We start from the raw sequence: 72,089 nt of genomic DNA, 5'->3' as shown, positions 1-72,089 counted from the left end.
TAGAAGAAAGCATATTGAAAGTTTTAAACATGAAGAAATGGTAATTGAGGAGATAAATATATTTAAACTGATTTAAGCATTACATTATATATACATATATCAAAACATCATGATACTTTATTAACCTGTATAAATTTTATGATTTTATGTATCAGTTAAGAGTAAATTTAACCTTCAATATGATAAAATATAAACATAAAAAATGATAATATAGTGTTTCTTCATGCCAATCCCTCAACCTGTGATCATTCTGATCTCCGTTTAGGACAATTCAAACTTATCTAGGTGCTCAGGCTAATGGTCACAATCAGAGTGGTCCTTCTGTGAGCAAAGTAGAGGGATAAAGGAATTAAAAGAATTTTCATTATTAGGAAGCCCAAGGCATGTCTGGGAACTAAATATTTGGAGATTGGAATACCTCTTTTTATACCACATACAGTCCATAAAATTATTATTTGTCAATCAAAAAAATTTTTTTTAAAAATTCTACTCCCAAACTTTTCCCATCCAAGCATGTCTCACAATCTATCCTGCTTTTCAGTCCAATTTAAACCAACATATGTGTTTGAAATCTTGATTCTTCTATTTTTGTTTTCTTGTCTACTGCATATCAGTAGAGTAATCATTTAAGTGACAGTTTGATTATCCACCCTCTATCTAAATGTCATAGTAATTCTCATTTCTCAATAAAAATAAAGTACTTAAAGTGAGATAAAATTACTTACATATTCTGGCTTCCCCAAAATTCTGATATTCTTTCCAGATTGTTTTAGTTACAATCTTTTCCTAGATTGTTTTAGTTACTTACTCTCCTTGTTATATGCACCGCTTCAATGCCATTGTCATCTATGGAGTGTGTCTAACCTGTCAAAAAGGGTCAGCTCTGTTCCCGTTGTCCTCTTTACTGGCATTGCACTTTTCCAAAATTTCAAATGGATTTGTTATTTGGCAATTTTCAAGGAGGTGTACCCCGAACACTCTATAATTAAACTTGATTCCTGCTTCTGTCTTCTAATTGGACACTCCAAATTGCAGGAAGTAACAGTACTCCATCTTTTTCTATGGTTTAACAATTTGCCCTACAGGTATATATTACAATATGTTCTTCCATTGATTAGTTGATGAGTATTTGCATTCTCTCCACCTCTTAGCTATTGTGAAGTGTACCTCTGTGAACATGTGTGCCTATGTATTTGCTTGAACACATTTTCAATTCTCTTGGATATATGTCTCAGAGTGAAATTGTTGGATCATATGTAATTATATGATTTCCTTTTTTGAAGAAACTCCAAAGTACATTTTGAAGTGATTATTCCACTTTACATTTGAAACAAAATGCACCAAGAGTTCCAATCCAATTCCTCCCAACTGCTAGTTAGATTCTCAGCATTTTTTGTTTGTTTTATTAATTATGATCATCTTACTTGCTTTATTTTTATTTATCATTTTGTTTGATTAATTAAGACCATCCTAGTTGTTTTATTATTCATGACATCTTGGTTGTAATATGTTTTAAAATCAGGACGTTTAAATCCCCGAATTTATTATTTTCCTAGATTGTTTTAGTTACTTACGATCTTTTGAATTTCATATGAATTTGAGGATAGACATTTCCATTTATGCAACATAGAAAGTTGTTAATATATTAGTAGGGATGAATTGAATCTATAGATTGTTTGGAGTGTATTTCCCTTTTTTTGTGGGGTATCTTGGGGATTGAACCCAATGGCAATTAACCACTGAGCCACATCCCCAGCCATATATGTACATATACATACATATATATATATATATATATAATTTGGGGGACAGGGTCTCTCTAAGTTGCTTAAGGCTTGCTTTGAATTTATGATCCTCCTGCCTTAGCCTTCTGATCCATTGGGATTACCAGGATGTGCTACCAAGCCCAATTGTATTGCCTTTATAACAACATGAAATCTTTTAACCTATGACCACTGGTGGTCTTGCCATTTATTTAGGTCTTTAATTTCTTTCATTTATATTTTATAGTTTTCACTGTACTATTATTTCACCTTTATGGTTATATTTATCTCTAGAAATTTTCTTCTTTTAAGTGGTGTTGTTAATGTGATTTCTTTCTGAATTTTCTTGTTAATGTGATTTCTTTCTGAATTTTCATGTTTAAATTTTTCACGCAAGGTTATAGAAACATTGCTAAATTTTGTGTGTTGGTTTTACACCCTGCTACACTGCTGAATTTCTTCATTAGCTCTGGTGGTTTTGGGGTTTATTCATTGAAATTTTCCATATATAGGAATATGTCACATATGAATAGAATAGTTTAGCTTCTTCCAGTTTATATACATTTTTCCTCCCCCCCTTCATTACTTTCTTTCCTAAATGCTCTTGCTACAACCTCTATTACTATATTAAGTAGTACTGGCACAAAAGAGCATCTGTGTGTTATTTCAAAAAACATTCTATTACATATTTTATTTTATAATTAATATATATTCATTTTAATTTGTTGAGTTTCATGTGTAATACAAGTAAATTATGAATATTAATTACATATTTAATATTTAGTCTGAATTATGTTTTGTTAAAGTGGACAATGCTTAGGATGACACACTAACACTATCCAATTTCTTAGTTATGTTTTTGATTTTTCATTTAAGCTATACATCATTTGATATTATTTGAAAGTTTGTGTATCTCTACTCAAATATTTAATTTTAATTTAAACATTATACTGGCAACAAACATCCAAAGCCAGAGGGATTTAAGATATAATCTCTTTATGCATTGAAAAATAAAAAAGATATGATAATATTTTGTGCAAGCTCTCTTGAAATGAAATAATATGGGATACCTCTAAATTTCTGCATAAAACCGTATTACTCTGTTTCTATTCAGACAAAAGCATAATAACTAAGGCAAACTAGAGAACAACATACCTAAATATAAATAAGCAGATCCTTAACAATTCAAGAAATCAAATAATATTATATATAAAAGATGGCAATTTAACTAGAAGTCATTTAAAGGAAGTATTCAATATCTTAATGAACCAGAAACAAGAAACCATAAAAACCATTAAAAACTGCTCAACAGATATAGAAAAGGCATTTCACAAAACCCAACATGCTTTCCTAATAAAAATTCTCCTCACTCTAGAAACAATTGGAAATCTCCTCATTCAGAGAAATATTATCTAGAAGGAACTTAATACTGACATAATTCTTAATGACACAGGTTGCACCATACATCTATGCATCCAACTAAGGTTAGGGAACAAACAATAGTGTTCTCTCTCACCACTTCTACTCAATAGTGTATAATATTGAATCAGCAATAAAATATTTTACATAGAAAAAAAGTCCAAGAACAAAAGCTTCTGTTTGGAATTCTAGAAATTGAAAAAATAATTATACCAAATATTTATTAAAAATTACAAAAAAATGCAGGGGAAGAAATTTTCCAAATTTATTCTGTTAGGCCAACACTAACCTAATACCAAACACAGGCTGTCCAACTAACACACACACACAACTTAGAGGTCAGTGTCTCTGGTGAACATTCTTGATAGCAAGACTGTAACAGCACATTAAAAAAAATGATTAAGTGGGATTCACCCTAGGAATTCAAGGATGGTTCAACACCTGTAAATAAGTGTGATAAATCAAAAGAATGAAGAGAAAGCATATGATCATATCAACACATGCAAAAAAAACCAATTATTTGATAAGATTTAACTGATGATTGAATAAAGATAATTTGAGATGTGCCAGGGAATGCTATTCAGCATAAACTGATGAAATCTTGTCATTTGCAACAACATGGATGGAATAGGAGAACATCATATAATTTGAAATATTCCAGGCACAGAAAAGCAAATACCATATTTTCTCATTTACTTCTGGAATATAAAAAATCTTGATCTCATAGAAGGTTAGAGTGAATTCATGGTTACCATAGAATAAGAAGAGTAGAAGGATGGGAAGGATGGTTAGAGGTTTATCAATGGATACTAAGTTACAGGTAGATAGGAGTAAGAAGTTCTTGTGTGCTGTTGCAAAGTAGCATGACTATATAGAATAGTAAGTGCATGTATATTTCAAAACACTAGAAGAAACATGGCTATAATTTTACTACTGAATTATTTTTTTAAAATACTGTTCAAGAATATTACTAAACTTTTCATTTAGGGTATCCTATTTAATAATCCAGAGAAGAAAAAAACTTTTTAGAAAGTCATCAAGATATTATATGTTCTGCCTTTTTCCACATAAATAATAGAAATGGGCATTTTCACCATCTGACTTTGGAAACTAGAAAAGTACAGAGCCAAATTTTCAGCCCTATTTTATGATACTGCATTTTCTATATCTACATGGTCTCCCTTTTCTATTCTCCAACTTAAGAACACTTCCTTGCCATGTCATATTTTCTGTTTTCCATTTTATCTTATGAATGATCTCTATACTTTTATGTATTAAGGGAGTCCATACATAAAAACAAAACTAAAGAACATATTAAATACAAGAAGATTGGAAAATAAAATTGTATAGGGAGTTACCTAGAAAGTTTTCTTAGGGTTTTGAAAGAATTTTATAGTTGAAGGTAGAATTTATCGTAATTTTACTAAGAATAAATTATTTTTGTTACGTAAAGACATAAATATCACAAATTATTTTATTAATTATGATTAAGCATATTTTTGGCTTACAAGTATCACAGAGAGAATCACTGAGCAGAGTTTTTTTATATCAATGTACAATGATTGATGAAAAGGAATTCACAGTGCTATAATATGTGAAAAATAAATTGCCAGAAATTGAATTACCAATCTAATCAGTGAGTCAAGAAAAAGAGGAGCATATCTTTGTAAAAAAGCCCTTATAAAATAAAAGAGAGTGTTTAGCAGGAATGGGATTGAACTTTGGTTTGATCAGATCATCTGGATTTAACTGAGAAGTATATGGTTTAGTCCAGACTAGCTGCTGGTTGAAAGATATATAGGAGACGTGTAAGACGTAGGAAATCTGAGCCTCTCAATAGTAAAGTATGCTTCGATCTGATAATAAAAATCTGGGATGTGTAAAAAAAATGGATGTGTAAAACAACTGACAAAATGCATCAATTTCTTAAAAGTTATTAGTTATCAAATGATTTTTAGATGATAAATACATTACTCATTTTATGTGTTTTTGCCATTATATCAGAATATTCAAATTACTAGGTTGCTTTCACTATAAATTATTAATAAATGTAAAGTTATTTTCACTGACTTAAATTCAAAACTATATGAATAAGCAAAAATAAATATGAAACATTTGAATATTCTCTGATGCATCTGAAACGTTAGAAGGAAATATTAACTTTGGGTTCTGTATAGATTATTATGATTATTAATTTAAAATGAATTAGAGAGATTATTTTGATGTTAGTCTACTTTTTCTGCCTGGATTTTGCTATGAACATGCCACAATATAGCTTCTAGACAATTCTTGAAACAGGTCATATGCTTTTGTGTTCTTGTGAGAGGGATAAGTTCATACTTTAAAATTAATAATTGAAGAGGGTAAAATAAAATTGTGTGAGATGAATAAAAATTAATAAATGTAATGTCTTCAAATTTGCTTAGCTAAAATTTCATAGTAATCTTAACCATGAGGAGACAACACCGTGTACAATTTTATAGTACAGAAGCATCTGTTTATTCAGTATAAACATATGGAAATCTATGAAGAGGTGGAGATGACTTGGAAGAGAGAAGGTATTTTTGGCAGGCATTTTACTGTAATGGATCTGATATGTTGGTTAATTTGGCTCTATTTTTAAAATTATTTTATAATTAAAATATCTAATGATAGTTATCAAATATCTCCGTTTACTTTGTGATTATTTTACTTATTTCATAAAACAATCCTAATAAGCTAGTACTTCCATATTAATGATAGGCATACTTGAATATAATACAACCCATTGAATACTTTAAGTCCCAAACTTTTAAAGTATATATTTTTAATCCTAAAACTTTTAGAGAGCACATGCATTTTTTTTTCAAGTGACAATATAACCACAGATAACAAATAGTTGGCCTATAAGCAAGGCTTTTTCTTGTTGATTCAGTTTTACATAGCAGTCTTTTATGCTCCTTCATACCACAATAATATGTGGTCCAACTCATGGTTCCATGGCTGCTCTTACCCTAGGAAATTTGATGTTCACCCTTAAGGAAAGGAGATACTGTCACAGCCATGAGTTCAATTTTCAATGCTTAAGTAATCAGTCTTAGCTATATAGACAGAACTGAATGGAATTCACCAGACTAAGACACACCCTAGATCTACTCAATCAGAAACTCTTGAGGCAAAAATACACCATGTGCATGTTGAAAAGAAGTTATTTAGATTTAGAATGATTAAGAAACCCCTGCAGTCAATAACATGCTCAACAGAGGAAATGAGATCTAAAAGCTCAATAGGCATGGAGTTTGGGATAGCTGATTAAACAGAGCAAGCACATAAATAAGTTGTAAATCAAAGAATATATATTTTTAAAATAGAAAAAAATTAAAAATCACATCAAAATGAACATAACAGGCCATAGCAGGTAATCCAGTAACTGGATTATCAGACTGGAAGTAAACCTGATGAGAGAAAAATCTGATATTTGACAGAGCATTTTTTAAGGAGAATAGCACTCACACACTTTTATTTGCTCTATTTTTTGGTAATAATACAAAATATATATCTAAACAATAGTAGTGTTAAATATATTCCAATAGGATTTTAAGTAATTACCCAAAGTTTTATCTCCCTGTCAGAATGATTTTTTTCTTTACTGTCTTAAATTCATTGTCCATGGTATACATTAATGAATATTTTCTACCTATTTATAATCTAATGTCGTACTTTTCTCTTTTAATAGCACATCAAAATCAATATCTTACCTTATTCATGTTGTCTATAATATAATGGGAAAGTAAATTTTAATTAAGTTTTATTTGTTGACTTTACTGAACCATTTCCCTATTATTGAAGATAATTCTACAGTTTCTGGCTTAGAAGTTTCTTGAGATCAGCACTCATGTCTGTATATAAATTTTTAATCCCCAAAGTCTTTCCCATATTAGATACTCAACAAATATTTCCAGGATAAGAAAGTTTTCTCTGACTAGCAAAGCAGAGCCAAATCCATGCAGAAGAGGAAAGTGCACTGTTTACACTAGTGTACCTATTCCAGGTATGCAGCAGAGCCCATCAGCCAAACCACATATTCATCAAACAATGAATGTGTGAGAGGCAAAAGACATCCCTTTGCCAGAAGACTATCAAAAAAGAAGTCAAATCAAGGCAACTGTGCCAGGACTACCCCAATCTCCATCAAAAACTTCACAATTATATTGTCTCCTAATTTTACCAAAAAGCCTTTTGCAAATATGTGGAGAGATGATTGGAGTGCAGTTTGTGGCTTAAAATAAACAACTCTGGAATGCTTTTGATAAAAGTTAATTTGCATGATATCCTTTAAGCAAACACTCTGTGCCTGCTGTACTTTCACTTAAACACACTACAAATCAATAGTTTCTGGAAACAATTCAGCATTCAGTACTTCTGACTTAAGTCTTAACTTTTCACATAACTCATGTGAATTTTATATATTTATCTCCGAACTTTAAATCTATTTCACTTAGCTATAAATATAAAGATATAGGATTGTAAAATAAAAACCTACCGAATTAATTTTTTCATTCAACTACCAATCTCTCATTTACATTAGTAAATTAATTTTATATTTATAATATATATTATATAATATATATTATATAATATGCATTATATATTTTTATATAACTTCCCCAGATTCTGGGGAAAAATTAACACAAATTATTAAATTTAGCTTTATTTTTTTCCCAGGAGTTTTTAAATCAATGTAATTATAGCAAAATATTTTTCTTTAAATAATTAGACAAATGTCCTTTATCTAATTCTATATTGAAAAAAATAAACACCAGTTATTAAATTTAGCTTTTTTTTCCTAGTTTTTAAATCATTGTACTTATAGAAAAATATTTTTTTCTTAAAATAATTAGACAAATGTTCTTTATTTAATTCTATATACTGACAGTTCAAATTATGATTTTTTTACTTCTCATTTATATGAAAACAATATGCATTCAGTAGAAATCATTCTGTATTTTGATCTTTTCCTGGGATAATTATATGCATATGAAACTCTTTCTCAAGGCTGGGCAGCTGCACTGAGCCTTAATTTCCAGTCAGTACCTGATGAGGAAGAGAAACACCTAAAATTCTACTATGTGCTGCATTACTAAGCTATGATGGCTGGTGTATTAAGTGTGTAAATGCATTTTAGATGTTAATCTTTTCAATTTATGATGGGTTTATTAGAATGTAACCTCCATGGTAAGTGGAGGAGCATTTCTACATAGTTCCCTTCATAAAACTTTCTTTTTTCTTTTCTTTCTATATCTTGTATCATCACTCTTCTCTTTTTATCTGTCTATATATATCCATTCATCTATATCTCTATCTGACTTATGCATGTACACATACATATACACAGTCACATATTCCCAAGTACAAAAAAGAAACTATCCTTCTTCTTCTAGTCAGTGAATAGAGTATATAGTGATTATGTCAGTCATCTTTTTTCTTGCTGTGACCTAAGGACAAGGTAGAGAAGTAAAAATATATTTTGGTACATGGTTTCAGAGGGTCAGTCCATGGCAGGCTGAATCCATTGCTCCAGGCTCAAGATGAGAAAGAATATCATGGTAGAAGGGTATAGTGAAGGGACACTGCTCCATTCATAGCAGCCAGGAAGCAGAGAGAAAAGGGAAGAGACCACAGGGAAGATTAACTCTTTCAAGGCACATCCCTATCTTCTCCAGCTACAACTTTTCCTGCCTACAAGTACCATCTGTTCAAACTAGGAGGAACTGATCAAGTTATTCAGACTAATTAGGTCACCATTCTCTTAATCTTAGTATTTCACATCTGATGTATTCCTGAATTAACACAGTAACTTTGGGGGGACACCTGATATTCAAATCAGAACAAGGGTACTACACAGTTTTATTTTAGTAAAATAAGCAAAAAGAAAACTTAAGCATATAAATATGTACCCAACAGATAGTAGGCATCATCAGAAAGAGTGATATTATGGATATGGTATCTGCTAGATAACCATACAGTGTTTATATTTTGGGTAATCTGCATATTGCTGGAGGGTGTCTTCTAAGAATACTGTATTCCTTAACCACAGTCCTCCAAGTCACCTCTACATGGAACTGTGCACTGCAGCCATTTACTTTTGCTTGGTGTCAGCATATCAGCAGAAACATCTGCAAGCCAGGTCTGAGGTTTTCGCTCCTCAGTCATCTCATATGTTCCTTCAACATTCCTGACACCCAACATATGACACTACATGTTTATTCAGTGATGAGATGGAAGTTATATTGCTACTCAAGATGATTAAATATAAGTAATATTAACTAGAAATTGAATAAATAATAAGGTGAAATTGGATCACTAATATACTACAGGATTCCACTGAAAACACTAGGGCTGGGCAAACAAGAGAATGACATCAAAATTAGTAAAGCAAAGTGGCCTGGAGATGAGGTATGTGTAGCCCTGAACCTAAGACAATGATGTAGTGGAATTTTATTTTCAGTGAGAAGGAGATCCATTTATGAATAAATAGGAATGGATCAATGAGTCTTACCTTTATTATATTATCTGTGAAATTTACATTATAAAATATAGTTTACATCAATATAAATTAGTTTTAGGATATAAGTTGCTAACATAAAATAGTTAATTTTACTAATTATAGAAAATAATGTAAGATTGGATCTATATTTAAGGCCATGCTTAAAAAGTTTAAAGATACTTGTTTATGCAACTATAGGTGAAGATCACATTACACTTCCTAAGAACATTTTTCTTATGCAAAAATCAAGGTGAAAAATTTCTTTTTTTTTTTTTGTAAAAAGTGCCTTGAAGTATACCCTCCTGTTCACTAAATAGATAAAGTGTATTCCTCCTGTCTAATTGAACCTTGATGCACCCTGACCAATATCTTCTCTTTCTACTTCTGCCTCTACCTTGTCTGCTCCTTGCCTCTGATAACTCCCATTCCACTCTCTACTTCTATGAGTTCCACTAATTTAGGTTCCACAGTAAGTGAGATCATATTGTATTAGTCTGACTATGCTTGGCATATTTCCCTTAATATTATATGCACTCTTTTCATCAGTTTTGTTTCCAAAACCAAAATATCTTCATTTTTAAGTCTCTAAATTCTATTACTTTGCCTTCTTACCTAGTTGTTAGTAGATGGCATCTAAATGCAACAGAAGATTGACCTCTATTCAATAATATAATTCTCAAATTTTTGAAACAAAGAATTGGATGCAAATTAATTTTCTTTTGAAGTGTCAAGACTCAAGCTATAACTTTTAAAACTAAAATATAGCCCTCCTAACATTGGGTCTCTAATAATGTGGAAAGCAATATAATTTATTTCCAAAAAGTTATATAGAATTTACATATAAACTCAAGGGTATCTTTTGTTTATACATTTTTAGCATGCACCTTTGCTAAGGACTGGGACAAATGTTTTAAATGAATAATCTCATTTTATCCTCATCACAACCACAGGATGTGATAACCATTTTGCTAAGTCAAAATATAAGGAGTTACTCATACATAATTCTCCTTTCTGCAATTAAATATAATAAATGAGAATTCAGAAGTATTTTATTGGAAAACAAAAACAAAAAAAAGTCTAGTAGGCTAAGAGTCTTTCTTTTTGTAGGGGTGGGGAGTACCAGGGATTGAACTCTGAGGCACTCAACCAATGAGCCACACCCCCAGCCCCATTTTGTGTGTGTGTGTGTGTGTGTGTGTGTGTGTGTGTGTGTGTGTGTTTGTGCTTTATTAGAAACAGGGTTGCAATGAGTTCCTTAGTGCCTCCCTTTTGCTGAGGCTGGCTTTGAACTCTTGATCCTCCTGCCTCAGTCTCCTGAGCTGCTGAGTTTTTCTTTATTAAAACAAGCTATTGCAGTCTAAAATTTTTCAGTCATCTGCAGATAGTTGCACAGAGACAGAAACTGAATGCGTGACTGGCATGTTCTTCCTATCATTTTCAGTGGTGTTCTCTTCCTCCTCCAACTTTTCCTGAAAAGTCACTTTCTCCAAAATGAAAAGGACAGAGATCGAAAACCCAAACTGAGGACCTATAATTTTTCTCCACTATACAAATTGCTTTGTATGCTCTTCTATTGGGTAAACTTCATGCTTCTAGTCTCATTTCAACTCCTTCCCAGACAGACAAAATACTTTGCATTTGAGAGTTATCTTAAAATGTACCCTTTAAAATAACCTTGAAAACCCATATGTCTTTTTAGATTTAATCTGATTTCCCTGACATTTTCCATTATTAATTTTAAAAGTTTAAGATATTAGAATTCTAGGCATATTGTAATTAATGACACATTAATATAAAATTGCCACATTTCTCACCAGAGCACAAGGTAAGGAAGTAGAGGAAGTGAGGCAAGGTAGGGAAGGAAAAAAACAAGGGAGAGGGGTTTGTGAGTGAGTGGGTCATGGTTCTGGGAAATGGTTGCTCAATTCTGCTGAACCAGCTTTGAGAAACAGAGTAGTACTTATGTCCTCATCAACTCATTGAAAAGCTAGAAATATGACTTAAATGTCCATCTGTTTTTTCACTGGTTTCTCCTGGAGGCAATAACTCTGAAATGTTTCCTTTCCTGACTTCCTAGGTTTGTATCCAGCTAGCTGCTGTATATAGAGGTAAGTCCAAGGCAGGAAAGAGATGAAACAGGTGTGGTGGAGCACACTTGTCATTACAGCCACTCAGAAGCCTGAGACATGAAGATCCCAAATTCAAACTCCACCTGGACAACTTATCAGAAACCCATTGCAGAATAAAACATAAAAGGAGCTGGATTTGTAAATCACTAACAGAGCTCTTGCCTAACATATGTGACCGTGGATTCAATCTCCAATTATGCAAAAAAAGCTAGAGATGGAGAGAGAGAGAGAGAGAGAGAGAGAGAGAGAGAGAGAGAGAGAGAGAGAGAGAGAGAGAGAGAGAGAGGTAAATCTTGAGGAAAGATATTGTCACTCAGCACAGAGCGGTATCTTCAAATTCTACCCTGTGGTAGGCCAAGGGTCAAAGACTGGACACTGATACCGTCTGAAGTAGCATCTAATTCCCACAAAAATTGATTGAGGAAGTTTTCTGACTATAAAAACCCACTTTCTGAGGCAAAATTTTAAGATTCGGGTATAATTGTCACTAGTATAGAAAGAACATAACCTTCTAATTGAATAAGTAGCTTGTTCATTAAAACGTTTATAAATAATCACTGAGCATAATATTTTTGATAGAAGGAAGTGGGTTCAGCATCACTTTTATTTTTAAGTTTCATAAAAAAAACCAATAATAATAAACTTTTTAGTTAAAAAATAAACAAATGTACATTGAAGGAGACAATCATATAAACTTCTTAGTTATACAATAAAACTCACATGTTGATGATTTCACTATGTTATCTTTTAATTTTGTGGACATCAAATTATTGCAAATTACTCAAATTATAACATATTTATTGTATCATCCTTAGTCATTCAAGATAGTGAATTGTAAACTATGTTGTTTACAATTCTACCAAAAATATTTTAGCAATACTTGTCAAATGAAATACCTTTAAATAACTTAAAGAATAATAAATAATGAATACTGAAAATACAAATATTTTACTCACTAGTAAACTGTATTTGGAATTCTTATCTTCTTTTTCAAATTTATTGCCTGATCTGGTAGTCTATTTTTATGATTCCTCTTCCAAAGCCCCAAATAAAAGGCCTAAAATAGTTTCAGGAGAATGAGGTATATGGGAGCAGTTGTTAACTCCAGTTATGGCACCAAATGTATAATGATGAAGTAGCTATAGAGGATACCTTCGTATTTTTTCCAACTAAATAAACTGTAGAAACTTCTACTAATATGTTTTCTTAAAATAATGTGGCATTATATTTAACCACAAGTTAGTTACTTGAAGATAAGTTTACATATGCATCAAAGACTAATAAACCAGGCACACACAGAGAAGTATTCTGATTTCATTCATATGTGGAATATTTTTTTTAAGTTGATATCATAGATGATGAGAGTAGAATGGTGGTTGTCAGAGGCTGGGGAGGGTAGGAGGAAGGCAATGGGAAAAGTTGGTAATGCTTGCTAAGATACAGGTAGATAAGAAGTTCGGATGTGCTATTGCACAGGGAAGTGACTACAGAGTACTACATATTTCAAAAAGCTAAAATATTTTCAATGTTTTTGCCATAAAGAAATCATAAATGAGAAAAGAGATGTTTAAACTGACTTATACATTATACAATATATACACATACTGAAACATCACATAGCACCCCATTAATATGTACAATTTTTATGTATCAGTGAAAACCAAATTAATTTTAAGTAAACAGACTAAAAATATACTCCTCGTTTTTCAAAGATTGAAAAGTGTTTCATAATCACATACATATTCTCTCAAAATTCCTTTAATTTATGATAAATCGCCTAATTTTTATTTAGAACTTTCTGTAATTAAACAGCTTGCCTCAGACATAAGTTAAAACCAAAAAAAAATTAATGTTAGACCTAGAAGTTGCGTATTTTGTGATAACAAATCATAAATGTGATATTCAGTAACAAAATGCTCTTTGAGAACACTTATTACTTACCCAGCATGAAAATATGGAGTGATACAGAAGAGTGGTTATAGCCCCAGGGTCTGATTGTTTTGAGTTTTATTTGTAAGCCATGACCTCCCAGTAGCGTACTCTTTGACACGTTATCATCTGTGTTTCCATTTCTTCTGGTATAATGGGAACATAGTAGTTACCTACTTCATACTGTCCTTGTGAAGATTGAAGTGAATAATAACATAAATTACTTAAAACAGAGACTGACACATGACCACCATTTAACAAAAGTTTACTAATTAAAAAAAATCCAGAGTGTTTTAAAAGTTTTAGTTTAAAGGAGTTATGCCATTCCGTGTATTTTTAAATCTTTGTGAGTAAAAACCAATTGTGATTTCATAAAACAGCACTGTAGTAGCACAATTTCCCTATGACATATGAAGGAACATAAGAAATAGCCTGTCAATTTTTTTAGGTACTGAATATGTACAATATTGTTTTACACTTCTTGGGCAGGAATACCATTCTCAGTTTAATTAAATGATGCCATTCTAACATTCTTTCTTCATTCACTTCATATTGCCTTTGATTTTAAATGGTAAGGAACCTAACCAAATAGCTATCGGAGGAAAAAAAGTAGAGGTCACAATAGAGAGAAAAAGAGTGCATCTACCCTGACCCAAAGATTCTGTCTGGGAGATAACCAGCAGCTGGGTTGGGGAGTAGTAGTGGCACAGGGTATTCTGTGCCCTGAGTCACCGGACGAGGTGATAGACAGTGGAGACTGCTGTTCACCACTTGCAGTTCAGCGGTCCTTGTGACTGCTGATTTGGCTTACTCTGGATTTAACTTCAAACCCAAGAAGTTCACAGGACTGCTATCATTACATTAGTTTGAGCCCAGGGTGGTTCAATTTTGTTTTTTATTATTCATAAGATAAAACCCTTGAGGCTGACGGCAGCAGCCAGGACCTTTGATGTAACTATTTATAAACAATTGCAGTCCCTTTTTAAAGTGATGTTGTGCAATGAGTGTAAATGGGAGAGGGGATGGTGTGTATTAAATATGGATCACCTTCTCCTTCTGTCCTGAAATAAATGCACTTTCTTCATGTCATAAAAACAACGTACCAAAATGTCAAAACTCTTATGCAGCAGCAAGTATTTTTGACATTTTAATTAGAAATAATTTTAGATTTATAAAAAAGAGTTGCAAAAGTAAAACACAAGGTTCCATTTTACCTCCCAATTAGCTATCCTTCATATCCACATCTTGCATAACTAGATCACATCTATCAGAACTAAGAAAATATTGGCCCCAACTATAATTACACTACAGATTTTATTTAAATTCGACTCTTTTTCTGTTATCCTTTTACTATTACAGGATCCAATGGCTAATTTTTTATACCACTTTGCAATAATCATAATGCCATGTAAAGTCTTTGTTATTACTACTACAGTACAGGTAAACTTGCCTACACTTCTGGGACATTGGTCTGATGGACTCAAATCCAGAGCTCTGTTCTCTTGATCACATTGTCTTTCAGCACACAAGGCAGGCTCACTGGAAATGAGAATCATACCTTTTTCACTAAAAGAGAATTTCTTTGTGGACATTTAGTGCACAGTATATAATCACCTTGAACAGCAACTTTGAATTTGAATTGCTAAACTCATTTGACAATTAGTTGATATTATATTTGAAGCGATTAATATTGGCTAATATTATTGAATTAATATCATATAAATACATTAATTAATTCCCATAGTGGCTTATTTTCAAAGATTCATTTATGGACTTTTACTTTGAATGACTTGGTATTTTAAAATAAGATTTGATATTATGATATGAAAATAACAGAATATAGTCCAAAGTAATTTCTTTTGTAATTTTTTTTTATTAGTTGCTCATGACAATACAATGATCTTGACATACCATACATTTGAATCAAATGGGGTATAATTTCTCATTTTTCCAAGTGTACAGGTTGCAGAATCACATTGGTCATACAGCCACGTAAATACATACAGCAATACTAGTGTCTATTTTATTCTGCTGTCCTTCCTATGCCCCCTTCCCCTCCTTTCCCCTCCCATCACTTCTTTCTACCCAATCTAATGTGAAATATTTCTTTTTTTTCCCCCTCACATCATCATCCATATATTTTGTGTAATGATGAGAGTCTTCTTCTATCTTCCGTGCAATTCCCTTTCTCCCTTCATTCCCTCCCACCTCTCTTCCCTATTTTGTGGTAATCTTCTTCTCTCCCTTTAAGAGCATGTTGCTTTAACTCCTTTTTAAAAGTAATGAAATAAAAATTTCTTTAAAGATAAATTATTCATAGTATGAATTACATAAGGACGGATAACTGTTTGCTTGCTTTTCCTTAGCCTGACTCACCCTAAATGAAATCATTGTTAATCGTTTCTAATGAATGTTTCTACAGTCATTAACAGGGAATATTTAGAATATTCCTTTCTCCTTTTACTTTTCCATCACTACAATAACATTAACAATGTATACATACATAATTATGTATTATTAGCCCTATTGACTGTTGAGTATTCCATTTATAAACATAGTATAGTTTATTTTAAAAATTATAAACTGATAACTTGTTTATCATTTTTGTTTTTGTTAAAGGAATTAATTCTATCATTAATGACAAGGCAGGGGAACCTTTGAGCAGTTCTATGAAGTGAATTTCTAGGAGAGAAGAGCTGGAAAATGGTAAGTCCATTTCATTTCAATAGCTATTGGAAAATTGACTTTCCAATAGCTATTGGTTCAATTAAAATTGATTACAAAAAAACTGTGATATGACTAACAGTATGTGAGGATAACTATTTCCCACATCTTTTAGCCAAAATATATTGATAAGCTTTTAAAATTTTTATTTATAATTAGGTTGCAATAAAAGGTATCATGGGTGTGTTTTGAATTATATTTCCTTAATTATGAAGGGAAACATTTTTTTTTCTGATTCTTATTGGCTATTTTCATGTTATTTCTGTAATTTTGTTCTACATTATGATTTTTTATTTTCTATTTCCTATTGATTATATTTGTTAAATTAATGATATTAGCCTTTTATCTCATAGGTACTGCAGTTCTACCAACCAAAATTTGTTATTTCTGTTTGGTTTTATTTATCATTGTTTTCATTCAAAAGATTTTGTTTTTGTTTCTGTTTCTGTTATTTTAGGATGTCAAAATTCTCATTTTTCTGTTGTTTTTTTTTTGAGTCACACTTTGAAAAATTTTACCCACTTCAAATTTTAAAAAGCAAACTTGACAGATGTTTTGTTCATGTCTCTGTGTGGATAGAGTGGTATTTAGAGGCTTTATTTAAGTATAGGTCACAGATTATCAAATTAACTGTATTTAAACTGTACAACTCCATACCATAGTCCAGATGAGGATATGTTTATCACCACTAAAAAATGTCTTGTACCCTTTGGTAGTCACTCCCCATTCTCATCCATTCTGTCTAAATATATGTGTCTGCTGAATATTACCATATAAATGGAATCTCACAATATATGGTCTTTTGTGTCTTCTTTAGTTCATGCAGTATAATGTTTCTGAGATTCATCTCTGTGCCAACAGGTATTATGTCTTCAAATCCATGAATATAGATGTACTTTTATTTATATTTTAAAATTTTTCACAGCTATATTTTCTAGTTGTCAATATACAAATTTTGAACACCTTTCATTGGATTTATTCCAAAATAAATTCTATTTTTTATAAAATTGAAATATTTTCTAAACTTAACTTTTATATTATTTATTGCTATTTTAAATAAGCACATTTTAAAAATATATTCATCTTCTCTGCAGCCATGCTGTTTTCCATTTAAAACACTGTCACATAAAGATGATTTATAGTTGAAAGTATTCTGAACAATAATCCCATTCATGTATGCACACAAATATGCATTCATAATTTGTTTTAAATTAAAAATATAAATTAACATATAGATAATTTTATCTTATCTACATATTTTTGTTGTTTGTCAAGATCTTGCAGATATCAAAGGTATATAAATTGCAGGCCATTCCACAACCAGGTTTTGTAGGATATCTAGTGTCCATGGTTTTGCTACACTGAATTGCAGAAGCATTGCTACACTAATGTTTACAAAAACAATAAGTTTATGTCATTTTACCAAGTATTCCCAAAAGACATCAGCATGCTTTTGCTGTGAACTACTCTGTAAAACTCACAGATGTCTGAGATTGTGTGTTACCAGGAAGGAATCATATCTGTTTCCTTACACTGTCTCACACTGTACCTGACATAAGAACATTCAGTATGCCTGTTAAATTCCTTGTTTTAGATTGAAAGTGTGACAATTTCCAGTGCTAAATTTGCTATCTAATAGAGATGGACACAAGGATGGAGACATAGTCATACTTAGTGTGACTCAGGTGTTGCACATTGTTGCTTATTGTTTTTCCTCTTACAGATTGAAGTAATAAAGGCCCAGAGGTTACAGTGACTTTTTTTTAAATGAAGGGAAATCTCAGTTTGATTTCAAATATCTTTGACTTGGGGGAGATTACTGAGATCATGTGGTTGAACTGAGCAGTTAGAAAATCATGTCATCTCTGGCATCACTCTCATGGTGAGCTGAGGCTCTGTGAAAACTTCCACTTGAGGGTATTATCTACTTAGTGAAGATGGCTACTTGCAAACAATCCTTTTTCTTTTGGTAAAGAACACATTTAAAAAGTGAATGAAGATATGTGTCCCCTCATATCTAATCTTGGTCATATGTGTGCCTCTGGAAAACTATAATTTTGTTCAAAATTGAAATAGTTGCTTTATGCATAGAAAAAGTTAGCTATGTTTAATTTGATAATCAACTTCTACAGGCAAAATAAAACAGTTCTTCAACTTTCTCAATTTAGTCTCACTTTAGATTAACTCCTACCAGCATGATTACCTCTTTTTAACTACTTAATCATTAGAAATCTTCTTTAAAAGTGCTGCTAAGAATTAAATACAATACTCTAAATGACCTATTATTGGACTCCTGCAGTCCTTTTGGAAAACAATAATTGCACTGCTTTGTTTGTGTTTAATTATATATTTCTTTCTTTCTTTTTTACTATTCTTGAAGCTTGGTGTCAAATACTTTAACTTGGTTACCTCTGCATGTTGATTTAAATGTGGAGATGTGATAACATCTTTCTATAACATTAGATCATGCCTGCCTACATATTTATGCATTGATATCTATTTGTGAAAGATTGAGATGTTGATACTTTTTACCAAAAGGCATAATATAATTATTCTTGTCATGTTTTTATTTGATTGGTTGTTTATCTTTGTGATACAATGGTGCATGCACTAGCTTGTTTCTGCATGTAAAAGTGACTGCTGTGTCAAGCTTTTCAAAAGTGAAATGCATGTGTAGAGAAGATAAATTTTCCTAGAAGACACAATCCTTACAAATCTTAGATATAGTTGTTTCCTCATAAATTTCTCTTTTCTAAACATCCCTAAAAAAATCCATTGAAGTTGACTAGAACATTTGTTTCTGCATATTAAGCTGTTAAAATATCCATAAATTTAATAGATATAATGCTTCTGGATATGACAAATTTTGTACTGCCAATATTTTAGTCATTAAAATTTATTGATTGGTGTTTCAGTCAGCCTTTTCACTGCTGTGACAGAAAGACTGACCAGAGCAATTTTAGAGGAGAAAAAATTTATTTGGGGGCTCACAGTTTCAGAACTCTGGGTCCATCGGCATCTGGCTCTATTTCTTGGGGCTCAAGGTAAGGCTGAAAATCATGGCAGAAGAGTGTGGTGTAGGGAAGCTGCTCACATGATGGTCAAGAAGGAGAGAGAGAGAGAGGGAGAGAGAGGGAGGGAGGGAGGGAGGGAGGGAGAGAGAGAGAGAGAGAGAGAGAGAGAGAGAGAGAGAGAGAGAGAGAGAGAGAGAGGTCTCCATTTGGCAAAAACAAATATATGCCCCAAAGCCACACCCCCCAATGCCCCACCTCCTGTAGCCACACTCTACCTGCCTTCACTTACCACCCAGTTAATCACTTCAGGTGATTAATTCACTGATTGTGTTAAGGACTTCATAAACCAATAATCTCCTCTAAACCTTCTTGCATTGTCTCACACATGAGACACCTGGGGGACACCTCACATCCAAACTGTAACACTTTCATTTCTTGTCAGTCCCCAAACCTCTCCTCTGTTTTACTTCTTCTACTCTACTGATGTTTATTCCATTTATTTTATTTTTAATTGGAGTTCAATAAAAATACATAAAGGTTGAGTATATTGTGGAATATTCTTATGTGAACATAGAATCATTTGGTCAATATTATGCTGTAGTTCCTCCATTTACCATCCTTCCTCCTACCCACTCTGTCCCCTTCCATGAATTCACTAATCTCTTTCTATTTTCACCTTTCATGGTTTTTGCCCCATTAATCTGCTTTAACTTTGACTTATGAAAGCAGATATTTAACCCTTGAATTTCTGAGTCCAGCTAATTTCATTTGGTATGTTGTTCTCTAGTTTGATCAATTTACCAGCAAATGCCATAATTTCATTCTTTATGGCTGAGTACAACTCTGCTGTGTATAAATAACACATTTTCATAATACACTCACTATTGACAAACATTTGGGATTAGTCAATAATTTATCTAGTTTTAACTGTGCTCTGATAAACATTGAAGTGGATGTATCACAATAAAATTTGATTTCAGTTCTTTTGGATAAATACCAAGGAGTGTTATAGCTCAGTCATATATTGGCTCCATTCCTATTCTTTTACACAAATTACACTAATTTGAAGTCCCACCAACATTATATGAGCATACCTTTCTCTCACATCCTTGCAAGAATTTAGTATTATTTGTATTAATGATGATTGATGAAATCTCAATGTGGTTTTTGGTTTGTATTTCCTCAATTGCTGGGGATGTTAAACATTTTTTTATATATTTGTAGGACATTTTATTTCTTTTTAAGAGAAATGACTGTTCAGCTCTTTCCCATTTGTTGATTGGGTTATTTTTATAGTTTTAATTAAAAAGATTTTTTGGTGTTAAGGTTTTGAGTTCTTTATATATTCTGGGTATTAATCCCCTGTCATTGAGCAGCTGGCCAAAATTTTTATCTATTCTATAGGCTCTCTCTTTTTTTTTTTCTCTTTTTTTTCTTTTTTTATTGGTTGTTCAAAACATTACATAGTTCTTGATGTATCATATTTCACACTTTGATTTAAGTGGGTTATGAACTCTCATTTTTACCCCGTATACAGATTGCAGAATCACATCAGTTACACTTCCATTGATTTACATATTGACATACTCATGTCTGTTGTATTCTGCTGCCTTTCCTATCCCCTACTATCCCCCCTCCCCTCTTCTCTCTCTACCCCCTCTACTGTAATTAATTTCTCCCCCTTGTATTATTTTTCCCTTTCCCCTCACTTCCTCTTGTATGTAATTTTGTATAACCCTGAGGTCTCCTTCCATTTCCATGCAATTTCCCTTCTCTCTCCCTTTCCCTCCCACCTCTCATCCCTGTTTAATGTTAGTCTTCTTCTCATGCTCTTCTTCCCTACTCTGTTCTTAGTTACTCTCCTTATATCAAAGAAGACGGATATTGTTTCATTTTCTGTTCCAAATCTTTTTAATTTGATGTCATCCAATTTATTAATTCTCAATTTTATTTCTTGAGCTTTAGACAAATTGTTGATGAAGTCAATTCCTGTACCCTATTTTTCTGATCTAATCCCTAAGTCTTAGTTCTGCTTTAATTTGACTTTTCTGCAGTCTAAGAGACTTCAGGTTGCTACAGTTTTTCTACAGGTGCTGCGGTTTTCTCAGCATCATTTGGTACAAAGGCTTTCTTTTTGCTAACATGTTTGCAGTATCATTGTTGAGTGTCAGATGATTATATCTACGGGTTTCTATCTGCGTCTTCTGTTCTATTCCATTGGTATTCATGTCTATTTTGATACAAATGCTACAATATTTTTGTTACTACAACTCTGTAGTATAATTTGAGATTTAGTATCATGATGCCCTCAGCATTGGTATTCTTACTCAATATTGTTTTGGCTCTTCGTGGTCTTTTATTATTACAAAAGGATTGTAAGACATTTTTCTGGTTCTATGAAGAATATCATTGATAATTTGATGGGGGTTACATTGAATCTATACAATAATTTTGGGAATATTAATTCTGCCTATCAAAAGCATGAGAAGTCTTCATCTTCTGAGGGTTTCTTCATTCCTTTTTCTTATAGTTTTTTCTTATAGTTATAAAGAAACTAGGGATAGAAGAAACTTACATTAACATTGTAAAGGTTATACATAATAGACCTAAAAACAACATCATACTGAACACAGAAAAGTAAAGCATATCTTCTAAAATCCAGAACAAGGAAGGATGTGCACTCTCACCACTCTTATTCAAAATGGTTTATCAAGCTCTATCCAAAGCAATCAGACAGGAGAAGATAATTAAAGGATACAAATAGGCAAAGAAGTCTTATTATCTCTGTGTGCTAATGATTTGATCCTATATCTAGAAGTCAAAAAAAAAAAAGAGAAAGAAAGAAAAAGAAAAAACCAAAACTCCACCAGAAAACTTCAAGAAATAATAAGCAGATAGCAAATTCTGCAAAGTAGCAGGATCCATAATCAACATACAACAATAACTTTCCTACACTCTAATAATGAATCTGCTGAGAAACACATCAAGAAAACTATCTTGTTCATATAAACTTAAGAAGCCTTGGCCTTTTATTCAAAAAGAGATTCTCATGTTATATGTCTATCACTCAAGCCTTGTTTATTTGAAAACATATCCTCTATTCTCAAAGAATCCGTACATTTTCTGAAGAAACTGTCCTTTTTATTTCTTTTGTGTTTCTACATCGAAATCAGTTCTTGATTCAGAATTTATCATTTTATCATTCATGGTTGTATGGTTTCCCATATTTTCTTCCCATTGTTTTCTTTCTACTCAGCTTTTCCTTTTATTCTCCTGACAACCTCCATAGCACCAGTCAAACCAGCTAGTATAAGCAGGCATTTCATATTATTCAATATGAATTGTTATGATTGAGAGAATGCTACTGCATTTGTGTACAGGAATCATGAATTCTAATGTCCTATAATGCCCATGAAATTCCAAATCCAATCAATGGTTTTTCTATAGAGCTCTAGAACTTATCACTTCTATCTCATTGTGTTTGGGTACACATCATCTCCCACTATCTCCCTGCTCGCTGCCCTACTCTTTCCTATACTCTAGTAATCACTATTATATGTTCCAATCCATCTTATTTTAATTTATTTAACCCACAGGAGAGATAACATGTGGAATTTGTCCTTATGCTTCTGATGTACATGGTGGAGGATTATAGTTCACGATAACCTATTGTATTTTATGAATAACAGGAAATGAGGGGCTAAAAAGCTACAAACACAAAGTAAATATAAGAAGATGGAAATATTTATTACCCTGATTTTATTAGTACATATTTTATATGTGTCTTGTAATATCACACAGTACCCTATAAATATGTACATTTATGACTGTTTAGATGTTTAAGGAGATAGAAAATGTTTACTGATTTGATCATTACACACTATATATACATATATATATATATGATTATTGCATCATATTCAATAGATTTGTACAATTAAAATAATAGTTAAAAAGTGAACTACAAATTATTCTGCGACAAGTCTATGAGAATCTGATTATTTTACATAATTTCACAAATAATTTAGATATGCCACATTTTTAAGTTAATCAAGTGTTGATACTTTCTTTTCTTGGATTCTTGATGGTTAAAAACAAATGTTATAGCAAAATGCTTTGTAACTGAAAGGCACAACTTATTCTTTTTGTTTGCTGGAAATAAACTTGTTTCTGCTATGAAAATTTCCTTCCTAAAGACTCAGCCACACTCAGCCTCCTGTGTCAGAAGTTTTTTTACAAAGTATTTTACTATTATTCCAGTTGCTACTATTCCAACATAGGAAAAAGAAATGAATTTTGTTCTTTTTAATTATCCCAATTATATTCATACTAGTCCTTTACCCATAAAAATCATTTAATAAATCACAGAAGTGAATATTTTGTTTATTTTTTATGTTAATGGAGTTTATTTCTTGAACAAAATTACTCATTTATTTTTATATAATCTAGTACTAGGAAAAATAATTTTTTTCATTGTGAAAAAAAATTTAACTCACTTTATTCCATAAATTGCAAGTGCTAAACACTAACTTAAGATGCAAAGATTTTAATTAAATTAAATTTTATAAATTTAATGGGTTAAAATGTGATTTGACAATAACAATAAAGATTGTCCAAAAATCTAGAAAAGAGATTAAGTATCCAGGAATTAAATATGAATTTGATTATATATATATATATATATATATATAATCAACATGCCAATTGGTATACAAAAAAGTAACACATAAAGGCCAACATAGACTAAATAAAATAAGAATTCTAACATTGTTATAAAAGTTGCATCTAATTACACACTTCTATAAATATCTTATGAAACTTTTGGCTCCCACCAGTTATGGAGTTGATAGTAACATACCTTTCCTGCAAATGAAAATATTTGAATGTCTAATTGAAAATGAGAAAATAGGATTCTAAGAAGTTATATTTGTTTTAATTTGGAATACATTAGTTGGAATGTGTTGCTTTTTAAAAATCAGATTAGCTCCACAGCAATCAGAAATTCCTTTCTGTCTTCTGCCCTTTTCCCTTCTGAGTTATTTGGTTCTTTGAATATATATGGATATTGTTTTGTTTTGTTTTGTTTTTATTTTCCTTTTTTTTTATCAGTAAAAACCAGGCTTGAGTAATATTCTGTTTCTGAGGCCCATGATGAAAATAGGGAGACATGTAAAAATGGACCCAAAAACGAGAAAATGTGACTACATAAAAGGTAAGAAGCAAGTGAGATTTATTAGGTAACCCATTAAATCAATTTTAACGCCAGGGAAGTATAGTGACACTTTCAATAGGGACAAAGCTCTTCCCTGAGAGAAAGCTTTGATTATATGCATCTTATCATTTTTACTAATGCCAGCATAATTTGCAGGAGTCAAAGTCTGTATTAACTAAAATTAGAACAGTGAGGATTAGTGTGTGCCCCAAATGTTCAAGAAGAGAAGCCTGATCTGAGTATTAAAATTGATGTGATAAAATGGACATCATCCTTTTCCATAGATATTCGAATTGCTAGCCAATAAGTGGGTTACCCTTTGTTAGAGACTATTCATCCAGTTTGTTATTAGTGTTAAGAATAAGCAAATCTTGAGAAAAATGAAAATCTAGTATTTATGTATTGTCAAGGTTCACAGGAACGAGAACAAATAGAGTTTGGGATACTATTTTAAAAAATTTTTTTAGTGTCTTCACAGAGGCAGGTAAATCTGCTGAACAGAACCTAAGATGTACAGTGTATGCCGGAAATCAATCCAGTCTTAAAAGAAGCATTTGACAGTGCATTAGATGAAAATTACTATTTTTTTCTTTAAATATTTGTTTTGCTCTTAAATTTACTCCCATTTCTATGTAAAGTACTGATATTAAAAATAGTCACCAATCGAGATAATTAATGTTAATACATATAAGGACCTATGTATTTTTCAAGCCTATTCTTCCTTTTAACAAGATTAGATTAGAAGTATCATTTGTAAACATTTTTTGAATTATTACATTTATTTGTCTGCATTGTAAAATTAACAAGGTCAATGTGATTTGCTCATATGAAGACATTTTTAAACAACTGTGTATGAAATATCTATATATGTATTTAAATATGTATTTAAATAAATTTCATAAAAGTTTAGAAATACTATGTACCTCCTAGGGTTAACTTGGCAAAAATAAAATTGAGTAAAAAATATAGCTATGGTTCTGTGCTATTTGCTTTTGTGCTCTTTTTGTATTGTTTTCATGTTGTTCAAGATATTAGTATTATTTTATACCCAGAAGTGAATCTCTAAGGGTGTTTCTGCAAAGCCCAAGCATGGTTTTCATCAAAGACAGCATCCAAATCTCTGAGTGGAAAATTCCATCTAGTCAATTTCTCGCATGATTTGTATTTAGCTTACTCAGGAGGTTTTAAGGGGTGCAAGAAACCATTGAAACAATAATTCCTGAAAAAATACATTATGTATTATTTGTTCTGCCCTCGATAAGTGATTTTACTCGCTACAATACTTGGGAAGCCACTTTTTCCTTATGGCTTGTCTGACTCTGCAATACCTTGGAGTATAGACTTTTCTTTAAAACATAGGCTCAAATCTAAAGCCAACCACATAAAAATGAACAAAAGTGTTTATATATTCAAGGGACTATGGAACTGGAAACTCATTTTAGCAGTGTTATTGACCAAAATTAAATGAAGTGGAAAGCATTTTCTTAGATTCTATCCAAGTGAGTTTAATTACATTATATTTAGTGGACAATGGATGATATGACATTTTAAATAAGACTTTTATTAGTTTATACAAATATATCCAAAATAGTCATTACATATGTAATCAGTATGAAACACTTTGATAAAATGATTATTAGACTAATTTTTTAAACTCCTGCATGCATTTTAAGCTTAGAATATTTCTCAATTCTGATGGGCCACTGGGAGCTGAACAGAGAAAGATTTGAATGATTTTAAAAATTAAATAGTTTAACCCTTACTAATTAAAAATTTCTAACATGGGGATTATTTTCACAGTGATAGTAAATGGAAGAATTCTCTGGGAGTGGGGAGCAAGAAGCATAGCAAAACTACGCCTGAAAAATTCTAAAGGAAATGTTATCTTAAACCACAAGGTGTTAGGAGTAAATACTATTAACCTCCACATTCCCCGAAATCTCACTTTTCGAAAACTGGTAGCATACAATGTTGCATTTATGAATGGAAGTGTACAATATTTTCTCATAATTCTACAATGATATTGAGAACATATAATCAGAACAAATCTAAGAGGAAATTAAACTAAAAAATATATAAAGCATGTAATCCAAGAAACCCATAGATTCAATTGGACAGCACTATCATAGGAAAGAAAACTCGAAAAAAGAAATTTTGATACAAATTGGATATTTTATTTTCATTACTTGACAGGTGCAAATGCATAATACAACACAGAGAAAATCTTATTAAACACGTATTTCACTATTCCCCACCTAACTAGCTACCCCAGTTCTCCTTTTCTTGGAGATTTTCACTGCCCAAATCTGGAAACATGAGGAACTGTGCTTACCCAGGAGCTCAAAACCACTAATTTCTTTCCTTTTTTCTTCTTACCTCTCTGAACCTGGCTCCACCCAACCACTACCTTATCCATCCTGCTGACAAGTCTTGGTAGTTTGATAAGTCCTACCTAAAAAAATGACCAGTATTTAATGTCTTAAATTTTTGCTCCCTCTTTTCATTTTTTTCAACTCTGTTTTTCAGTTCTAACACTCTCTTCTCTTTTTCTTCAGGTGAAAATGTGAGTAATTCACTTTTGCCTGGAGGCATTTACACATGGAGTACAACTTTCTGCAAATCTTGGGTGAGAAAAATGAGCAATTTTTGGAGGACAAAGCACACATCACAATTTAATCCTTTCCTCCTTCTGTGCATGGAGTCATGCCTTACCACCAGCATTGTCATCTCTGAAACATTTATTGAAAGCCATAATGACAAGAGCACTTTCGCTGAATGGCCCTGTTATTATATAGGAGGCATATTAGAGACTTCTGTCTCCACTCTGCCTGCTCTCTGGGCAATCCCAACCAAGATCAGAGTTTCTTCATTGCAGTTGCTTGCATCATTCCTACTGTGGACATTAATCCAAGGAAGGAGCCATCTCAGCACCACTATGACATAGTTTTCTTCCATGGTTAGATCAGTATTTTATTAATTCATTTGGCCCCCCAGTCATAAATGAGGTCTTCCCTTCCTCTCCTAAATCACATTCAGCAACATTCAGCAATAATTCTCAATTCACATGGAGAATTATTCAGACCTGCATTTATATTAACTATATTCAAGTTCAGCTGATGTAGTTCATGGTTTTCCAATCCTGTTCTAAAGCCCCAGTGGCATGTTGTGATCGTTTCATTCAATAACAATACAAAAGCAGAGGGCTTTTCTTTGTTGCTGATGCTGTTTATAAATTGGTCACATAACTCTTAGTCCCTGATCATGCTGTCACAGGTTTTCTCTAGAATAATCATGGAAGCTGCTGGGAGAGCAGATTTTATACCTCAGATTGCAAAGCAGCCCCTAATGTAGAATCTTACAAATTTGTACATAGTAGTTTCTCATGTCTTGATCTAATGTGCTGGTCTGTAAGTGGCCTTTACCTTGAGCTTCAAACTTTTATCATTATTTTTTAGAGAAGTTTTAGATTTACAGAAAAAATACAGATTTCTCAAATACCCTCTGGCCCCATATATGCTTAGACTCCACATCGTCCACACCCCCACTAGAGTGGTGCATTGTAATTTGTTCAACCTACATTCACACATCATTAGTAACCAAAGTCAATAATTTACATCAGATTCAACCATGGTGTCCTTCATTCTGTGGGTTCATATAAAAATACAGTGACATGTATCCACCATTATAGTATCACACTATGGTATCATAATTTCACTATCTTAGAATCCTCTGAGTTCTATATATTTATCCCTATGCATAATCTCAGTCTCAGAAAACCACTAAAGTTTTTACTGTTTTCATAGTTTTTCTATAACATGATAAAAAAAAATAAGGAGTGTATCAGAAACAAAATTATTCTATATGACATAATTTTGTTATGGTTTGTGTATGAGGTGTCACCAAATCTGATATTTGTTCCAAGTAAAATGATTGGATTATGAAAGCTATAGACTAAATTAGTGGGTTAATCCATCTGATCAATTAATAATTTGAAAGAACTACTGGATGGTCATGGAGGTAAGGGTGTCTGACAGGAAGATTACTGGGGATGTGCCTTTGGAGTATGTATTTTGTCCCTGGTGAGCTGAGCTTTCTTTGCTTCCTGGTTTCCATGTCCTGAGCTTCTTTCCTCTACCTTACCTTTCCACCATGATGTTCTTCCTCACCTCAGGTCCAGAGCTATAGAGTTGGATGATCAGGAATAAACCTTTGAAACTCTGATCTAAAATAAACTTTTCTTCCTCTAACTTGTTCTTGTAGGGTATTTTGGTCACAACAATGCAAATTTGACTAAAACAGATTTCTGAGATATGTTTTCCTTCCATTTTTTCACTAAAAATATCATTTATAAATAAAATAATATATTTTCTTATCATTACTTCCTGCAAAACAGTAATATATTCATAAAAATAAGAAAGAAAGTTTAAGTCAAAATGTATCTCTCACTATCTTTCTTTCCTCCAAACATTTTCTTTTTTCCTTCTTACCATGCCTCAAGAATACCACACTTCTTTAAAGAGACAAAATGGAAGACTTCTGCCAGTTGTTCTCATATTTAACACTATGCAGGAGTGTTATCTTGTTTCTTCTTCTTCTACTATTGACCACAAAGAAGTAATGGTAGGGTAAAGTCTGTGGGAGCAAAACTCATATATTTTCTCTCATCTTTATACACAAAATTTTGCTTTCAGGTGCTCTTCAAATCCAAAAGAGTAGAATAGATAAAATCTAAAATTCATCTCTCCAGTAAAGATGAGAAGGGCTGTTGTAAAACGAAGGGACAGATGGGTTTGAAGAAGTTGAACTGCTTTATAAATATGGACCTATTATGGTTTATATTATGTACTTCAAAAGTACATATTTTAGAGGTTTCTTGAAAAAAAATCAAGTGTCAAATATGTTAAGGTGATCTTAGAAGTGACACATAGGAAAAAAAGGTAAATTTGAAGGACAGGTGTCAAATTAGCATTGCTATATTTGTTCTTCACAATTATCTCTGCTCCTTTACAATATTTCCAGGTTAAAAAAAATAAAAGAGAGTTTTCACAATTTCAAATTTGACATATTAATTTGGAACATTAGATTTCATTTTTTTATTTTAGTTTAGAATTAATTAAAATATTTGAGTGCTTTATTAATCATTTAAATGAAAAATGTAGTAATTAAAAGAGTAATGAAAAGATTTGGAATAATATATATGGAGTAATTAGAATGAAGCAGGGAATGTAGATGAAATGAAGAAAGCAGAGTAATATAGGGTATATAAAGATAAGAGTCATTAAAATATTTGATGCTTGAAATTAGATACATTGCAAAAAGGAAGAAAAGATAAGAAATAGTAAGACAAGTTGGTTTTTTTTGTTTGTTTTTTTGTTTTTTTGTTTAAAGGAGAGTCAAAATTAAGCAGTATGAATTTCAGAGTGACTACCACATCAGGGAATCTGTCTACCATAATTACAACCTTCATATCCTCCTTCCCAGAAACATTGTTCCTTTCAGGTACAGCTGTCAGAATGGCAGGACTCCCTAAAATATTCTGGGTTGGCCTCTATTGGCCATAGAGGCCAACCCAGAATATTTTAGGGATAGTTCTGAAAACATAGCAAATTACCCCCTAAAAATAGTAGCAAAGTTATGTTTTTCCCTGAAGATTTCCTAAGTGAGTTTTACAAAAGTTTTCAGTTTTGTGAAATGTACTGAAGTATGTTCTGTTCTATTTCTCAACTTTTTGAACCCCTTGGGATTTGTTGGAACTGCTAACAAGCTCTTTGCTGTCTCCACTGCGCCATATCATTTTTAAAAAGACAAATTTGTCATATCTCTTGGCAATGTAATATATACAATATATTTATTTTGTGTTTCTTTTTCTAATTTGTCCTAGCATATCCTATGAACTATTGAAATTCTCTGGGCTCTTTCTGGCAGCAGTAAGAAAGCCAAGAAGTTCTATTTCCAACACAGACTACATGAATTTCAAGTTGTTTCATACTGCTTTTGGAAGTTTTCCAATGAAAGTAAAGAGCATTTATAACTACTTACTGTATAAGAGTTGTAGATGTTTATGGTTAATCTAAAGATTTAAAAGAGTAACTTTTATAATGTATAATGTGCTATATTTATATATAAATAATCTTATTATGTCAATAATTTTTATATTTTAAAATTAAATCTCATATTAAAGTTAAAATCAAATCAAATTAATTATTTTTATAAAAATTAGTGGTAATGGAGGTATTCTAAATTATGAAATGTGGAATATTATATAAGAATGTTGCTAAGGAAAAAAAAACTAAATTTTTTATAACTCAATATTGAACTTGTAAATTAATGAAATTTCCAGGCCAAAAAGGAAAGGGAAAAAATGTCAAATGAAATAGCAAGAAAATAAAGAATTAAAATAAACCAAAAAAAGCAATGATGTGAGTGAGAAACTTCATATATTTAAAAATGATCTTTTCATAAATTAATAACAAACAGAATAATTGCTTACTAACTTAATCAAGGAAAAAGAAAACACAAATATTAAAAATAAGAAAGGATAATGGGGAAATAACATTTAAAGTAGATTATTAAATTTTGAAATATCCAAAATTCTCTTTAATTAGAAAGATGTAATTTCTGAGGGAAATGTGATTTTCTGAAATTGACCCTATGATAAATCAAAAGACTAATATTATGGTTTGGATTTGAGGTGTTCCACAAAGGATCAGGTGTGAGACGATGCAAGAAGGTTCAGAGGAGAAATGATTGGGTTGTGAGGGTCTTAACTCAGTTACTGAATTAATTCCTTGATAGAGATTAACTAAATTGTAACTGAAGTGGCAGGGTTTGGCTGGGGGAGGTGGGAATTAGGGAGCTGGCTTTGGGGTATATATTTGTGTCTGGCAAGTGGAGACCTCTCTCCTTGCTTCCTGATAATCATGCTTTCCTCTGCCACACTCTTCTCCCATGTTGTTCAGTTTCACCTTGAGCCCCAAGAATGGAGCCTACTGTCTGTGGATTGAGACTTGTGAAACCATTAGCCCCTAAATAAATTATTCCTCCTCTACAATTGTTCTAGTGAGGTCTTTTGGTCTCAGCTGAAAGAGCTTACTGAAACAACTAAATAGACTAATTTTTATAAAAACTAAAGAAATGTATCAAGAAATAAACAAAACCAGTTGATTTCAAAGATTCTATCAAAATTTTGAAGGCTGGAGAATCTCAATGCGTTTTACATATTTTTTACAAATAAAATTTAAAATAAAGCCTAAATGAAAGCCTAAGACTTTTTGTGAAGTCAGTAGTATTACATTTATGCCTAAACCCAATAAAAACATTTGAAAATGAAAATTACAAATATAATTTTTGATATTGATTTAAATGTTCTAATATAGTAGGAAACAGAATATAAGACTCATTAGGAAATTTATACATCACAATCTAGTGGTATTTAATATAGGTCCATCATGCTGATACAATATTAGGAAATCCATAAAAGTGAGACACCATATGTATCTGAGGTCCTCACCACCAATCCTCATGCAATTATTGACTAGGAGGACTCAAAAAACTCAGCACACATACATAATCATAATTATGACTTATTGTTCTATGAGGATGCAAAGCTAAATCAGCAAATAAAAAAAAAAGGCAGAGGAGGAAAATCCAGGCCAAACTAAGTCCAAAAATTTTCTAATGTTCTCTCCCAGGGGATTCACATAAGCCATACTGAATTCCCTGAAGAACAACTTTGGACAATTCATGTGAAATGGTGATTCCTAAGGTAGCTCATTAGAGGTTTAGTGTTTAGTTTCCTGTTCAGGATTGGTCATGTAGGCATAGATAAAGTTATATGAAAGAACCTATCAAAATTCTAGACCAGTATAAATCACATCACTTGTGGGAACATTTTAGGACCAATGAGATACTTGTACCCATTAAAGTGATGATAATACTCCCAAAATGTTAGTTCTCCTTTCATTATATGATAATGCCTACAAGGAAAAAAAATCACATATCACCAAAACTGATAGACTTTTCCAAATTTATAACCCATTCCTGGTTGAGGGTCTAAAGGAAATAATAAATTGATGTCTTAACATGATATAAGGAATTATATAAATTCTTAGTCTTAAAACTGGTATTTCACTTTACTTAATGCAGGAGGAGTGTGGTATTCCCAAGAAGATTTGAGAAAAGGGGTTTTCACTGTCACCATAATCATTCAACTTAATAGTGGAGGTTAGCAAATTTAATCAGACAAAATGTATAAACATAAGAATCATAAAGCAAATGTAAAAACTATATTTTCAGATGGCAAGTTTTTATAAGTAGAATATCCTCTATATTCAATAATAAAACTAAATAAAAAAAAACATTTTGATGCAGAGTAACATACAAAAATAGCACACTAACAAAAAATAATAGATCATCATGATGATACTGTTACTATTTGGATATGAGGTTTCCCCCAAATGCTCACATGTGAAGCAACATAGGAAGGTTCAGAAGTGAAATGATTCGGTTGTCAGAGTCTTAACCCAATCAGTTAATCAATCCCCTGATGGGATTAACTGGGTGAAAGCTGAGGCCAGCAGGTGTGGCTGAAGGAGGTGGGTCACTGTGGACATGAATTTTGGTTATATATTTTGTATTTGGCAAGTGAAGGCACTCTCTGCTTACATCATGTGAGCCACTTCCCTCTACCATACTCTTCTGTCATGATGTTCTGCCTCGCCTCATGCCATCAGGCATGAATGAAACTAGCTGTCTATGGACTGAGACATATGAAACTGTGAGACCTCAAATAAACTTTTCCTCCCCTATAACTGTTCTGATCAGCACTTTTAGTCACAACAGTGATAAAGCAAACTAAAACAAACACAAAAACATCAATATTCAACCACAACAATTGCTACAAAATGATAAAGAAATAAATATAACAACAAATTTGTGAAATCTGTGTGAAAAATTTGAGAGTCCTGGAGTATATGGAATTAGGACAGATAAATAGGGAAAAGGCCTCTTACTTTCATGTCAGACTACTCCTATTTAAAAAAAAATTGAACTTAATTCTCTAATTTAAAATTTTAATACAATCTATAAAATTGTGAACAAGTTTCTTTATGTAGTCACGTAAGTTGATACAGTACTTGAAATCATGTGGTGAACCAAACATACAAAAATAACTTGGAAAACACTAAAAAGAAAATTGTTGTAGGGCTGAGGATGTGGCTCAAGCAGTAGCGTGCTCACCTGGCATGTGTGCGGCCCAGGTTCGATCCTCAGCACCACATACAAATAAAGATGTTGTGTCCGCTGAAAACTAAAATATAAAAATATTAAAATTCTCTCTCTCTCTGTCTCTGTCTTTCTCTCTCTCTCTCTAAAAAAAAAAAAAAAACTGTTGTACAGGGGAAGAACTATTCCAACCAAATATTAAGTATACTGCAATGTACACTGTTTTTATTAAAACACTAGATATTGGTGCATGAATAAATAGAAGTAATATAAGGTGATAAATAATAGAAATACAAGTATTAATAAACTTGAATTTATGATAAAGGTAGAATCTCAAAACATTGGTATAGAAACAGATTTTATGATAATTGGTATAAGGACAATCATTTCACTAATTTGAAAAAAATAGAATTAACTCTACCCTCGAACAACATAAAATAATAATCTTAAATTCAGGAGTTTTGTTTTGTTTTGTTTATTTATCAAAGCATTCTAGTATGAAAAAAAAAATGGATGGCAAAATCCTATAGTTTTAGTCAACTTTCTTGTGGCTTATGTGACCAAAATACCCAACAAAAGCAATTAGGTAGAAAAAGTTTATTTGGGGGCTCACAATTTCAGCGGTCTCAGTCCATAGATGGTGAACTCCATTCCGCAGGACCTGAGATGAGGCAGAACATCGTGGATTAAGTGTTCTTAATCTGGAGGAAAGCAGCAGAAAGAGACTTCTCCTTACCTGGACAAAATATCAACCCCAAAGACACTCTCCCAGGGACCCACCTCCTCCAGCCAAACCTACCTGCCTATAGTTACCACAGAGTTAATCCCTATCAAAGGTTTAATGCAATGACTAGTTAAACCCCTTATAATGCTGTCATGGCATCTATAAACTTTATTGCATAGTCTCACACATGAAGCTTTTGGGAAAGATCTAATATCTAAGCCATAACATTTATAGAACCTGTACATAGGAAAATATTATTCTAAGACCAAGTAAAATTTCAGATGCAATGGAAAATTTAATGACATATGAGGGAAAAAGAAAAAAAAAAAGTACTTAGTGAAAGCACCATACAGAGACTCAAAATAGAACTGAAAAACTGGGAGAGAATTTTTGTATCACAATTTAATAATATAAAACTTTGTAACTAATTAAAAATTGTTGAGAAAAGAAAGATTAAAAATTGTGTAGGAAAATATGGGCAAAAATAAACAGATTTCACAAAAAAATAAAAATAAAAAATCTCTTAAACATGAACATTGGTTTTACTATATTTAAAATAAGGGAAATGTAAGTATAATCTACATTAAAACATCATTTCTCACCTATCATTTTGGTAAAATCAGGTAGGGAAGGAGCTAGCTACATACACAAATATGGATGAAGATATTGAAGCACTCTTTGGTAAGGCTGTGCGGGAAACCACTCGAATGACATATGAGGGAAAAAGAAAAAAAAAGTGCTTAGTGAAAGCACCATACAGAGACTCAAAATAGAAATAAATGACATGGGAATGTCATTTGGCACAATCATAAGGAAAGGAATTTAGTTACGTCTAACAAGTCTACACAGTAACTTTGGACCAAGCAATATCACTTCCACAAATTTAACTGGAAGATATATCCTAAAAAAAAGTGTGTGTATCTACACACACACATACACACACACACACACACACACACATTCGTGTCAGTACTATTTAATTATTTATAATTGAAAAAATATTATATCATTCTCTCTTCTGTGTTTTGTAAAACAGAGATAAGAAAAATATATATATTTGAAAGAATCCTTTCAAAAGAAACAATAAAGAGCATACTAAACAAGTTGCCTATAGGGAGATGGAAGGGAACTTGTGGAAAATGTAGAATGAATGAATGAGGTTATGCGGTGTTAGTTTTCTGAATATCACAGTATGATTCAGATTGTTGGAATTTTGTGAATATTTTACAATTGAGAAAAACAGAGTAAGAGAGATAACAAACAACTAATAATTTTGATAAAGATGACATACAATGGAATTAAAGCAGATATAGCTAGATCAAGTTAAATTCAAATTAATAACATAACCATCCTTACATAAAAAAGAAAACAAACTCAACTCAATCTTCAGAATTAAATCTTAATTATATTCCCTAAAGCTAAAACAAGCATTTAAATAAATATTAAACTTCAATTAACAGGTTTCTGTTAGCAGAATTTAGTTTAATATTTTTTTCATTCCAACATGGAGCAAGATGCATGTTGTGAATATTGGGATCACCCAAATTAATTCACATTCCCTCCCCATATTATTTGTTCTTTACTTTATTCTTACTTTTGGAATATGTTCTTTTTTATTTCAGTACATATTATCAGTTAAATATTTACATTGTTTTTAATATTTCCTGCAGAATAATATTTGTATTTTCTTTTCTATGTTTTATCTTTAATTACATAATTACATTTTTTAAATTTAGAAATTAATAATTTTAAATTTTATCTGTTTTATTAGTATAGAATTTATACGATTATCTGTATTAATTTAAATTTTTGTTTTCATCAATAAATGATATATTTTGGGAGCACAATGTATTGTTTTGGTATATTTATACATTGTGGAATGTGTATATCAGGCTAAATAGCACATTCATCACCTCACATTATTATTTTTGTGAAAGTATTTTAAATCTACTTTTTAAAAACAATTCTGAAACATGCAGTATTTTAACTATGGTCATCATGCTGTCCAATAGATCTGGAAACTTATTCCTCCACTCTAAGTGAAACTTTGTACACTTCTTGCCCTCGGCTCTCATAAGCACTATTCTACTCACTGTGTGCATAAATTCAGCATTTTAAGATTCCATATAGAAGTGAGATCATAGGATCTGTCTTTCTTTTAAACCATTCCTGCCCCTAAGGCAGCTTGTGAGTGTTTATGGACTTTGTAACAAAACTTGTGGTATAGTTTTTCTTGTTTTGTTTTGTTTTAGAGTGTAAGATGGCTAAGAAGATATACAAAAGAGTCAATGTAAAAGGGTTCATTTAGCAAGGGTGTGTTGATTGGGGGGAGGTAAATGGAGAATATGAAGTAAAAAAATGGAGTCTGTCCCAATTTATTTGTCAGATAATAGGGGCATTGCCTATGAAAGCATCCAGTGGAACATTTTCAAAATTAAGTGGTATAAACTTTCATCAGACCAGCACTGCCAACCCTCTTTTACACTTGAAATCAATGAAAGATTTTTATTGTTCTAGTACTATGAGCAACAAGTAGCTTAAGGCAGACTGTCTCCCTGGTTATTGAACTAGCTACCATCTATGGGAAATCAGGGAGCTTGAAGGCTTCACTATAGATTCAATGCAGAGTAAAAACTAAGTTCTCATTTAATTTTGTCCTCCAAGCACCACATGCTAGAGTATTCTACACAGCATTTCCCATAGGGTTTCTTTAGCAGATTCTCACAATCACAATTTATAATGCTAGTAATAAATGTCTTTTTTGCTAGAAGAATAAAAGATGTAAGCACAATTTGCCCAATAATACAAAATACAAAATGAAGGAAAATACAATTAATTAAACTAAAACATAAAATTAACAGATTTTTAAATGCTGAAATTAAAAGTGATTCCCAGAGATAAATAAAATTAACAAATGCCTAGTAAGAGTAAAGAAAAATAATTAAACAAAAGTAAAATCTGAGAGATAAAGGGATATGTACACAAAACAGAATAAAGACTAAAAGAGCAGCCCTAACACAAATGTAGAGAAAAAGACAATGTTAAAGAAAAGACTAAATGTTCATTACAAATATGAAACATATATAATAATAACCACATCCCCAACAGAAAGCCTTTTGAAAATATCCACTAGTATATAAAACACAAATTCCATGTGATTTATGGGGAGTACTTGTTAAGTTTCAAAGAATAATATTAAGTGCTATACAAATATTTATAATCCACAAAAATATCAATTATTAAGTTGACATTACAGCTAGACAGATACAATATATAAAATATAAAAGGAAATTTTAATTATGAGTTTAAGTTTAAAATTTGAATAGTGTAACAGCAACTTTAAACCAAGTAGAAAAATGAAATAATTCACCATAATAAACTAAGATTTACTTTTATAGTTTTAGATTCCAGATCTTATTAATATAAATTAGAGTTGTGTTATAAACACATATTTAAACACTGAAAATATTTTTGATGAAATTCAGTTAATTTTTTCAAATAAAAATTGAATTTTATGTATGTCTATAAAGCACCAATTAAAATTAATAAATAAATAAAAGGTAAACCAGTAAAGTAGAGGGAGGGGAAAAAGTTAGGAAGGAGGAGAGGAGAAAAAAATATACTAAAGGCTGAAATGGAACAATTTCTATTCCACACAATATGTAATTATGTCGAAATGAACTCTACTATTGTATGTAACTATAATGCACTAATAAAAACATTTACAAAGGAAGTAAAACAAATGTCTGGCAAATATATAAAAACAGTTCAACCTCCCTGGCAATCAGGGAAATGCAAACCAAAACTTTACTCCGATTTCAACTTACTCCATTTAGAATTGCAATCATCAAGAATGCAAATAATAATAAATGCTGGCAACAATGTGCGGGGAGATGTATACCCATCAGGTTTGGGGGGGGGCTGCAAATTTGTACAATTGCTTTGAAAAGTAGTATGGAGATTCCTCAAAAGACTAGGAATTGAACCACTATAAGACACAACTATCACACTCCTCAATATTTATCAAAAAGAGTTAAAATCATTATTGCATAATGATACAGGCACATCGATGTTTACAGCAGCACAATTCAGTACCCAAGATATGGAATTTCTACAACTGTCTGTCAACAGAAAAATGGACAAAGAGAACATGGTATGTATGCACAAGACTTTAACTCAGACAAAAAGAGGAATGAAATTATGACATTTACTGCTTAATAAATGGAAATGGAGATCCTCATGCTAAATGAAACAAATAAAGAAAGTCAAGGGTCAAATGTTTTCTCTCATATGCAGAGGCTAGACCAAATGAGGAAAAGAGTAATGAGGAGGAACCCCATTCAAATAGAAGAGAAATATGTGGAGCAGAGAAAGGGGATTGAAGAGGAGGGAATTGAGATATGAAGAAGAAAGGAGGTGGAATGAAATTGATCAGATTATGCTATGTACACATATGAACATACCACAGTGAGTTTCACCTTTATCTATATCTAAGGCCCTAATTTTTAAAAAGAAAAACTGTGAATAAATTGAAGGAAGGGAAGTAGAAGAAAAAGAACTTTGGAAGGGAGGAAGAGAAGAAAAGAGGCTGTACTAGAGACTGAAGTGGAGCAAATTATATTCTATGCATGTATAATTATATAAAAATAAACCCCAATATTATGTATAATTGTCATGAACTATTAGAGACATGAATTTTTAAAAATATGCCTTTTCTTACTTTCTGAATATATATAAAATCTTTTATTGTGATTTTGTGATTTACTTTCAGCCTAGTTACATTTTGTCAGAGAATATGCTGTCTATATAATTTTAGTTCTTGGTTATTAAAAAATTGTCATAAAGCACCTATGTTCAAACACAGAAAGTGTTTCTTTATTGCTGAATAAGAGATGTATATAATACAGTAAATGAAAGTATTGTTTTTAGTGTGTTAAATCAGTAAAATTTGTAAATCATGTTCAAATCTTGTTGATTTTTACAGATTTTGTTGATCATTTGTTGTATATATTTAAATCACACAGTGTAATCATGGACATAAAAATTAGACAAGGAAAAAAACCCTAAAGATGATTATAGACCATTACCAAAAGGAATTTTTTTAAGAGAGAGAGAGAGAGAGAGAGAGAGAGAGAGAGAGAGAGTTTTTAATATTTATTTTTCAGTTATCTGCGGACACAACATCTTTGTTTGTATGTGGTGCTGAGGATCGAACCCAGGCCACATGAATGCCAGGCGAGTGCGCTACGGCTTGAGCCACATCCCCAGCCCAGGAAATTTTTTACATCATAATAAAAGAGTAATGAATATCAAAGCTAGTAAAAAGATATTGGTGTCTCTTATCAGCCTGATGTGTCTAGCATATTTCAGTAAAAACAAAACATAGTATAAGGAGCATAAATATCATAGAAAAAGAGAACCTATTACTATGAATAGCTAATGCTTAGAAAATCAGAGTGGCTGAATGCAGATTAAACCTTCTTAGATCACACAGGTTTCTCTGGGTCCACAGCCACTGTGTCAGTTATACTGGGGATAACAAAAATCTTTCAAGGGGATTTATAATAGACTTCAACAGTATGAATGAAATACCCAGGATTAATAGAAAGAATGAGAAATCTTCCTTGGATTTCAGCAAAGCAGGTTATAGTATCAGCATAATACCATGCTGAAAATCAAAGTACTCATTTATTTTATACAAAAATATTTCAAGATTTTATTTCATTATAGCAACTCCTAAATTTAAGACTAAGTCTAAGAAGTTTTTAGATAATGAAATATGAAAATGTAGTCTCAGTTTTCTGGATATTTTAATAAGTATTAGTTTTTTAAACCAGAGTTTTCAAAATAAAACTCAAATACATTAAAAAGATAATTATTATTTTGTTTTTTATTAACACATATTAATTATATATTAATGTGATTCAGTGTGAGATTCATATAGTGTTTTTGATCATATCCAAATACTTCTCATATTCTTCCTTCCAGTTGTGCCCAACTGACCCCTCCAAGGGCAACCTTTTCAGTCTCTAGTAATCACAATTCTACTCTCAGGCTGACTTTTTAAAATTTTAGTTTCTATATATGAAAGAGAACACATGCTAGTGACATTTTTGTGCACAGTTTCTTTCTTAATATGATGCCCTCCAATTCCATCCATTTTGCTACAAATGACATGATTCTAATTTTCTTCATGGTTCAATAATATATACAGTGTCTATATGGCATATTTTTTATCCATTCATCTATTTACGGATTTCCAGGGTGATTCTTCATCTTTGTTATTGTGCATAGTGCTATAATAAAAATGAGCATATAGTTGTATTTTTGTATGCTGACTTCATTTCCTTTGGATATATACCTGGTTGGCATGGAGATAGATGGACTCCATACTATTCCCCATAGGGGCTGTGCTAATTTACATGTCTATTAGCAGCATGCACGAGTTTCTTTATTTCTACATGCTTCCTAGCACTTATTTTTTTTTTTTATTTGCGATTGACAACTTTTCTGATTTCAGGTGATTTCTCACCATAGCTTTGATTGCACGTCCCTGCTAATGATATAAACTTAATTAAGTTTAAAAATTTCCCTAAATTTAAAAAAATAAAAAGTACTTATTTCATTATGTCTTTGCTTTAATTTAGAATTCTAGTGTCTATCTATAAATACAGGTATAATCATAGTGTTTATTTGTTCTGATAATTCCATTTCACCTACATTAAGCTACTCTCATTTTTCTATATGTTCTCCATACTTAAGTGAATGTGTAATGGTTTATATGTTACTACATTATAACACTCAAGATGAATTATTTCAAATTTTGAAATTTTATTAAATATATAACATTAATGTATTAGTGACATACTTTTTCATGTTGTAGAATTATTTGTTTAGAAAAAAATATAACATGAATGATTATTTTATCATATTACTAACATGACAATGAATTATTTATTATCAATAAGAATTAATAAAAGTCTTATAAGGCTTATTACATAATGTCATTTTGTTCTGCAAAAGTTTGTGCAGTTTATAGATCCTTCCTAACATGAATATTTATACTAATTTTATTGCAATATTTCTTAAATTAGGTACTTTTGAAAACATTTACTTGGAGTAAAAATATCTCAAATTTGTGTTAACTTCCATTTCTTTGGTTATGAATGTTTATTAGCATCAATTCTATTTATCTTGTGTCCTTCAGGAATTGGAGAAATGTTTATGTTTTCTATTATTATGTGTAGGCAAATTAAATCCCAAATTGTATTCATTTATAATCAGCTATAGCTTTCCACATGAATGATTAAAACAAAGATTGAGTGAGCTAAACCTCTCTGGAATACTATTTTTAAATGTCTTTCTTTGAGTACTTTTGATTTTTTACTTTTTGGTTGTAGAGCATAAAAGTGTTTCTTATTTTATCAAAAGAAGGTATGTGTCTTTGGGATTGGATTCTTTAAAGACTATGACACTTTAATGAGTATGACATATGAGTACTTACAAGTCTGATATTTAGCAGATCAAGTTAAATTAAATAAGAGACAGGTACCATATGGTAAGCTCCCTAGGAGAAATTACAGTACATTGCTACTCTTATTATAGTGATTTCTTATGCTCATTTTTATATAAAAGAAGAGGAAATGAGAAATCATTATGAGCATAGAAAAAAGCATAGTACAGAATACTATTAGAGTTAACTAAACCTATCCTCTTGTATTCATCTAATATAAGCATTTGTTGAAGGCCTATTATGGCTGGATTATAGTAAAATTATATTGAATATAAAAATCTTCTTGGTCTTATACTTTCAGTGTTTCCAACTCATTACTGTTAGAATTATTGTCTATAATAGAAATCTGCTTTTTAAATGCACATAAAATGCTTTGTCTGGCTTTAAGTAACCTCACTGGTCCTGATTTATATAAATCTCCACCCAGTACTTTATTTTTTTTTTTGCTAGTTCATGAACTCAACACAATCCAAGCTTCCTTCATTTTCTGAATAGGCCATCTCCAAGTGTTCATTTTACACTTTCCTCTTAGGAAATCCTTGACCTCCTATATTAATTCCTATTGTTCTTTGTACCAAACTCTCACAAACTTAGTGGCTTAAAACAACACATATCATTATTTTACAATTCTGCTGAATTCCAATATGTGTCAGCAAGGTCCTGTTTCCTTTGAAGGCTCAAAAGGGAAGATTTCATCTCCTGACCTTCTCCAGACTCCAGAGATGTTTTCAGTACTTGGCTAGTACCCCTGCAACAATTTTCTTTTTTCTGTTTTTGTCATATGCGCCTTTCTGATGATCTTTCTGATTTTCTCTGTATTTCCTGTTATGTGGAATCCATCTGAATAATATAGGATGATCTCCAGCACAGATCTTTAACATAATCATATGTGCAAAGTCCCTCTTGCAATTTAAGATGGCATATACACAGGTTCCTAGCACAGACAGATTTTTGTTGTTGTTTTTACAGGGGGACATTATGCAGCCCATATGCACCATAATGTCTTCACCAAAAAAAAAAAAAAAAAGAGAGAGAGAGAGAAAGCCTCTACTGCTTCCTGAGCAAGTTCAAATGTTGCCATTCTATGCGACTTTTCCTCACATGTAGACGGAGTTGACTCTTTCTGATATGTTTGCCCTATTTTCTTTTATCTTATTTGTTTGTTTTTTTCTTCATCGAAGCTTGTCTTTCCTGGTCTGATTTTGATGAATTTTCTCAACTTCTTTATCTCATAAAGACAATTTTCCTTTTTCAAAATCTTAACTTTACTTCATCAATGCCTGCTTTCTGGAAAATAATAGCTTTCCTGTATAAAAATTACATTTTTTATTTCACTGTAAAAGATTGAAGCAAACCAATAATATTACAATTACTGACTGGTAAGACAAAATAGAAATCTTTTAATTTTAAAACCAGACAGTAATTGATTTTTTTTCCAAAGTGTATTAAAGTCCAAAGTAACTATTATATTTAATATTTGATTTTAAAAGGTTATACTCTTATAAGCAAATATGTAGCTTATTAATTATTAAACAATAAATGCATTTTATATAATTTATATCCAAATTATTGGCTATATACCCAAACTAAGCCTACTGCTGAGTTATAATTCTCAGAACTGGATTCTGAGGTCATGTAATTAAAAACACCAGGAGAACAAAATGAACTTCAGCTCAAGTATCTCATAAAATAAATAAAAACATTTTCTTAAAATCACATGGAAATATAATCTTTTGTACTAATGTCCAGTATTTATAAATGTACCATATATGATATTAAATATTTTTCTCTTTTTGTTTAACTATTGAAGTATTTGGTAAAAAATGTATACTCAACTGAAATAAGTAAATGAAGTATCTTTCATTTTTAATGTTTGATACCTGTTACATCTATGTATCTATTCATGGAATCAATAAATATCTTACTCATTATTCAATACTGTACTATGATGTGTTTTTGGATGGAATATTTATAATTAAAATGTATTTATTTTAAAATGATATATAAATAGCAAAGTAACACATGAAAACCTGTACAATATTGTTAGGCTGTAGACAAATTTAAGTTAAAACCATGATGAGATATCACTTTGTACTTAAGTAAATAGATAAAATAAATGCTACTGCCAAAACAAAGTTCTGAGGAGGTTGCATTCACTGTTGGTGGGAATCTGAAAAATTTCTAAGGTAACTCTTTGGCAATTTCATATGAAGTTAAACATAACCTTACAACTGAGATGTCTCTCTTATGCATTTATTATAGAGAAATAAATTTTATACTTACATTGAAAAAACTCCAATGAACTCCATAGAGATACTTGAGTTGAACTTCATTTTGTTCTCCTGGTGTTTTTAATTATACACACACACACACACACACACACACACACACACATACATACATGCACACACATGAATAAATCTCAATCTCATTATGCTGAGAAGACAATGCTTACTTCTAAAGTTTGCATACTGCATTATATTTATATAATATTGTCAAAGAGGCAAAATTTTGATGATGGAGATTAGATGTTTGGTTGGTAGGGATACAACTGAAAGGAGAGTGGGACCACATACCTGGGAACAACTGAAAGGGGAGTGGGACCACATAACCTGGGACTGGGAATATCCTTCAGTAGATTGAGATATTTTGTATCTACTTTGTACTCATGGTTACATGCATTTATACATATGATAAAATTATGTAGGACGATACAGAAAAATACAGAAGATAAAAAGGAGAGAGAAGGGAGAGTGAAAAGAAAAAGAATGAAGAAAGAGTATACTACTGGCAATACTGGTGAAATGTGAGTAATGCTTGGAATTTAGGTGATATTATTTTACTAATACTATTGACAGTATTTTATTCATTTTTTATTTTTTTGTTTTGACAATTTTATTCTGGTTATATGTTTTATCATCAGGGAAAACCATATAAAAGGGTTCATAAAAATTCTGTACTTTCATGTGAGTGAAATTATTTGAAAATAACTTTTTTTTAGTATAACACATATAGAAAATCAACTTAAAAATAGCATAACAGTGATGAAATGTTGAACCTACATCTAATAATGGAACCTTTCTGCAATCCCTGTAAATGTCATTAATTGTTCTTGCTGTTTGCCATCACTACCTCAAAAGCAAGTATCTTAAACAAAAATCACATTTTATACAAAGTGAAGTGCCATAGTTTCTATGTTGTATATATTATTATTATTAATTTATTATGCAGCCTAATTTTCTTAGTATAGGCAAAACATTGAACAAAATAGCAAAGCCTGAATTTTCATCTATTGCCCTTTTCTCTAAGTAACAAGGGCACATTGACATTATCAGTGATTGTCATCATCTTAATCTTAAGCGGATGCTCCTAGTGTAACTTCCCCAACATAGGACTCAGTACTTTAAGAGCATAAAGGGACAAAGTTTAAGGGGAAAATGAATAAAATGGTGGCTGAAATCATGACAGAATAAGCATCAGCCCCTGGAAAGAAGCCAAAGAGATGAGATCACATTCTGGAAATGAATCAATCTGATCCAGTCCTAAGTTGGTATTGAGAAGAGTATGTAGGTGTATGCTAGGCAAGGAGGGTTTCAGTCTCTGGGGTGAAAGAGAAGCTCATGGTATTTCAGATTCCTAAGAATTTCTAAAATAGTTTTGCCTGTGGTCATTTTCCCCATCCCAACCTTTATAATTATAGTAGAATTATTATTCAAGGAAGAAAGTGAGGCAGGCTAGAGATGATTCCATGCTTTGTAGTCAATGATCTAGAATAGCAATTGACCAAAGTACAAAAACTAAAACTCTCTGGAATAAAATGTTTTACTTGTTTGCAAGGTAATTGGGGTGTTTGGCTTTTCTGTTCAAGCACAAAAAGACTTTGGGATCAGAAAGAGAAACCAGTTGTAGAGGACCCTGGGTTCAATTCAACAAATAATAACAATAATGACACTATTACTACTAATAGTAACATGTTTTAAAATAAAAGAAAAATTTTCAACATCAATAATCAATAGGGATTTCAAATTTTTAGTCTCCTACCCCTCAATTTAAGTATGATGGCCAAACAGAATTAATATTTGGTGTTATAATTCATCTATTTTATGTGCTATTAATAGAGACCTATTAGTAATATAAAAAAATTTACTAATGAGTCAATTGAATAAAATGAGTATAAAAAATCACTAGCATTTCTATACATGAATAATTCAATTATTTGAAGAAAAAAAATAGTTCTTTAAAATACTATCATCACCTACAACAGCAACAAAACCTCAAAAGAAATTTACCCAAAGAGATAAAGCTGTAATGAAAACTGTAAAAGAAAAAAAATGAAAGAAAATGAAAGAGAAAGAAAAAATGGTATGTTATCATATGTCCGTGGATTGGAAGAATTAACAATGTGAAAATGCCAACACTATCCAAAGAAATCTATAGATTAAATAAAATTCCCATCATAATTCCAGTGACATTCTTCATTGAACTAGAAAAAATAATCCTAACTTGTGTGTAACCACAAAAGACCCCAAATGCCCAAGGCAGTCCTGAAAAAAAGAACTCTACCTGATGTCAAAGTACACTACAAAGATGCAGTAACCACAGTAGTGTGGTCTGACTTTTGTGTTCCTATCAATGAACCTTATTTTGTTTCATTGATATTCTTTATAGTATGCATATTGTCTCATTGCCTTGTTTTGAATTATTTCCTCACTGACCTTCTGCTAGATAGTTGGTGTGTGTAGGTAATGCATATATGTGGGGGAGGGGTGCTTGAATCAGTCTGGCGGAGGGCTTGTGTTTCTTGTGCTATGGTTATCTTCAGGGCAGAATCAGCTATAAATATTTCCAGCATTACTTAGCATTTATTTGGAAACTGAAATGCTGCAGGCTTTACTTCCATATTCAAGTTCCTCATTCAGGTGTTGTCTTTCCCATATACCTACATTTCAGTGAATAACAGTCACCAGGCTCTCATGTCTTCTTAAGTAGGCAAATTCTTGCTGTTGCTGGTTGATTCTCACTATTCTGATGTTGGAAATAGGTTTTTGGATTTCTGATAACCTGGTACAGCTTCTGCTTATGTGTGTGCATGTATTTTTTGTAGGTAAAACTATTTTAATGGTCTTGCCCACCTTGCCCTAGTCCCAACAAGTTGTTTTTATTTTTTGTTTTGTTTTGTTTATCTCTGAGGGTCTTCTGTAACAAAAGACATGCTGGCACACCCCTGGCTGCAGAATATAGAAAGATAGTGGAAGAGGTAATCATTCATTATGTGATTTCAAGTTTTGTTTCCATGAGAGAAAATAGTCAAAAATGGGGCTTTGCTTTATGGTTTCCCTACAGGCAGAGAGCTCAGAGGATTTAACTATCTTCTTGGATATGAGAGCAACAGTCAGGATGGGTAACCTGACTCAAGCTTGAAGGCTGTGTACCAGTCACTCAAAGGAGCTCATGCAAGGATCTTCATCAGTACACACCTAGGTGCTGAAGGGAGTGCAATATTAATTAGCTAATAAGAAATACTATTGCAGCTTGGAAAGAGATTATGGAAGAAAATTTAAAAGTTTTAATATTAATAACATGATATTTTTCTTGATTTTTGAATAATAAGTATCACATTTTCAATTTTCATTTGGTTCCAAAGTATGTTGCTAGCTTTATAAACATACACTATGAAGTGGAATATTGTGTGAACCACATGTGATTTTTTTTTAATAAAGACACACTTAAAATTAGTAAAAAAAAAAAAAACAGGCAAAATTAATTTTAATGCCAAAATGTATTTAACCCAATATATCCAAAGTATTCATAAATCAATGGATAATCCAAATTAAAAATATTGATTTTTTTCATACTTTGGTCACCACTAAATCTTTGAAATATGGTCTATATTTTACATTTATAGGTTATGCTCTTTGGAACCAGCCTCACTTAACATGCTAAATAACCACATGTGATTTGTCATTATCATAGTAGCTGCTGTGACTCTAAAACTTGGAGAGCCCTAGAGGAGTTTAACATAATTTTTTCAGAGGTTAATTTGACTTCTAACAAGATATCTCTCTTAGCAGAGAATGGAATTAGATTTTGAGATTGAAGGTTGAGGGGATGAAGAAGAGGATTATTTTACTAGTTCAGGCAAAAAACTGTGGGTGTATGACCTTGGCATTAACTTTGCGGATTGGGGGTTGGACAGATTTCAGAGGTAAGTGGGTTTAATTTTCAGAACTTGGTCACTGCTTACATTTAAGTGTTTAGTGGTGATACTGGCTGAGGAAAGAGAGAAAGGAAAGGGGTTGGGATGAGTGCCAGGCTTCTGTATTTACTGAGAGTACAGATGCTAGTGCCAGGCATTTGAGTAAGGTATCCAGGATGTGTGCCCTAGTGCACTTTCATTTTTTGAAGTCAGTTTATCATACTCTTTTGTTATCCAGGTCTCTTGAGTAATTCTTGATGAAGAAATGTGTAAATTGAACTCATCCTGGGCAACACACTGGTATTTTACAATTGGAAGCAACCTTTGGAGTTGTTTGATCTAGGTCCTCTTTAAGTGAACTCTGAGGGCTTGATTCAGGGAGGGTCCTACAACCAGAACTGATGTGGCCTAGTCTATGATATTTGTGTAAACAACTGAGACCCAGTGGGAGGGACTGGGTGTTTTGCAAGTCCTCTCTGTTGACAGATAAACCCAATTTAACACTTTTCCCACCACCCCTGATGCTTTTCCTCAAATCTTTGTTCTTGGCTTTGTTACTTTGGAAGTAAGATTATTTAGTTAATATCTTGCTTTCACCTTAAAATGTTTCTGCACTTTCATTTTTACAACCTTGGTACAAACATCTCTCTAAGATGTGCCCTATTCCTTTGTGATGACTGATAAGTCTCTGTTTTCTTGTTCTCTAACTTTACTTCTTAATCAATCAATGTGTTGTTCCATCTGTGTTTTGAGATGGATATTTTTGGGATGCTTCACCAGCATGTGCTCTGGAAAAACTCCCCTTGGTTATTTCTGCTGTTCCACATCTTTATTTAAAAGCTACATTTCTGCCCTGAGTTGATAAAGGTAGAAAAAAAAAAAAAAAAGAATGGTGTTTAGTTTGGGGTAAGATATGTATGAATATGTTCTGAAAATTTAGTTTTTCTACTTTGATGATACATTCGTCCAGTCAATTTGTCAATATTAAACTTGTAGTGCATGACAACTGAAAGTAATCAAGAAGAGTAATACAGTTACATTTGTAAGAGAGAAAGCTCTGTGTCTGTGTGTGTGTGTGTGTGTGTGCGTGCGCATGAGAGTTTGTGTTTGATTGTAATTTCTGTGTGTTATTTAACTCTACTTAATACAGTAGAGAAAATATAGACTTAAATATTCATAAGGCTATCACTAATAGAGACATAATAGCATATCTACATGATGCATATTATTGCATTAAATGAATTTAAGTTTTGAACAAAGACTACAATAAACACAATTTAAAAATCAATCTGTGATAACACTCAATTTTCATAGGAGCAATGGGAAAGCAATAGTGATAGGAGATAAGAGGAATAATTGAGAATGGAAAAGAAAAATGAAACTGCCCAGTTTGATACTCTTATTTCAGGAAAATAACTCCACTGAAGACCACAACCATGTCAAAAAGTCACAATCAAGGATTTTCAATTTTATACACTGTTTGTATTGAAGGACTGGAGGTTGAGAGGAGAAAAGCCAAGATATCCATCATGACAAGCAGGACCTTAAAGCAGACATCTTGTTTACCTTAATTTCATGTGTTAAAAAGACTTAATACTAATTATTTACAATGGTACCCTCAACTCTTTTATTCTTTGCGTCTGTACCTTATGTCTTTATAAAGTTAAAATCTCTTAATATGTATACAACTCGTAGGGGAAGATTTACAAGAGAGAGAGAGAGATTGAATCATTGTTTTCCATTAACTACTCATAAGAATGGGCACATCAAATTACCTGTCAAGACCTTTGATATTTTAGTCTATGAAAAAGAAGAAGAAAGGATTATTTTTTACACAGTGCTTATAAATATTCTACTATCCATTTAAAATGTTCAGAATCATGTTAGTCATATATTGGATACTACAAAATGAGGGGTTTTTTAAAATGACTTTTGGCCAGAGTTTGAACTTAGACCTTAAAGTCTCAAAACATATCAGTGCATATTATTAGAAATATTGCCACAAAAAGATTGTGTTTTATGTCCTCTGTGAATGAAGTAATAAAATATATAAATGCTTCTCACTGAAAAAAGACTCTGGATTCATTAGATTTGTCTCAGAGAGCATCAAAATGGTGTAGGGAAAAGGTCGCATGGGCATCCCTGCTTTCAATCATAAATGTATATAATTATCTATTTATTTATCACTTTTTTTTGTTTTGTCTTGTTTTGTTTGTTTGTTTTTGGTGATGTTGGGGTTCACATCAAAGGCTTCATGCATACTAGAAAGCATTCTACTAGTATTGCCCCTAGCAATATACAGAATGGTTTCTATAAGATTTCTAAGAATATTGTGTTTTCAATTTAAAACAAGAGGAAAGGGAACAGGGGGAGGGAGAAGAGGTAAAAAGGAAGTACTGGGGACTGAAGTTGAGTAAATTTCATGAATGTATGATTATGTCAAAATGAGCTACAAAGTTATATATAACTATGATGCACCAATAAGAACTTAAAAATAAAACAACCAGAAAAATATCATTATTTGCTTACGTTTCAAAATAAACATAAGGTTAAGCAAAGTATCTCTATTGAAGGAAAAATAAAGTTTCATTTTAATGTATCTTTAACTGAGCAAGTTCATGTAACATTAAACCTTTTGTAAAGATTCCCAGAATTGGTGTGGCAATGCAAACCTGTTTACTGAGAGAAGTTGGATTCAGACATCTTTTCCATTTAAAGGATTAGCAGTGTCACTAATGACTAGTCAATTGTTGAGGTGACTGCAAATTTTAACCAAGAATGATTGCTTAGGTGCATGGTTCAATTACTGGTTTACATTCCCAGTTAGAGAATGCATTATGCATTATTCCAATATTCTTCTAAGCAACACAGAAGTGTTATATTCTTATCTAGCATATATCAGCACTTGAGAAAAATAATAACCCAGAAATCCTAATATACATATTTATTACAATTTGTACTATTGCTTGTGCCAAATGGCAAGAGAATATTTATCTATATTTAATGTTTGAATGCCTAATTAAATCACACTTAATTAGGCATTCAAACATTACATTTTCAAACATTTACCCTTAAATTATAAAACTGAATAAATTAAATTTAAGAGAGCACTAAACTGCCCAGTTTAATTTGTGACTTAATCTAACCTGACTATTTAAAATGCTAGAACTTTATTAAACCTCTTGAGACTTCAAAATATAATTTTAATGAGTTCAATTTCAAACTTAATTTATCATTATTTTTATCCTATTCTTAACTACCTTCTCTTCCCATGATTCCTCTTTGTTTAATCTTTATATGTTCAGAAACTAGAGCAGACCTAGGCTGAGCAGCTGGTTAAACAACTTCTTTATTACTGTCAACATTTGATCTGAAAACCCCAACCATTATCCTAGTTGAATCCTACTGGAGAGCTGTTGAAATTGTATTCAGTTTTCAGGAAAGAAAAAAGTCAAAGTTTCCCTACATAGTGCTTCATCAGAACCTTTCATAAAATAAAGAAGCTTTGTGTTGGGTAAAAGTAAGGCTGATGGTTTGCTTATGAGTGGGTAAACATAGTTGTGAACAAAGGAATCAAACAAAATAAAAAGTATAATAAATTATTTTCCACTTTAGTGAGACAACATATCTATGAAATTTTAAAAAACTTACTCAAAGTTAGATCAAGTTTAAATTCTACCTTAAGCATTTTATATCCTCCAAAATGTCAGGAACATTCAATCATTGTGGGACAAACTCAATCCATATGTCAGATCAAGGAAAGGAAAATTTTTGAGATGTGAAATATATCTGGCAATGCTGTAGAATCCCAGATTCCAGCTAATAGCTCCAACTTCAACTGTTCTTATATTGTATACTATGAGAAAAATGACCCCAAATTTGTCAGTTTCAAAACACTTTTCTGATTGGATAAGTGAAGACATTTTTCAAACATAATTATTCAAAGATCTTAAATACAAATTTTTATTTTTTAAAGATAAAACACTTTTGTAGTTTATGTTACATTCTTGAATTCTTGTAAGCTTGAATATTCTAATCCAACCAGTAGATCATTACCTAGACATACTGATAAGTACTAATCATCCCAGTTTTATTAAAGGCCATTATATGAAATCATAGGCCTTTTATTCTTTCATACATAGTGTTCTGTTCTACCATTACAAATTGGAAGTAGAGGGTTTTCAGGACAATATTGATTAGAAGGACCAGTGGTTATCAACTATGGCTATTCCACACCTAATCACTGTTATGCTTCCAGTCTGATAGAGATGTCATAACGAGAATGACATTAAACTAGCTTATTCTATGAAACACAACTGGTTACAAATTACATGGCTTTCAATGTTGGATAACATGAATTTAATATTGATATCTAGTTAGAGATATGAATAACAGATCATCAATTTTCGAACTACAAGAGTCAATGTTGTTATGAAACTCATATGAAAGAAAGGAATGCATCAATTAACATAAAATAGAAATGTGCTTTCTTGATATTGTAGTCTGTGTTTAATCATGGTATTTGAGCTAGATTCTTGGATAATTTGATGTGAGATAAAGTAAATGCACATATCAAATCTACTGAGAGTAGAAATGTAAGTAATTTGTTCTTGCTACTGATGCTATTATTTTTTGTTCATTATTATTAAACATTTTAGATGACCAAACCAGATCAGATAGCCAACACTATAATTAGTTATTTTGAGAGTCTGACTTAGCCTGAATTACTCTAAAATCATAAACATAAACTTTTGATATGTCTTCATACCTGATTGACTAAATACAAACATTTAATATAATATACCAAAGAATTTGCTTCCTTAGAATTTGCAATTTTATATAGACCTAGAAGAGGGGTAGCTGGGTCAAATGGTGGTCCCATTCTTATTTTTCCAAGAAGTCTCCATACTGTTTTCCATATTGGCTATACCAATTTGCAGTCCCACCATCAATATATCAGTGTACATTTTTCCCTACATCCTTGCCAACACTTATTGTTTGTCTTCATAGTAGCTGTCATTCTGACTGGTGTGAGATGAAATCTTTGGTTTTGATTTGCATTTCTCTAATTGCTAGTGATGAAGAACATTTTTTCATAAATTTGTCGATTGATTATATATCATCTTCTGTCATCTTCTGAGAAGTGTCTGTTCAGATCCTTGGCCCATTTATTGATTGAGATATTTATGATTTTTTTTGGAGGGGGGGCTTAGCTTTTTGAATTCTTTATATACACTAGAGATTAGTGTAGTGCTCTATCAAATGTGTGAGGGGTAAAGATTTGCTCCCAAGATGTAGACTCTCTATTTACCTTACAGATTGTTCCTTTTGCTGAGAAGAAATCTTTTTAGTTTGATTCCACCCCATTTATTTATTGTTGATTTTAATTCTTTCACCAAAGGAGTCTTATTGTGCTCTATATGTGTAATAAGACTTATAATGCATTCCATTGTCATATATAAATAAAAATAAATGAATAAATAAATAAAAGAATTTGTCATTGGAAACTAGCTGATCTTTGAAACTTCATAAAGAAAATTTATTATTTAAAGAGTTGTATAATAACTGTATTTAGATGGCTTTAAGAGTCAATTGATAGTATTTTCTTTGTAAATATTGACTCTAAAAACCATTTTATCTTGTCATTGATTCTACTGTGAAATACCTCCTTCAGGACCAAGGCACTCATATTTGCTATGAATGTTATTACTGAAGGCTCAGTGTACATTTTTCCCTACATCCTTGCCAACACTTATTGTTTGTCTTCATAGTAGCTGTCATTCTGTCTCAGCAGCCTCAAACCTTAGCTGTTTCACTGCCTTGACCTTGCCTGATGGAAAGTTCCTCACCCAGGTAGTCCTTCTTTCTGATAGCAGCATAGGTTAGTCAGTTTTTCATCATTGTGACCAAGATACCCAACAAGAAGATTTAGTGCATGAAAAGTTTATTTGGTTTAAGACATTCAGTCCATGGTCATCCATTCCAGAGTTCTGGGCCTGAGGTGAGACAGAACATCATGGTGGAAGAGCATGAGAAAAGCTGCTCAGCTCATGACAGCCAAGAGACAGAGACAGAGTGAGGGGTAGGGGGAGTGCAGCCTAACCAACCAGCCCAGGACCAAAGGTAAAATCCTCAAAGGCAGACCGTCAGTGACCTATTTTCTGGTCCAGTCACAAACTACCTGCCTACAGTTATTATCCAGTACAGTTGTTTCATATTATTAACTATTCAAATGGATTAACCTACTAATTAGATTACAGTTCTCATAATGTCATAATTTCACTTTTGAACATTCTTGAATTCTCTAACATGAGATTTTTTGGGGGGACACATTATATTTAAACCACAGATCAGTCCTTATAGTTAATGCAATCTGAATGTACAAAGGTATATCCCCCTTTGCCTAAATTTGGGCCAACTCTGAAGGTCTGTCCAACTTATTAGCTCTCCATAAAGTAAGCTGATTCCTCCCTTGTGTATACATCATGATTCATAATGTCCTTCTTCCAGTCCTGTTTCCTTTACTTTCTCAACAAAAATATTGCTGATTCAGGCACAGTGACACATGCCTATATTCCCATGGCTCAGAAGGCTGAGACAGAAGGGATGGTGAGTTCAATGTCAGCCTCAGCAGAAGCAAGGTGCTAAGCAACTCAGTGAGACCCTGTCTCTAAATAAAATACAAAATAGGGCTGGGCATGTGGCTCAGTGGTTTAGGGCCCCTGAGTTCTCAGTACTCTCCACAAAAATAATTAATTAACTAATTAATTAATTTAAAAATATATCTACATATGTATATTCTGCAATTGCATTAGACATAGTATCTTTGTTTCTTCAAAATAAAATAATAATTTATTTACTTATTATTGAAATTTGAAGAGATTTATTAGGAATACAACTATAATTATAAAATATGTTCATGGTAAACTACTCATAGTTCTTGATCAATTTATTGACCTCCTTAGAGTTTGTAGTATTGATCATTCACTTTTAAATTTGATGGGTTTCTTCTTAGAACACACCATTACAATGTTGGTTCTGCTGTTTAGAAATTAAGCAAACCTGCTATCAAAGAGATATAAGCTTTTGACCTCATAACTATTCATCAGAGTATGGAATGTGTTTTATGACAAATTTAAAATTATTAATTTTATTTTTGCATGTTTCTACTTTCATGGATTCTACTTTCATCTTATGTTGAATCTATAAAACTAATAACAAATCAAAACTTAATACTACTTTTTTTCCTTTAAGGACAAGTTTTGTTTAGGGCTAAAGGTGTAGCTTAGTAGTAGAGTACTTGCCTAGCATGCATGAGGTCCTGGGTAAATGCCTAAGAAAACAAAACAATAAAATAAAATATAAAATAAACTTCTTTAATTGTATTTTGTGTATCTTGCTTTCCTGGCTTATTCTCTAGTACTACAATAGTACTTCAGTTTCAAAGTTGCTTATATATAAAAATTTCTACTCCTCTTTTAATCATTGGATCTAATATTTGATTTGGGATAGTCTCCCTCCCTTCTCCAGCCTGAATCAGTTACAGGATGGAAGACTCAAGTAATAAGAAAGGGTTGATTGTTCTGCTTTCTTCTCTCCTGTAGCACAACCCTAACATGCTTGCTAGATATCCTTATGTTTTCCTAAAGAAAGTAAGACAAAGTAATGGGAAGACTGAGGGAGAAAAGGCCTAACTTGGCTGAAGATTATTCTGAAGTTCGCCTGGTGTGACTTTTCTCTCCTCAGATCTGGTGATGCTCATAAAGGACTATTTGGTATATCTCTCAATATCTAGTAGACTCTTCTGTTTCTTAAGAACCCCATCCTTCTTAGGCAGAACAATTAGGCAGGACAAGAAATGCTTAAACTGGATCTCTCCCGCATTGCCATACTTCGTTCATGGTAAAGTCACTCCACGTTTTAACATTTCCATCATGGCAAGCTATTACCAAAACAACATGAAATTTTTGCTTCTTTGCCCTCAAGTACATAATAAGCTTAGCTTTTGACTTCCAAGTTTTCATGGATGTCAGACCACATAGTTGCCCTTTAGCTTTATTAGGGATGTGTAAGATACCAATTTGCTCTCTCCACAGTGGAGATGTCCAGGTGTAGATGTCAAATAAGTGTCAAAGTTATCGCCTTGAAACATCTCAGAAAGTTAGTGCTGAAAGGTAGCTGCATCCCCATTTTTTTCCTCCTATAAATATATGATACAGAACAAATCCACCAAGGAAATCTCTAAAACAGTATTCTCTTATTTCTCCAATTTCTCTATAAATGCTTGATATCTATTTTAGGAACAGGTTTTTTTCCCCCCAAGATTTTTTTGGTAAATTTTTCATATCTCATTTAGGAGATGTGTCTTTCACACATTGACTTTGATACATTGTAGTAATATAGGAATTGTCCCATCATAATATTATTTCATATTGCTATGTATTATATTTCCAAATACTTTATATTAAAAAAAAACAGAAAAGCATGCACACTACATGAATAAGCAAGTAACTGGAGCTACAAAGCCCATTAAAACATGATTAATCTCTGTCCTTGAGGTCTGGAAAGTAGGAGCAGGACAAAGACCCATGAACAATATAAAAGAGGCATGTATACTGTGTTGTTGCAGCAGAAAAGAAATAGCAAATTCTTAAATGAAAGTAGTTAGAGGAAATTTCAGAAGCTGGAGGTACAAAGCCCATTAAGAAGCTGGAGCTAGAAAACCTGTTAAAACATGATTAATTTCTGTCCTTGAAGTCAGGCAGATAGGTATATGAAAAAGAGCTATTAGTGCTATAAAAAGGCATGTACACTGTGTTATGGAAATAGAGAGGAAGAAACAGCAAAATTTTGAAAGGAAGCAGTTAGAGAAAATTTCCAAGTGTCTGTAATGTCTGAATTGAACATTAAAGTGTATATAGAATTTCATTGGTTCATTTTATCTACCTAATTATTGGGAGTGCACTCTTTCATCAGATCTTAACCACTCATTTCTGCTTGCAACCTACTTTAAAAAATAATTCTACATAGGAAAATACAAGAGTTTAATTACAAAGTCATTTAAGATAACCACAAAAAATATTGTGACTAATCATTTTCAACTACTTTCTTTTAAAAATTTCTTTTCATGTTTTATAATGTAAATATAATTTTGGTAGTCAAAAAATAAGAAAGTGTTGCTATATGTCACCGGTACAGAAATAAATCCTTACATCACAACATCTTGGCAATAATATTCCCTTAAAAATATTTAACCAACCATTTATTACTACATAAAAATCTATCTGGCTCTGCTAAAATAATTGTCTTTTTTCTGATGCTTTGATATGCTGATATTAAATATCTGTTTTCTAAATAATAGCTAAAAATAATTCTAAAAATTATTTTGAAGATAAATAATTTATTTATTAACTATGTTACAGATATACTAATAATATTAAATAATAGAATAATAGCTAACATATGCTGTGGGTTTATTCTAGACCAGTCATTATAAAAGATTTACTTACTCTACATACATGATCTCATTCAATCACATAATACTTTGAAGCTAGCTATTGTGATTATTTTCATTATACAGATTAGCAGATGGAGGCTCAGAAATATTAACTAATTCCCTAAGATCATATCAAATACATAAAGACCTGGTTTCTAGCCCAGGCAGGCTGAGTCCAGTGCCATGTTCTTAACCATGGCAACTTAATAATTTCCTTTAGTTTCCAACTCTAGCACAATAATCTTTATTCAAATCTTTAGAATAGTATGGCTATTCTATGTACTTCTAGCCTTTATAACCAGTTTCATCCAAAGTTACTTATGGAATTACACTTGGAAAAAACATTTGGTCTGTTAGTAGGAAAAAAAATCCATTTATAAATATCCTCATAGTACCTTAATATTGGACAAAAAATACAATTAAGCTAGGCATGGTAAAACTAGATGACTTCCTATCTATTACATTCAGTCCATAATGATATTCCATCTGACCCTCAGATCAAAAACATCGACAGTTACTTATGAGAAGAGCAACTATTCAACATAGATTAAAAACACTTCTAGTACCATGAGTCATGTAGTGTAAATGCTTCATAGATGCTAAATGGAGGAGTGAATGAGTGGAAAAAAGAATTGATGAGTTTGTAAGGAAACTTGATATATGAACATTAATTCATATAGTTAATATGTTTCTGTTTGTATATAATTATATTTTATATAACCACGTACACATATATAGATATCCACACATACATAGCAGTGTGATTGACTGTATAGCTGTTATTTCTTTGTTTTCACTATTTTTATGAATATAATTACTTATGATTATGCATAATTTCATCAAGATATACGCTTTCCTATATTTTCCTCAATTTCTCCCATATATCTCTAAGTAACGTGTGTGGTTAAGGAAGAAACGTGACGATGATTAATCTCTCTCTTCTTTCTCTTTCTCCTTCCCCCTTCTGTCTTTGTTTATCTCTATCTCTGGGTCTCTCCCTTCTCATATGTGTGATAAACTGAGCCTTGGTGATAAACTGAGTCTTTTCCCACTTGTCTTTTTGAAGTAAGCATTTAGTAAATATTTAAAAACAACAATTTGAAATCCAACAAAAATTCTCAGACTGCCCAAGTCAGATATATATTTAGGTTCAGCCTTTTGGAGGAAGCCATTTTACACATGCTAGTTAAAAAAAGAAGCTGTATCTAATTAAAAAATTACTATCATACATGAAGAATTCATGGTGCTTTACTTACTGAAGAACGTAAAAAAAAAAGCCGCAGAAACTATTTTTCAGGAGAGAATAGATTTTTTTAAAAATGAAAGAACAGTAGTTGAAGAGTTCTTCAGAGAAATCATGTGTGTGTATATACCTGTGTAAATGAATTTGTACATATTTGCTCAGATGCTCCCATCATTATGTAGCCGTTAATCACTTCTGCAGTGGAATGCTGGCTCATATTGTTTTCACAGAAATGAACCAGTCTTTCTTTCATCAGTACTTATAAAATAATTTTATACAGACTATCACAAAAGAGGAACTGATCCTGTCACAATAAAACAAGAATGTTGTGTACTAAGATAAATATAGGTGAAAAACAAAATCAATAGACAAAAGGAGCCAAGAAATGCCAATGTCAGCTACTACGCTTTGCTGCAGTGGTTAAAGGTTGTCCAACTTATATGAAATCTATGATTGATTCTCATTTACTTGGAAGAATTTTATTATACCCAAAGGGAAAGTTAAAGGATTACTGCTCTTATCACAATCAAAACACCAGGAATGAAAATCCCACTGGAGGAAAAATATTTTAATAATCTATTATATATCTATGGCAGTAACACTGCAGTAAAATGTCATGGATAACCAAGCTATTTCAACCTTTAATTTTCACACTGCTTAGGCTAGCATTCTAAATCAGACAACCCAGGGATCCCTAGAGCTTTGTGCTATTAAAACCAAATTTATTTCTAGAAAGTGCATTGCTATAGTTCTACCATTCAAAAAACACTTTAGACAGTTTGACACTATTGAAATGGGTTTTATGGTTTGCTCTTTCTACTACATGTTCTGTAGGAAGGATATAATTTTAGGATTACATAGAATGGTTTGGCATAAATTGTAAATCCCTAAAAAAAGTAGTCCTTGTGTACTGACTAGTTGGTTGTATTAGCATATGCAAAATTGTATGTCAATATAATTTAAAAGAAAATAATAAGTTCACTTATTTTCTTGGAATAACAAAAAATGACTATAAAAATCTGATGGAATATGTCATAATTTGTGTCTACTGGAGATTTGGAAAGCCCCAAATAAATGAGTGGCATAAAATATTCATCAATAATTCCCAGAAGGCCCCATTTAACATCAGCAAATGAATCTGAGAACTCTACTCTTGAGATCTTAAGAAATAAATTTGATATTGTCTTGAGACTTTTATTGTCCTCTCAAAGCAACTACAAATGCTATTTAAATAGGACAGATCAAAGTTCACCAGCTCCTTTTGATGCTATTATTGCAAAATAGTTAAACTCTACCTTATGCATGAAAGTAAAACCACTGTAGCAAAGATAAGGGATCCTGGCCAAGCAATTAGATTAGGCTGACATAGGCCAATAGCTGACTACAGTATTTTGGAAATGCTGTTCTGGATAGTGAAACTACAAATTTAAGCCAGAGTATAAAACTGTGAAACCTTTAACCAGGTAATTTTAAGAGCAAAAATACTGATATTTAAGAGCAAAAATGCATATCCTTCTGCAAGTGTTGATATTGTTGAGCATTCAACTATAACAGCAAACTACTTTGTCACCTAAGTATATACTGACTCCTTCTTCAGTAAGTGCATTTTAATTTGAACATGAAATAAGTAATTGATTATAAATCAAAATACTTATATATAAATTATAAATCAAAATACTTAAATTTTAATAGCAACTTTACAACCACAGATATTGAGTTGCAACCACCACTCAACTGTGGAACAGGACAGAATAGGACACAGTTCTTCCACCCAGAATTCTCAACAAGGAAATAAAACACACTATACTGGACTGTAGAAGAAATCAAATAACAGGCTTAAACTCTTACCACCAAGAAATTTATATCTTTATATCCACGTTTGGGAGCATACAACAATCATATGACAGATGCTGAAAAATGACATCTCAAGATACATAAATTGTGATATCATAAATGTTTCAAATTCTCCATAGCAGGGGGAAAAATAAGAAAAAAAAGATAATTTGGAAATATGAAAACTCCCTTGAGGAGAAATTCTTTTCAAATAATGATTCAGAAACCTTGTCTCAGATCTTTTTTAGCTCCAAATAGTAAATGGGCATGTGTTAGTACTGATGCAGCCTAATGGGTTTACTTGTCCTTTGAAAATTGTCTTTTGCAAACTTGCTTTTTGTTTTCTTTCCCTCTGCCTGGCATTCAAAATTCTAAAGAAAAGTCACACTTAACTGATTAGTATATTAACTGCTAAAGTCAGCTATTCAAGAAAAAAGGAACAAGGAATACATAGGTCATAGGACTTCCCAATCAGTAATCTTTCATAAAATTTACAGAACATAGAACATCTGGTCACCATCAGATAACACCAGAATGTGATCAGAGAAATGAGCCGATGCAGAATGAATGATTATTCTGGTGCCCCTCCATCTGTGGCTAAATGTGCACTTCCTTAAACTTCCTGTATGAGCTCTTTGCTGGCAAGGGTAAGGTGGCCCTTTAGGAAGATACTTTTAGGATCTGCCAAGTTCCTCCCAGCTAGCTCATTGTAATAAAATTCTTTTTCTACCAGCACTTTGTCTCTTGACTAATTTGCTCTTGTCCTGCTGTGAGCATTTGCACAGTAAGGGTATATTATATAGTGAAGTCAACACTGACACATCAAAATTCAACCATGTCCAGTCTGTCCTATCAGCTAACATTCTGATATCTATAGGCATTCATTGCCTAAGATCATTAGGAACTATGAAAACATAATATTCAAGTATATTTTTTATAATAGAGCTGAATCCAAAATTCATTAGTTTAACATTTTAACTTAACTCAGTTATACAAATCTCTATTCCTGGTCATTTGTGGTCAATACTTCACAGAAAGCACAAAAGTGATTTAATCCATGCCATTTAAAGGATAAAACTAGCTTTATCAACTCTTGGAGTCATTCAGGACAAGGAGTAAACAGAAGATCAATGTGAATAATATCAATATTAGCACTAATGCTGATTCTCTGACCAAACAAAATTCTCTGAATGAAGAATACATGAAATACTGAACTAAAAATTCTATTGCTAAAAATGGAAACTTGCTAACTAAACTGACATTTACTGGCCAATATCAACTTACCAGAGCTTATTTGAAATAAGGAAAATAACTTAAATGATCTGTAAACAGCTGAATTAACATCATTATATCTGTTTCTTTCAGAGCATATTAATTCTTTCTATAAAATATTGATTTCCTGATTTGCAAATGCAGAATAAATCAGAGAGAGGAAAATTTATTTTTAAAATAATTTTTTGAAAGTAGTTAAAAAGAATGATGACTAACCTAGTGTATAAAGAGAAAAATAAAATAAAACCTTTTTTTAAAAAACGTGGCCATAAATACTACTATCATGTGCAGATAGATTCACATGCTACCTCTTACTTCTGTAGACTTTGTGAATATTATTATTACTAGCAAGTATATCAGAGTTATAGACAAAAAATGTTAAATCATTGATACTTTTTAAAAAAATGTTCACATTTATTATTGAAAACCTATGGAGAAATGGCCAGGAAAATGTAATAACTAAGCTACAACCTGTATAGTACATAGCTTTGAGGAAATCTTTTGACAAAGTGTACTATATTACTAATTCTCAAAAAAAGTATAATTTGAACTTCTATGAATTGAAATAAAATCTAAGAGTAGAAAAGACTGGTCAGTGGCCCAATTCTGTCTCTTTAGATTTCATCTCACCTTTCAGACTTTATAGTCCTGTCTCACATCAGAAAAAAAAAAAAAAGTTACCTTTTGTTCCTCTTCTTTTATATTATTAAAAACTATAGTATTTTAAAATTCCTCCTAACTAAAATGAATCTTGGGGACATAAACATTATAAATAATTCAAATACTTTTACATTTTTCAAAATTACATATGACTCATAACTAATATGCCTCAGGATTTGAGGATCCTGTGCTAAAACAAGTACTGTCTATCTGCGTTCTCTGTCCCCACAGAGTTTTTATATCCTTTAAAATACTTGGGTGCTTTGCTTCCAAGCTCCTACCTATTACTCATATTAGAAGATACCACTTCAAAAGTTCTCCTAAGCAAAAGTCATCTTCTAGATATTTTTCTCTCTAATGTCATGATCCAAATGTTAAGTTTCATTTTTTAGTTTGTATAGGAGTCCCTGTCTCGGTTTGGTTTCCATGCACCTTTTTCACAATGAAGGTTCTTTAAATAAATAATTACACCTCTTGATGGAATCTTGACTCCAAAAAATGATACAAATGGCTTTGCTCTCAATAAAATAAAGGTCTACTATACTAAATACAGTTCCAATTTGCAGCAAAAGAGTCATTCCCTTCTCACATGAAGATTAAAGTGTGAATAAGAAATCATGCCAAAGGACTTAAAATCAGCATACTACAGTGATGCAGCCATATCACTGTTTATATCACCTCAATTCATAATAGCTAAGCTATGGAACCAAACTAAGAGACCTTCAACATATGAATGGCTAAAGAAAATGCAGTACATTTACACACTGGAATACTACTCAGTCATAAAGAAGAATGAAATTATGACATTTGCTAGTAAATGGATGAAACTGGAGAAGAGCATGCTAAGTGAATTAAGCCAGTCCCAAAAGACTAAAGGTAAAATGTTCTCTTTCATAAGTGGATGATAATCCATAACAAGGGTGGGTAGGAAGGGAAAGTATAGAAATTCAGTGGATTTGACAAAGGGGAATTATGGGATGAAAGGGGGCATGGGAATAGGAAAGACAGTAGAATGAATCGGTCATAACTTCCCTATACTCATATATGAATATATAACCACTGTAACTGCTATATGAATATATAACCGATGTAGCTGCACATCATGTTAAACCAAAAGAATGGCATCAAAATGGTAATAGGTTGCAACCCTTGTATGTATAAATGTCAAAATACACCCTATTGTCCTGTGTATCTAAAAAAAAAATTAAAAAAAAAAGAAATCATGAGGCACATAATCAGAAAAACATGATGGGGAACCAAAGGAAGGGACAAACTAGTTCATGAAGAACTTTTCGGGGAGGAACATCAATGAGCAGCAGCAAAGAGAAAAAAGGGAGGTAAATAGGATATAGAAAATAATTGAGATATGCCTATCTCTGAAAAACCCAGGTGTTCAATTGTTGAGAGCCACAGCCGAAGGGGCCCCAGCAAACTTTCAGACTGCCAGCTAATGATTGGCTCACAGTGGCCCCAGCAACCTCTAGCTGATTGGCTCCTCTGTGGTGATGCTCATTGGGCTGTTTCCCTGCCCTTTCAGACCACGGAGCTGCTCATTGGGGAACTTTTTTGGCTCCGCCCATGCGACCCAGCCAATCGGCCTCAAGAGCAGGAGGATTGTGGGAGGTGGAGAGGCTGGTGGTGAAGAGAGAGGCTTGTGGGAAGCCGGTGGTGGCAGTTGGACTCTGAGGGTTTTTCCTGAGGAGCTTTGTGTTTGGCTTGTGTGGTTCTAAAAATAAAGTTAGTTTCTTTTGACAAGTGGCTCCTGATTGTGCCCAGCCAGACTGTGGCATTCAATAATCATTTTTATAACAAAAAGGACTTGGATAATGGTTGTGTTTAATGTACCTAGAATGTGGGACCACTGAGAAATCAAGTTTCATGGATTGTGGTTGGATTGCAAAGGCTTTTGAATATCTAGGTAGTGTAGACTTATTTTTTGGGAGGGGAACATGTAAAATATATGGATATTTTAGGTTCTTGTGTGTTTATCTGTGTGGTTTGTAGATTTATAAAATTTGTAGCAGGTGTGGGCCTTTTTGTATTTTTGTGCTTAATTTTATGTTATAAAATAATTACTTTAAGAGATGTAATGTATTGATGTAAGGAATTGCTTATGGTAGATTAGAGTGTTTGGGCACATTAGCTATAATCCAGATTATTATGGCCTGAATCAAAATAATAAAAGGAAGACAAAAATTACTCATTATACACACAGGTGTAGATACACACACACACACACACACACACACAGAGCTCAGAATATATTATTTAAATAAACAAGAGTGAGTGTAAAATTTTAGGAGATTTCTACACTATTTAGATAATATTTTCACACTGAAGGAATGTTTTCCTTGTTTTATCACAAGTTCATACTTACTGTGCAAACTACTAGAAAAATCAAGTGTAAACATATTACATTTCTAATAAATTTTATGAGATCCCTCTACATTTACTAATTCAAAGTGCAGAATTATACATGCTTTCTTATGCACATCCACATTTATATAGACAAACACAAAAGTTGCAAATGTAGGAATAGGAGCAATAATGAAAACCATTAGGTAAATAAAGAGCATCTTTAAATGGATGATATATGCAAAACATAAACATTGTTTTATGGAATATGATTCTAATTAGTCCTTGATGATTATATTCTGACCTGATATGAAGTATTATAGCTCCACATCTATCTCTGATAAAATGACTTGCCTTAGAATATCTGTACAGAATAAGAAAATAGATAATACTGTTTATATAGAATGTGAGCAGGTTTCTAACAAAGCATTCTTCTGCCTAAGGCATCTTAAGGTCTGCTATCAGACACATTTTATCATGTGCCTCCCACTGTAGGCACTGTACACATATTTTCAGTACTTAATTAATTAATGGAGAAGACATAGTGTATGTTCTTTAGGGTCTTTCCAAATAATGAATAGAGCCTTACTGGGAAAGGGGAATTGTAGTATGAAACACAGAGCCAGCACTACTTCCCAACCCTTAGACTGTTGCAAATGATTTTAATGTTCAGTAGACTCCCAGCATGACCAAGGACATGAATCAGAATTTTTAATGACTGATATTGCTCAAATTTAAATAGTGACAGCAAGAAAATCTGTATGATTGGACTTGTGCCTTCTGCAAGTTCGGCCAATTTCAAGCTTCCATGTATAAGGGAGCTCTTTTGTGGCTCGGTATGGAATATGTCCTAAAGCCAATTATGTCAAAGTGGAGTGCAGAGATACATTGCACATTCAAAAGCAGTTCTCTTTTAAAGGACAGACTGTCTCCTCCCTGACACTTTCCCCGTTTTGGTGTAAGTATCCTAGCCAGAGGTTTGGCAGAGATACAGCATTGGTGGCACTGGCAAATGTCCAGAGAAGACAGATGATTCAATGCATCCATTTGTTTCACATTACTGGAAAACCTTCAGACCACATAATTCTAACCCCTGTGCTCTTTGAGGCAGGAGTCATGTCTTTTTAATCTTCCCATGTTGCAATACGTGTGTGGCTTTTAGAAGACCATCAGTGAAGAAAAGAATAGAGATAATAGTACTATATTATCTACAGATGTCAACATGACATACTTTTCATACAACCTGACTAGATTCCATGTACTAATTTAATATGATTACTATAAACATTTAAATGCAGCTTTGTAGTACAACCTATGGCCAAAACCTATCAATTTGGCTCTAATGGTGCTTTTCCTTTACGACTGGCAAAATTTGAGAAGTCAGGTGACCTGAACATTTACTTAGACCTCAACTTCGGTTATTTTCTTAATACCTAAAAGAGATTTCTATGCCATGAAAAGTGCACTCAATATGAAACTTCTCTTTATGAGACTTCTGAGCCCACAGAGAGACCTACAGTTTCCATAAGTCCTCTGAGGCTTCTGGACTGTGAACACAGAAGTCAGAGTACTTAAACAATTAACATGTAAATGTAATTAATGGTTTCCAGAGTCTCACGAAATACGCAGTGCTTATGTTCAACTCCCATTGACTTCTTTCCTATTTTCACCATTATTAATGTCTTTGCTCACATATAGAATTTTTGTCAGAAATACTATTTGAGAAAGCCTAAGCCAAAGCTGACTTCTGTACATAAAATATAAGCAAACAAATTGTTCCCTTTAGCTTCTTGTAAGGAAGTCATGTGGCAGTGCTACTCAGAACAAGAATACGACTATCCTAATGTGCCTTTGTTGTTTACAGAATATTTTATTATATATGAGGACCTGTTCTAACTTTGCTAACCAGTCTGCTTCCTTTTGCTAAATTTCACATTCTTAAAAGGTCTTAGGAATTGGAAACAACTGAACACTCTGTTGAAATTTGTGACTGTCATCCGTCTGGGTAGAATTACTCATAGATCTTGCAAGAGTAGCAGAGATGCATCCATTATAACCGTCAGTCAGGACAGTCATTAAGCATTTTCTACAGTTGAGATTGCTGTGCCAGATGGTACTTCAGGAACAATAGACAGTGCACTCCAAACTGCCATGCATTTGTTCTGTGCCATTTTAACTTAGAAAAATTTTAAAAAGCAAAAGGACCTGGGAGATTAAAATTCCTAGTGGTAATTTTCTACCCTTAGGCTCTCTTTTTTTTTTTTTCATGAGGACAAATCAGTCTTTGTATTTGAAATGTATAGTTTCTAACAATATATATGTATTTATAGAAACCTTTGGTAGTTTACTAAGTATGCTTCTCTTTGCCCTTCTTTAGTACAAGATTTTCCTTAAAGTGACCTTTTATAATTTAAAAGGCTTTCCTCTTGGAACAAAATGAGCATGATTTGCATTGTAATAGCAAAATCCCTGTGAAACTTCTCCCCATATTGGGTGATATTTATATAATGATGCATAATTTTGGAAAAGTGTTATTTGCCTTTTAAAACTTTAATTGTATTATAACTATTCCTATTTTCCTCAATACACAGAGTCTCTCCATGTGTTCAAAATAGTGAAGCGGATCTTTTAAGGTCAAGTTCTGTTTCTCCCCTGGCAATAGAAGTCTTTAGTACTGTCATTCTAAATACACAGACATGACCGTAATTTCCCAGTTTACTCAATCTGCTCAATGGTACGGTTCAGTCAGTAACTTCCTTGTTATGCAAAGTGCTCCCTCTAGGCTGTCACCTCTGGTCTTCTCCAGGCTGGTCTATTTTAAGTTAATATCCCACACTTTGATTAAATTCCACAGGAAGCCCCATCTTTACTGAGAGCTTCTGAATCCCCAAACCAACTGATCTTTCTTTTTCAAGATTGGTTTATCTCTTTCATAACACTTTGAGGCAACATACAGAAACAGAATGACATGGAAAATGATTACCAAAGGAAAATAAAAGGTAAAAGCCAAAGATGTGAGAGAATAAAGCGAATGAAAATGTAATTTGGTGGATTCAATGGCTCTCTGCTGGCATGATGTCTCTCAATGGACTTTCCAGAATGCACCTGCACCTTAACCCCAGTGTTGACCATATGCACCACATGGGAAGTGCTGTCCTCTTTGACATGCCCCACCCTGGCTCAGATGTTGATATAAAAATAAACATGCCAAGAAAGCTGAGCAAAAGTTCTTCTCTAGGATCTTGGTGGGTATGATTTTTTTTTCCCCCTCCTTTCTCTTAAATTGGAGTTTAGGGGAGAAAATTCCCCCTTCTCTCATGTTAAATATGTTTAGGACATGAAACTGTGTAACATATAATGATCAGGTTCTTACCTCATAGAAAAGAAAGTCAGGAAAATAAAACCAGTGCACATGAGAGAATTTGGCTATTCTAACTCTGGGTCATTGGACCCAGAGTCCAAAGGATAATCAAATTCTTCCCTACCCATAACCCTGTTGAGCTGTCTTGAATTTGATTCCGACCTTTAAATTTAAAAATTCTTGTGCAATACCCACCAGAAAGGTCAGCATGATTTCTCTAAACTGTACTTGGAAAACATTACTGCATTATGGCAAATGAGTTTTAGAAATAATAAAATATGCTTTATCTTCATTGGAAACAAATCTTCTTGATATAAAGGGAGAAAAAGTCACCTTTGAATAAATATGGTACACATTGTATACTATCGAAGATAACAGAATCAATATTAGGAAGTAAAGCCAATAATCCAATTCAAGTGTTATTAATTTTAATAAAGTTAAATAATCACTGAGTTAGAAAATGAAAATATATCAGGAGAATTCAGCATTTTTCTCATGTAATATGTTATGTGGTATAAAGTATAGCTAGATAGAGATGATATGGAGATATGGATTAGAAAAGCCAGAAATTTGGTGTAAATTTTTATAATATATAGCCTTTTAACAGAGATTTGGAGAAAAAAATATTTGTCATTTCTTAATTTTTGTTGTTTCCAACATCTGTGATTTCATTCTTACTTAATGTGATACATTAAAGTGTATTTCTATTGTATATTAAAATTAGAAAGTCAAAGACAAAATTTAAAAATCACAAATAATTCCAATGAGAGGTAATTATTGGAAATTTTGTTATCATGTTTATTATTTTGAGGGGACTCAGAAATAACCCACTGTTGTTATTACCCATCTGTATTCTCCATAATTCCAAAGTATCAATACATAGAAGGAAACACAAAATGTGGAAAACCGTTTTTGTTTTTGTTTTTGTTTTTAAATATTTATTTTTTAGCTCCAGGTGGAAAGAATATCTTTATTTTTATGTGGTCCTGAGGATCAAACCCAGTGTCTCACGCCAGGCGAGCGTGCTACCACTTGAGACACATCCCCAGCCCCCGGTTTTTGGTTTTATCGTTACTTATATTTTTACCTAAGTCACACATTTCTAATTAAATGTATTGAGCACAGAACTAAAATCTAAGTAAAGTCTCTCCAACTCCTCTGAACAAATATTGCCAGAAAGAACACATATTGAAACACTGAAATACAAGTACCTTATATATAATTTGCAAATATTTTCCCTCATTTGGGTATTCTCTTTTCTCTTTGATGAAAGAGTACCGAGATGATGATGGCTCACAAAGGAACACATTTAGGGGAAGAGAGTGGAAATGAGGAGTTTGATTTGGACAAGTTAGGTCTGAGATAGCCATTAGCATCTGAGTAAAATTTTCAATTAGGCAATTGAATATTAAGCCTGATGTTCAAAACATTCTAGATACAGACATACCTCTGATAGTATCTCACATCATAAGATAGAATAAATTACCAAAGAGACATAGAGACAAAAGTCAAATACTGAATTTAAAGGTCAAATAGTAAGAAAAGAAAGCAGAGAAGTGGCAGGAAACTAGGGGGAGAAAGAAGTTCTAGAAATTGAGTGAAACAGCAAAGGAGAGAATAACATCTGTGTAAGTGCCACTGATAGAAGGAGTTAGGATGAGGACTGTAATTTACCATGGGCTCATTGGTGTCTCTGCTAAGCCATATAAGGGTACAACTGGTTTCCTGCTAGGATCACTGTTAGTAGAATGGTGAGTTCCAGAGACAATGAGGGCAGATCAACTGGAAATCCCATTGTTTTGGAGAAATTTTGCTATAAAAGAGTACCCACAGGGAAATGGGATGGTATGTGGAGGGAGATGTGATAATAGAGAGAGATTTTAGTTTGTTCATTTATTATGTTGTTTTTATGATAAGAGAACTAAAACATGCCTATATTTGAGATGGAAATAATCATAATAAAATAGATGATGCTGAAGGTTGAAAGAGAATAGGATTGCTCATGCAACTGTCCTTGCATACCCAAGTGAAGGCAGGATGTATTTCCAAAGTGAGGGGAATTTACTGAATAATAGAAACTATACATACATGCGCCTGGCTTTTACTTGGCCAGTAGAATAAAATATAGGAAAATACAGACATAGGTAATATGTTATTTGAGAGAGTTGCATTGCTAATCCTTAGAAACATTTCACTGTTATTTCATTTACTGTGTTATTTTTATCAGATTTGTTTCAGGACTAGCCTTAGTTCATAGAAGCAATTAAAAATCTTGTAGTGTTTTTTGTCCCTCATGCTATTGAGGACTATGTACATTTATATATTTAGGTTAGGTAAGCAAATTTTTTTTCCTAACTCTATGCCCAGTGCCAATCACATGGTTATATTATGTATCATGACAAAAGAAACTTTGAATATATAACAAGCAGATGAATTTAAAATTGGAGATTATCTTGGTTTATATAAGAGACCTTAATATAATTACAAAAGCCCTTAAAGGAAAATGAGCAAGAAAGGAAAAAAAATATCAGAAAGATGTGTCAGAAGGAGAATTTGGAGATTCTAAGTGTAAAAAAGGACACACTACTGCTAGTTTGAAGAAGCCATGTGGAAAAATGTGAGGAAGGAATGGATTTTGCAAAGAACCAGTGATTGTGGAATTGCAGCCAGAGGCGCAAATGAGAACTACTGTTCCAGGCAAAAACTTGATTTCAGCCTTCTCAGACACTGAATAGAGAATCCAGTAACATTGTTCTTGGCTTCTATCCTGTGGTCATGGAGCTACTAAAAAAATGAGTATTATTTCAAGCTGCTAGATTAGTGGTAACAATTTTCACATAAGATTAATAACAATAAAATAACTAATAACAATAAAATCATTAAATAATTAGAAGTAATAAAGAATTGACACAAATTGCAATAATTAGCTGTGAGTTTTTAATTCTAGAGAAGACAGTCTTTTTTTTTTGTTAGAACAACTCAGCAAAATAAAATTATTGTTGGACAACATTATTTCACATATACATCAAACAGGTTAAAAAAAATAAACAGCAACTTCAAAGACAAAAAAAGGAAAAAAAAAACCTTTTTATCTTTGGCCTTTTTAACCATCTCATACAAACCAATTACTTATAGTACAGTTAAAGTACATGCACAAAAAAAGTTACTGGAATACTCGAAATAAGATTATTTGTTGTTGTTGTTGTTGTTGTTGTTTTCTTCTTTGAGATTATAATGAACATGGTCACACCACAAGTAAAGTCAGAAGTAAGACAGAGAATGCTCCAAAGGCTGGTTTGGTCATCCCAGATCATTAAAAATGGCTGACCCCTAACAATATGTACAAAAATATAAAATGTAAAAAAAAAAAAAAGAAATACAAACGAATTTTCCTTTTTTAAAGTACTTTTAAGAAAAAAAGCAGGGCCTTCCTTGGATGTTTGGGTTCTTTTTTCCTCCCCTGTTGCAAAATCATGCTGTGGTTTTGGTTGGGTGGTG

General features: G+C 32.2%; 1 long non-coding RNA gene across 1 annotated transcript; it reads left to right on the top strand.

Annotated features, from left to right (window-relative positions):
- The first annotated feature begins 16,142 nt into the window (after positions 1 to 16,142).
- On the top strand, positions 16,143 to 30,821 carry LOC144370297 (uncharacterized). The gene is made up of 3 exons (XR_013430243.1): positions 16,143 to 16,472; positions 27,272 to 27,342; positions 30,598 to 30,821. It is a non-coding gene; the product is annotated as an uncharacterized LOC144370297 (long non-coding RNA).
- Positions 30,822 to 72,089: the final 41,268 nt, after the last annotated feature.

The sequence above is a fragment of the Ictidomys tridecemlineatus genome, chromosome 2 (genome assembly GCF_052094955.1).
Source record: "Ictidomys tridecemlineatus isolate mIctTri1 chromosome 2, mIctTri1.hap1, whole genome shotgun sequence".
Taxonomy (NCBI): domain Eukaryota; kingdom Metazoa; phylum Chordata; class Mammalia; order Rodentia; family Sciuridae; genus Ictidomys; species Ictidomys tridecemlineatus.
The sequence above is the reverse complement of the archived record's forward strand: the minus strand, read 5'-3'. Positions and strand labels throughout refer to the sequence as shown.